Source organism: Pyxicephalus adspersus, chromosome 4 (assembly GCF_032062135.1).
Source record: "Pyxicephalus adspersus chromosome 4, UCB_Pads_2.0, whole genome shotgun sequence".
In the NCBI taxonomy this organism is placed as follows: Eukaryota; Metazoa; Chordata; class Amphibia; order Anura; family Pyxicephalidae; genus Pyxicephalus; species Pyxicephalus adspersus.
In genome coordinates, this window is record NC_092861.1 from 53620236 (window position 1) to 53691186 (window position 70951).

The 70951-nt window shown below is 37.9% G+C and overlaps 2 protein-coding genes across 7 annotated transcripts in view; both read left to right on the plus strand.

The window, feature by feature from the left end:
- Nucleotides 1–2357: 2357 nt before the first annotated feature.
- ACAP2 (ArfGAP with coiled-coil, ankyrin repeat and PH domains 2) lies at nt 2358–60090 on the plus strand (the record flags this gene model as incomplete). Of its 4 annotated transcripts, XM_072408197.1 has the most annotated exon segments (24): nt 2358–2587; nt 16883–16940; nt 17258–17377; nt 18492–18545; nt 21822–21880; nt 22630–22813; nt 23717–23761; nt 25700–25795; nt 26237–26311; nt 28001–28113; nt 28423–28443; nt 32051–32102; nt 34090–34190; nt 34356–34461; nt 38699–38895; nt 39824–39893; nt 40295–40389; nt 41793–41971; nt 49330–49422; nt 49806–50011; nt 50773–50882; nt 51173–51283; nt 52155–52216; nt 55442–60090. In XM_072408197.1, coding segments are annotated over 24 exon segments (2364 nt in total). In that variant the 3' UTR covers nt 55546–60090.
- Nucleotides 60091–69386: 9296 nt separating this feature from the next.
- The window catches only part of XXYLT1 (xyloside xylosyltransferase 1), an 87835-nt gene continuing 86270 nt past the window's right edge, over nt 69387–70951 (plus strand). Inside the window, exon 1 of one of the 3 annotated variants that reach the window (XM_072408203.1) lies at nt 69387–69984. In XM_072408203.1, the coding sequence (XP_072264304.1) occupies nt 69517–69984 (468 nt within the window). In that variant the 5' untranslated portion in view covers nt 69387–69516. Of the gene's footprint in view, nt 69985–70145; nt 70154–70951 lie in introns of those variants that run through there. The other 2 variants (XM_072408202.1, XM_072408204.1) reach the window with 2 other exon arrangements.

A 70951-nucleotide genomic window follows, 5' to 3' on the forward strand; every position in this document is an offset into this window, starting at 1 on the left:
TACCATCCTTGTCTCTCCTATTCTGCTGTACAGGGCATTTCAAGAAGATGAAGTTAAATAAAATTTGGGTTTTTCTAGTAGCTGCATTTATACTAAACATTTAAATGAATACAGAATTGTATTCACTGGCATTTTTCAATTTAGCTTGTAAAGAAAACCTATTCTACAGATAGGCAAATATTATTTAAATATTATCCCCCTCCTATTGTGTACTGCTTTTCCCCACTTCTTAGATTGTAAGTTCTTCTGGGCAGGATCCTCCCCCTCTTTCTCCTCCTCCTGTCATTTGCAACCCTTGTTTAATGGACAGGGATGCATAATATGTTAGTGCTTTATACATACTTTTTAATAATAAAATAAAAATATATGCTCGTTATAGCAAGTGATCAAAATTTCCCTAATCAAAAATCACTAATTAATAATATACAGGTTTTAGTTCACTTGGATTGCTCCGATCAATAGATTTGTGCTGGTCAATTAGATACAAAGCTACGTAGTTGCTGATTGTCTTATACTTCTACTCAATGTAAAAAATGCCCTATAGTTGATGTTTTATCAACTATACAGTCTGAATTGACAAAGGCCCGAGGTTTCAATTAATTTTCACAAAATTCAAAGTTTTTATTGAATTGAATGTCTACGTAGTAGTGAATAAGCCTTTCTCAAAGGTTTTTGACATGGGGAAACTTTGAAATGACTTTCAAGTTTTCAAGGAACCCCTTCTATAACTACTATATTCAGGGGGATAGAATGCACCCTTACAGAGAGCCAAAATGATTATTGGTGTCACTTATACTGAGAGGTACAGACTGCTCATTGCTCAAGGAGCTTTACCTCTCCAAGGTAAGTAAAGGGATAATTCCAAGCCTATCGTCTTTCAGTGAATCAACCCAATTGGTTGCTTTATTGTCCCTGGATCCAACTTTCAGAATCACTGAGATGTAACCAAATGTACCACAGTACAATTAGAACTCTTAATCTGCATTTATATTCTGTGACTCAGAAATTCCTTAACATCTGGTACCCTGTGACAAGTGATATACACCAACTGGTATTTTTAGGAAAGAGCAGCAATGACCCCCCTAATTTTTCTCTTGGTACAAGTTTGCCTAACATTTCGTAGTTTGGGTTGTAATGCTGCACCGTAGATTCCCCATTAATGACCAATTGCACACGGCAGCAGATAAATTACAATATATAAAACAAAGTGCAAATCTTGCAGAAATCTTGTATTAGAAGAGCCTCCTATATATTTCTTGCTGTGTCCTGCTCAAAAAAAATTCCCTTTATTTTATGTCTTGTAAGCACAACAGGAAGTGAGAGGAAACTGCTAAAAATTAGAGGAATTCACATTTTAGACAGCTGTCACCCGAATATCTGACCCCTATAGCAAGATTTGGCAACCATGGCCATCAGGACAGAGCATTGAATCTTCTCATGATGGATGATGGATACTCCAACCCCCTGGTGTCCAACCTGTGAATCTTTGGTATTTTCTGTGTGGCCCTTGGGGCCCCTGGGAAAACAAGTTTGTATTTGTTTTACATTTATTACCAGCTCTCAACCATTTAAGGCTGGGTACACACAGGCAGATCTTTTACTTCCAATTGACTATTGATTCAATAAAACTATCAGATCTGAAGTGAATCAGAAACAAAATGTTTCAGTGATCAGATATGTTGGTAAATCTCTAATCAGAAGTTCACATGTTGTATCATGTGTAGAAATTATCTTACAAATAATTGGTGCAAAATTGGCTGCAAATCTGCATTTGTGTAATCTAATGCAAGCTCCTCTCCCATAGAAAGATCAGTGGACGGGGCAGAGCTCCTCGATCAGTGGACGGGGCAGAGCTCCTCTCCCATAGAGATCAGTGGAGGGCTCATTGCTGATCTCCCATATGGAGGAAGTGCTGAATATTACGTGTGGTCACGGCATCTCCCAGCTTATTATTGTACTGGTATAGGAGGAGCTGTGTGAGGATCCCAGACACCTGAATTACAGCCCCCCCCAGCCATGTGCGTTGTCACTTTCTGCTGATGTCAGCAGGCACCACACGGAAGTATTTGGCGGCTCTCGGTGTCCGCTCAGCACTGTACACAATGACTTTATGGGGTGAGGGCAATCCTCAACGGCTAATCTCAGCTCTACCTCGCCCTATCCTTTCCCAGGCCTCTTCTCCCTCCCTTCCCTCCAGGGTGACTCATCCCACTTCCCTGTTGTTCTTAGCAACCAGGCGCGCCCTCCAGTTTAAATTGCTCCGCCCACTCCATCATCCCATTGGCTGTCATAGCTGTCTGTCCGCGGGTTGCCTCGGTGAATGGGCGTGTCAGGGCTGGGTGCAGTGATGGTGTGTGCTGGGAGGCTGGCTGTGTCAGGCTGTACGGTAAGGGGAGAGCTGGCCATGTACAGCGCCGCTTAGTGGACTCCTGTAGCTCTATTTGCTTCTTCCTGTCCGGTTGTGCCCAGTGTTCGCGGCCCGTGAGCCTGCTCCGTCCTCACGTATCCACAGGAGTGCCAGGGAGGTCGCGGACATGAAAGTGACGGTGGATTTTGAGGAGTGCCTGAAGGACTCCCCTCGGTTCAGGTAAAGTCGGGGGTTGCTGTGTAATGTGTGAGGGGGAGGGGGAGGGGGAATGGAACTCTGAAACTGAGTGAAAGTAGTGCGAACCTCACAGAAGGGACTTGCTGCATCACTGCAGGATAAAGCTCCTGTGTGCTGGAATACAGGGAATACGGGGAATACAGGGAATATATGGAATACGGGGAATACATGGAATATATGGAATACATGGACTATAGGAAATATGAGGAATACATGGACTATTGGGAATATAGGCAATACATGGGATACATGGTTTTGTCTCAGCAGGCTGGTCGGGGTGAGCAGTACAAGGGTCATACCGGGTGCCTGGTATCAGGAAGTGTGATTCTTGTAGTGACATTGTACCATGCTGCTCTATGGGAGACATAATCACCTGACTGCAAGAACAGCACAAAGCATGGGCACCGTACCCAGTGTCACGGACATGATCCACCCTCATCACATGTCAGGGTATCCTAAAAGACAGCGCAGGGGTACCATGCTGCCACCCAGATGGGTCCGGGACACATGGGGCATCAAACTGGGACTGTGGCAAGAATATCAGACTATGGTTGTGGTATGGGCAATGGTAGGGTCATTAGACTGGCATGGGCATCAGAATAGGGCAAGCGTAGGCCCATTGGATCAGGACAGTGGTTTGGGCATCGGACTTGGGCTATGTACACACGTGCAATAATTATATAGTTGGAAAGAGTCTTTTACAATCCTTTCCAATGACTAATGACAGCACTGTTCTGCTCTATGGGAAGGGGGGGGGAGAACAACGGAGCGGCACCCAACTGTGCTCTCTCTCTACCCTTCACTTTCATTACGATCTTTCATCGACCATGGATCCACTAGGACGGTCATTTGGATGAAGGACGATGAGCGCTGTACACACACCAGATTCTTGATCGATATTAGGCATGAGCCGATTATCGGACAGGAACAATTGCACGTGGTTACCTAGCCTTAGGCAATAGTAGGGTCATCAGACTGTGGTAGGGTCATTGGACCAGGACTGGTATGGGCATCAGACTTTGCTAGAGAGGACTGTGGTATGGGCAATGGACTAGGACTATAGTATGGACCTTGGACCAAGACTTACCGGTACTACAGGCATCAGACTGTGCTATGGGCATCGGAATTAGACTATATTAGGGACATTGCACCATTACTGTGGTATGGACATTAGACTTGGACTATGCTTGGGACATCAGACAGCGACTATGGTACGGGGATCAGACAGTGACTATGGTATGGGACACCAGTCTTTGATATTAGACTAGGACTGAGGTGGGGTCATAGGATGATGAATTGGGGACAGTTAGTGACATGAGTGTAAAGCACTGTGTAATATCTCCGCACTCTATACCTATATAATAATAATAATCTGTATTATTGGGTATGACTTGCTGACCAGTTATAGACGTGTTGGTAAGTTGCATTTTGCCAGCCAATCTTCCTGGTGGTGACCAAAGTCAGAGGAAATCTAAGGTTTGCTATCAATAACTGGAAGATGAGTTGAGATCTCTGACCAGAGGACATCTTATCCAGGGACAGCTGTCATAAATGAGACTCATATTACATGGAAAACCTATCTGTGTGAATTTCCTAAAGGAATACAAACTGATCACTAGTCATAAATTATATTTTGCCTTTGCTCAGAATGAGGTGAATCTGTGCTTACTGCAATCATGCAGTTGTTTGTAAGAAAATTTCCCCCTTATAATTTCACCTGCATGTGAGAAAAGCTTTGTCCTATTTACTGAGCTGTTAAGTGAACATTTCACATTTTTGCACCGCTGTGTTGCAATTCTTTACATTGAGTTGGAATTTGCTGCACTGTGCAAAACTACAATCTGATGTCCGCACACATTAACATTGTGGAGAACATAAGGCGCATTGCTTTATATTTTGGGTGGCATACCCCAGTTTTGCTAAAAGGAATGGACCCAGGGAGCCTGCTTACCTTCATTGTCATTATTGTTCTGGTTACTATAATAAAGTATTTATTTGGGAACTTTTGCTGTGATCTTAGCATCCTGCAGCCATGACAGGTCTGGGATCCTGTTACCACTGCCGACTCTCTCGGGTCCACTGCAATCCTTTTTGGTCACTGTACAACCACTGATGTTGGCGCTCTATTATTGGAAGACTTTGCATGTTTTCTGTTTGAAACCTTTACTTCCTGTTAAATGTGTTTTTTTTTTTTTTTTTTTAGTTTAGTTCCTCTTTAATAAATATTAACTCTTCTTACTGCTGTTTTCTTTGATATCCACTTGAATTATACAAGTTCTCAGTTCCCTCCAGTCAGGGTTGTAATAATTTGCAGTATTGAAATGAATATCCATAATGTTTGGTAAGATGATCATTATTGCTTGCTTAGCGATATTGAGCTCCGATGTATGTGATCTTTTCTAAAGGGAACCAATGAGACTAAAATCCAATGAGTTTTCAAAGCCTTGATATAGAGCTAGTATGTTATGTTGTAGAACATTTTAATGTTATATAGAACTTGCTGCTACTTTTTACACATATATGCCCATCCATGTAGAAATATTCATGTTTGTAGAAATCTCTTTTTGCAAGACAGCTCATTCTAATACCAGGGGATCCATGCTTGGACAAGCACTGTTTATTGCCCATTTTAACCTTTAGCACTGTGTTGTGATGCTTTGCCACATGCACAATAACCTAATATTTTTTATATTACAAGCATTGCAGTAAGGCAGCCCATTCATTTCAAGCCTTGCTCCCTTTTTAGCTAAACACAGGATTGCAACAAACACACACATTTTTTTTCTCCTTCAGTACATTACAACTCCTAGATGGTTTTGGTCTGTGTTCTGTATTGCACAAGTCATGTGCATTGAGTTGATTGGAGTGCTAATATTATTATTATTATTATTATTATTATTATTAAACAGGATTTATATAGCGCCTTCAATACTTGCAGGGAAATTGCAACAGAAATCTGGGTCAAGCCTTATCGGTAGATTTGGTTTGATGTTAAGTTGTATACCAGGGCATTATAATGCATTCAGATCTGTTTTATTTGTTATTTTTTTACTTGTCATACTGTTTAACTGTGTGTTTCTGTATAAGAGCTAGTGTTTCAGCTTCTTCTTCCGCAGTGTTCTAGTTTGACCTTTCAGTAGGAGGTTAGCATTGGCATCCTCCAATGTACAGTTAGTGGTAGAACACATCTTGGGATCCCAGATCTTCTCAGCACTTTTTGCTAGGGTGATAAAATATTTTCTTTTTAGGAATTTCTGTACTGTAGTGTGTGCATTGTACTGCAGCCACCTGCAATCCCCATAGACCACAGTGGGGCTGTGCTTGGAGTCTTCAGTTCTGTGACTGAAGGAAATAGGAGCACAGATGTTGATAAACTTCAATTTGCAGAGCCAGAGTTTTTTTTTTCAGTATTTAGCAATGTGTATAAATTTTTCCTTTTTTATTTCAAATGGTTGCAGAACACCACAACATGCGCCGTGTATAAAAAAAGTTTTTCTGGGATCCTTCTATTCTCAAAATTCTGCATTATTTAGTCTTTTTTTATTATTCCATTTGTTGATTTTCTTTTTAGACTTTGGTTGTGTTATTGTTATTCATTCCAGTACTTTACTAAAAGATTGAATTTTTACTTTTAATCTCACCTTTTAAAGATCTCATTGTGTGAAGAAGAATATTCCTAATTTCCATTTTGTACATAATTAGATGATTAGATTACATATATCAGCACTGATGTAAGGAAAACAAGTTCTTCTATTGTTTTTCCTCATGGGGATCTAAGCTCACAATTCCGTTTTGCTGTGTGTTGGGGTAATTGTAAACAACACTTATTGTTTATCTGTTCTCTCTCATTGAAGCATTTTATTCTTATCTAATTGGATCTGTTTACCTTTATCATGGAAACAAGTTAATTGTTTAAAAAATTAACAACATAAGTTTGTTTTGTTTTTAACAAGTTTTTTATTAGAAAAAAAAGTAGAAATACAGTAGAAAACTAGTAACAATGATGCCAAAATCCAACAATTCTAAACATAGAAGATGGGAACAAATACTGCAAAAAGTCAGGTTTTACTTGGAATCAAAATTTTGTTTGTTTTATATTCCATTAGGATTGTTCTCACATGTAAGCGATTTAGTTCTGTAAAAGTTTTCACATAATCAGGACCACATTTATTGTTGTATTGTCCTTTTCATTCTTGCTTTCATCCCCACATGGTTAGAGATTCCCCATGGAGGAAATACTGAAGCTTTGTTAAGTCTGACAATTAATAAAGGAAGGAAACAAGTCTGTGTGTATATATACCTCAGGTGTTACACCCAGGCCATCTATCCTATATAGATCGAAAGTGACCGTAACAAATGTATTTATGTCACTGAAGTGTCTCCTAGATTTCTATCTATAGAAGATATTTATTCAGTGGACCTGCAGTAAATCTGGTTTTAAAAAAAGCATGACATGTTTTTTTTTAAAGTAATATATATTGAAATAGATAAATAAAATATGTTAGCGTGTTCTCCTACTGGCAATAGAAGAACACCTATTATGCCGCCCAAACACCAGCTCATGCTTACGGTCTAACGTGCTTTTATGTATACAGATAGCTAGATGTAGTCAAGGCAAAAAGGTTCAGTGTTCAAGTGCAAAAAGGTTCATACTCTAAAAATGTATAATCTCTTAAGGGTCTTATTTATAAAGTAGTGAAGGTGACTGACATTACATGGTGGAGAATGTTCCAGGTCCATTTGTTTCAATAGCAGTAGTGGATTCTCTGCTGGGGAATTTTTCAGTGAATGAGTGTGTTACTTCCCCCACCTCCTAGATTGTAAGCTCTTCGGGGCAGGGTCCACTTCTCCTGTGTCACTATCTGTACCTGTCTGTCATTTGCAACCCCTATTTAATGTACAGCACTGTGTAAAATGATGGCGCTATATAAATCCTGTTTAATAATAATAACAACAACTGTAATAATAATGAGAGATTCCCTGATTTATAAACAGCCCTCTAAGAGATTTGCTGAGAAGTGACATTGCCCATATTTGTGTCTCCTTCCTGGTTTAGGAAGGTAAAGTAAAATTAGTTTTCCTTTTCTAATCACAGGAAAAATGCTTCAGGTATATGGTAAAAATGTCTAAAGATGCCAATACATAACTGTGGCATCCTGTAAAAACCTTTGAGTTACAGCCATGTCCTAGGCAATTTGGACCAGCAAAGACCCCCCCCCCCAGTCTCCTTAGCAACAGCAGAAAAACATCCCACTAACAAGAATAAATGGGCCTATGGTGCATGTGCAAACTTTAAAGACAGACTGACGTGTACATTTTCTATAGGCAGAGGCACAAAGAGAGGCCTTATGTTACCCTCAATCTACCAGTGACCATGTAGAGCAATGTTCCCCCAACTTTTTGGATGCCACGGACAACTAAATTTATTGACTGCGCATGCGCGGGGAGCTGTGTTATTTAAAGGGGAAGAAATTTCCCCCAGAATGATGTTATAATGCCAGAACCTGCCCACCGCCCTGGGTCTGCGATGCATATGGGGGACATGGTCCGCGGCTCTTGCCAGTGCGCCTCCCCCAGACGGGGTCCCTCTCCTGACTCCTCTGGGGTGTGCACCGGCCAGAGGGGTGGACCACAGGTTGGGGACTGTTGATGTAGAGGATACATCCACAGTGTTATTGGCTGACACTGGAGCGCATGGTTTATTGTTTATTTCATCTATACCTTCAAGATAGTCTTACATTAACTTTGTCCACTTTAAATAATGAGATAAATGACATTTTGGAATGCAAAAACTTACTACATTCCATGAATCCTATGCTCACTAAACTAGATACAGTTTTGCTGAGTAATTGTCATTGGAAACAATCATTGCTGATGGTTTTTAGTAACAGCAGAATAAACAGGGAGCTCTGCTTTATTCTCTTTCAAAACAACATCTGTTGGTCATTTAGTGGTCCAGCTTGTTGGTTCACTAAACAGCATTGGGTGACCACTGTAAGGGTGCTATATTTTCACCCAAGTTGATCATGAACATTTATTTTAGGTGAAAAAATATTGCATTTGTACGAGCCTTAAGCCATAATGAAAATTGTCCTGTAATAGAAATAAAATGGACTAGGCCACCATGCTAAGTAAGCCCCTACAGATGTCTAAGGCTACGTACACATGTTGGATGCTTTTGGTCCCACAATATCCCCAGGGCTGATATCGGACGAGAATCTGGCGTGTGTACAGCACTTGTTGTCCAAATGACCGTCCTGCCAGATCCACGGACGATGGACGAGGAATGATCGTAATGAAAGTGAAGGGGAGAGAGCACAGCGGGGTGCCGCCCTGTTGTTCACTAAACAGCATAGAACAGAACTGCTCTGTATGTACAGCACTCGTTCATGCATCCTGCAGTCTTTTGTCATTGGAAAGGATTGTGAAAGGTGCTTTCCAACAACAATGTTTGCACGTGTGTACGTAGCCTAAGATACAGACTGCTACTCGGGAGAATCTACGATACAGAAAACTTGTCAGGCAGTTAAAAATGTGACTAGACATCGAACATACAGCTGCTTGATAGAGAAAGTTATTGTTTTCTACTCCTTTCCTTTTATATGACCACTGTAGATGCAAATACCGCTTTATTTGTTTAGCAGAGAGGTTTTAGATCTATTTCCATGAAGCTGCTTTCTCTAGCCTCTCATTTTATGACAGTTATCTAATTTGCATGTTTATGATGTTTGTATATATTATATAAAGTAGATATTAACAAACCAAAAATGCAACAAGCTGATAAGACAGTCTTGGCTCAGACGGAGTCCTCATTTAACTTGCCCTGTGAATGATATGCAGTGAGGATCAAACAACAAACATTTGCAGGCCATCTGATGCTCTTAGGTCATGTATTTGCTCCTGGAGGAGCTATGAACTTGTTTTCTCCACTTACATTAACACATGTCATGAGGCCTGGGCTTGCTGGCTACAACATGTTTATTTTGGAGTTGTTTTGAGAAAAGGAAAAGGGCTGCAGTTGTACAAAATTAAAACTTGAGCGGTATTGCAAAATCTATTTTTGCTTTCAGTAGTTAAAATGTATCCGTGGGAGATTTGCATGTTAAAGACAAGAAACCAGCAGAGTCTGGTGGTGACCACTTCTTTATTATCTCTTTGCACGCTTTCCCTTGTGTTGCTGTGTCTACAGACAGGAAGCATTATTGGATGTGGAAGTTGAAAAATGTCCCATTGCTCAGTAAATACTAAGCGAATTAGAGTATTATTAATATTTATACAATTCTTTAGATTTTAACACTTTTATTTTTAGAAAGAATTGATATAAATCTGTAGTTTAGATAACTATGTTCAGGCCCTGTGAAGCAACGGGTTCAGGTAATGCTCCCTCACCAGCAGCAAATACTTTCAATCCTTTTTCTCTGCCACTGTTGGGCTGGCAGTATGGAGGACAGGAATCCCTGTGTAAAAGATTTGAAGGTTGGAATTATCCCTTCCCCATGTGACATTGCTTGGTCTTAAAAACCTCACATCTAATGCAAATGTATTGGAAAACTTTGAGGTTTGAGGCTCTGGGTAGTTCTTTGAAAAGGAATGCATGTATTCGAACTTTTTTACATTAATAACAAATGTAAAAAAGTTTGAATACACACATTTATTTTCAAAGAACTACCTCTTTCTTTCTCTCAAACTACATTTACATGATACAGAGAGGTGGCTCACTAGTCTAGCATCACTTTTTCTTGATATTAAAGTGTGATGAGGAGTTCATTTTCCACGAATTGGAAAATTGGTCAGATGTGGAAGCCTACTGTATGGGTGTATGTTTAGTTTTTCCTCTAAAACAAATGCGTTTCATTTTGGGAAAATAAAGACAAAACATTGTTAAAAACAAGGCACTCATGTATACATGGAACAGAATATTATACCCCATTGAATGGAAGATAGCATATTACGTATTTTGCAATAATGTGTTGTGTTTGTGTAAGCTTCTTCATTTGCAATGTTTACAGATTATTCATTGTATACTTTAGGCCAAATTCACAAAGCTAACCCATCAGAATTAATATCTTCTTTTTTTTTCAAAAACTTTTTTTCAGTTAAAGCAGAACTAAATGTAAAAATAAAAAAATGGGATCTGGCTGGCACTTTATTGTAGAGGGGAGAAGTGATGACCCTTTTATTTACATTCACCTGTTCTCACTCTGCTATGGACATGACCTTCTTCTCCTGCTCCTCTTTTGTGTGTTGGATCTTGGGCCATCTTGATTGGTATGATGTAAAGTGCTGTTCTGCTAGCCCCATGGGGTGCAAGGATACCCGTCATGTCTCCCACTATCCTACACTGAGCTGTGCATAGAGTGCAGACCCATTTGTCCGGCACCAAGCTGTTCAAAGTTTGGCCAAGTTCTCTGGTTCCACAGTCAGATTGTAACACATCCCAAATTGTCGAGATTGGGATGAGTCCTGAACCCTTTGGAATCATCTCACCAACTTCATTCAGCTTAGCCCAGAATACGTCTTCCATGTTAAAATGTTCAGACAATCACTTTTCAATTTTGAGTTCTACACTCCAAGGGCTGTCCTTCTTGCAGTATCTTCATCACAATCCTTCTGTTAATATTCTACACTGTTACCAGAGAGAATATCATTGGAGTTCCTGAGCAGACCAAGTTGTCTGGCATTGAGGATCAGATAGTTCCTTATCTGGAAAAGGGTACTTTAGGGTCAGCTTTCTGGCTCATGAATCAGAGCAATCTTCCTTCTTTTTTCTCTGGAAGATCCTCATGACAGATGACAGCTTGTAGAGCCCAGTCAGCAATGTTTGATTGTTTCCAGTGACAGTATAATGAACTTGCCTGTACAAGCAGTGCTGTTCTGCTTTTTAAAAGGAAGAGGGAAAGAATGAGACACCCTGCTGTGTCCTCCCCACATTGGAGGTATAGCTACACAAATACTAATGCTATATCCAGGAATCTTCCAAGAGAACAAGGGGGTTTACTAGTACTATTGTATAACCTATAGAAGGAGGAACCATTATCATCTCTCAGGTGACTGTCCTACAAATACTATTACTAGCAGGACTACATTCAAAAAACTTTTTTCTTGTTTTCTTTGTGTTGGTTCAATTTTAGCACTTTTTTAATATATCTTTTCACTTTTTTGCCTCCTTTTTACCATAGTTATGGAAAAGATTTGAACTCTTATTACACCTGACATGTACCCTTAGTACAGTTTCCTTGCAGCCTCCACAGAAAAGCAATGCATGCAGGAAAGCTTGAGGGCTTTGAATGTTGATCTTTGCCTATATCTTACACCAAAACGATGATAAAAAGTTGATGCATCACCAACAAGGCAGAAATAAATAAAACCAATATACATGTCAGCACATATTTTCAAAAAGATGGAATCTCACTTTGCATCCACCTACCTTTTAGTAGCCTCCAAACACTCCATGTTCCTCCTTCCCAAAGAGTTTTTAGTATTGAATGTCAGTATGTTTCCCTTGGCAGGATATAATGGAAAAACATCCAAGGCAAACAAAAAAAAAAAACGTGGTAACCCTTTCACTAAACATCTGTATTCAATTTTATGTCCCCCCATTGAAAATTGTAGTTTAAGTTGAAAGGCAACATCATAATTGTGTAACAGATGCTTTTTAACTTTCTTGTATGTATCCCTTTTATATTAATTTATTCTTATCCATGGATTGTAGTGGAAGCGTATTGTCTGTAGCAATTAAATCAAATTGTTTGACATTGTTTTTCATTTATTTTATATACATATAGAGATTTGTTGCAGAACGAATGCAAATCAATCCATAACGCAAATTCTAAACATAATTGTTTGTTGATGATTGTTACATGCTGTAACAAATACATCACACAGGAAAATGGTACAAGCTACTTTACTTCTTGGCGAGCTAATTTGTATTATTATTATTATTATTATTATTATTAATAATATTATTATTAATATGTATTTATAATACGCGCCAACATAAGGAGGAGGAGAGGACCTTGCCCAGAAGAGCTTACTATCTAAGAGATGGGGGAAGCAGCAGAGGTGGTGGTGTATCAACTTTTTTTATTCTGTTTTGCTGATGAAATATTGTTTCGTTCCAGTTTTGTTCCGACTAACTTGTGAGTAATTATATTGTTTATGGTTGTATGCTGATCACAAATGATCCCTGTTGACCAGTAGTAGTTAATTGTATTCAAGATCAATGAAATAATTTTTGCTTTTGTTTTTCTGTTCTATTTCTGCATTTTGTTATTGCCCAAAATGTGACTTTATTATTTATAAAGTGTGGCGGGCTGCTAAATTTGTCAGAGATGGTCTTATAAGGAAAGTTTTAGTTTATCTGTTTAATCTGCAGGTGAACTCTGTTTTTTATGTTTCTATATCCAAGTTTAAAATAAGTCTGCAGTGACTTTTCTCTTACCAAGTGCTCTTTAAACATGATTCAGAACTTCAAATTATATTCCTTGGGATAAAGTAACATGCTTCTTCCAGTGTATTTCTGGTCGTCATTGAGGCCATCCATTGCACTTGGCTGCCAATAGACAGGGATGGGTTGTCAGGAGGCAGATCAATTGTTGGTTGTGACGGTGGCTGATCCATGAGTACAAGAAAGATTTAGGATCTGGGGGAGCCCAAGAACCTGAAACAAGTACCTGCTTTGTCGAACATGGGCCATATGGCAGGGCTAGGTAATAAGAAAAATGCATTGTGATAACATACAGTTTTAGAATAAAAAAGTATAGGTTTGATATTTATATGTATTGTAACCTCTGCCGAGCTTGCTGTTGTGAATGAGGGAAACCTTTTAGGGACCATTAGTTTATGGTTGGGTCCCAATGGTTTACTATAGAGGTTCACCAAGATTGCCTGTTTTGCATAATCTCTTCTAGGTGCACAGAAAAATCTAGATCCTTAGTTCTGCTAATATTTGTTGTGGGGTGTACAAATGTCATTACTGGCAGTCCCTGTGTTATGAACGAGATGGGTTCTTCAGTTGAATTTGTAAATGCTTAAACAGCAGTACAACCTTGAACAATCTCCATAAAAGATGATGAACTTGTTGGAGAGGATAGGACTAGTATTGGGGAGTTGGGGTCTGATTCTGCTACTGGAGTCGGTTTCTTAAAGTAAGCATCAAGGGAGGTTTGCACAGAGCTTTTCTTTTTCTCATCATAAATCAGGTCCTCTGTAACTGGAGTAAACTTTGATGGACCTCTCTATATCATGATCTTGCTCCTCTAGCTTTGCCATTTCTGCTACCATTTTTCGTCCAGTCAATCCCTTTTTGTGCCCTGTTTTTGCCCTATGTCAAGCCTATACATATAACCTGACTTCTCTCCCAGGTGAGATGTAATCCCATCCCCTCCCAAACTACAAGTTGTACTACACCTGGAGTACTGGCATGTCATTTATATTGTACGTCTGTAGCATTATAACATGCTTTTTCAAAGTTTTAGTTTTGGCACATAATATTCAGTGTTTAAAAACATGTTGTTGGTTGGAATACCCATTTATCAAAGGTCTGTTTGTTATATTTATGTGTTAATGGCACAAAGCGTGCTTTCTCGTGGTCAGGAAGTAAACCAGTGCAATGCGTGGTAAATACATGTAGTTACATACCCTAATTACACACGCACTTAAAGCAAATATTCTTTGACACCACATACATACATGCCAGAGTGGTTGTATTATTTGTGAAAGTCACCAGCGTTGGATTAGAATTGTTTTCCTTGCGTTCAGTGTTCAGCTATATTTTAGCAGTTTGACTATGAGAATTACCATATTTTACCCATATCCTTCACCTATAAATACTTCCCCTTTGTAGATATCCAGAGGCCCTGAGACTGCTGCTGGCGCTACCACTTAAGTATTTTGCTTTACACTTTCCCCAACAGCTAGAAATAGTTATGTATGGAAGTAGGAGAGAAGATTTGGAGGTCTTAAGCCAGCACAGACCGTTATAAATAAAAGGAGAGAAGGGGCTATCCTCAGAAATGAAATAGTCTATTAGTCTAGTAAATTCAATGTCACTTTGCAAGTAAATACAAATAATCTATAGTAAGGAACATTTCTGCAGGGATACATACACATATACAAATTTCTCTTTTTCCGTTTCTGCGTTACACACCTGTCCCCGTAAACGATATTCAGCCATCTATTAGCTAAGCTGGGGTGTTGTAACTTCATTCCAGGCATGCAGAGGATGCTGGGAATGCCGGGTAACCTTGTAACCAAAGCTAATGAGGCATAAATGCAGCTCACCTTTTTTTTCCTAGAACCCAGAGCAGGCAGGTGAAAGCGATTATTGCAGAAGGAAGATAACTTGTACCTTTCTATAATAATGACCTGTCTGATTGTGGATTTAGACAGGACCAGGCATTTCCATGCAGCTGGCATCTTTCCAGTCTCTTAGGCGCCCTCTGCTTTTGTTCTTCTTAAAGAACCAGTGCTAAAACATTTTACAATAGGTGGTACTGAACCACTCACTGATTGCCCTTTTTATTCTTCCCAGGGTTGCAGCAGGTGAGACGCTACCCCACGGTGCAGTTTAGGGGTGTGAGGAAGTGGTAACCACACCCCAATCTTGCCATCAGCTTGACCCTAGCCTAAAGACCCCAAACCTAATTTGATGTGCTATTCTTGTTTTTCCATTCTCATTTTCCTCCATAATCTTGGCTTTGCTGTATGTGTGTGTGAAAATTACCTGAAAACTGCTATTGGGTTACTGGTATCTGTCATCATGGTATGGCTAATGTCTGTTAACCCCGTTGGTGGTAATGCTTGAATTTTTCCTCATGTGACATAGCTCATTGCACTCTTTTGTATTGTTCCATGGCTCTGAAGCATAGATTTGCCTAATTACAGGCTTAAGTTAAAGGAACAAAAATAGAAAGACTGAGTGCTAAAAGAATGGAGGCAGAAGCAGCCTGCAACATGGCAGCGAGACCATCATGAAGTTCTGCACACATTTGTTCATTCATCCGGTATCTCTGCCCAACTAGTATACTGTTTGGCTGGCTTCGTTATACATCTGCTCTTTCCTGTACCTCCAGGTTTTCAGATGACCTTCCGCTTTTTCATGAAGGTTCTTGCCCAGCTTGATTTTCCACTTCAATTTCAAGAAAACACTTCAGAATACAATTTATCTGGGCTGGGAACACTACCTTGTAGTTAAAGCATTTCTGGCTTTCTTCAAAATTATTTTTGTTTCTTAATTTAAAAATATGCTTAAATTGATTTTATTTTAAAGCTGCACACCTTATAATGTATAAAGCAAAATGCCTTTTGTATGCCAATAGGTTGAGTAATATGTATGATCTGCGTAGGTTTGGCCAGCTCACCTCACCCCTACCTCTGTTTGTAGTGTGCAAAGTTTTATTTTTTGTGCTGGTATGGCACCAAATATACAGCCTAGAGCAGTGTTTCTCAACCTTTGTAAGATAGGGGGACCCTTTGAAATAACTTTCAGGTCTTTAGAGAACCCCTGCTAAATTACTATATCCGCAGCCTTCAGTACATAATTGTGGTGGTCAGTTGTAGGGATGCTTATTACATTACTGGCCAGTGTGAAGAATGTCACCATCACAGACCTGACAGTCACAAATCGCCTATTGTTCAAGGATCCCCTGGAGAAAGCCTAGTTGAGAAACAAATCCCTAGACAGAGGCATTTTGCAAAATAAAAATAAATCTGTATATTCACATTGCCTTATGTTTTTGTTTCTTTACAAAACATTCCAATGCAGAAAAATACCCAGTGATCTTGTTATAAATCCAGGTTTTCTGTGTAACACTGACTTTAATGAAGTCACAAGCAGTATTATCTGCTCTAACCAATTATTTCCTTGGACAACAGAACGCCTCCAACGTATGTTTTGGAAGTGGGGGAGAAGTGTGATGTGAAGCTGATAAAGGGAGTTCAATGTGGCATCATGTTGTCCACTCAGAAAGTTAGAAGCATACTAAAGAATTATCAATCTGTAGCTCGAAAGGACCATTATTATGCTTCAAGGTATAGTCATCAGAGTGTTCTGCTCTTTTATTGATGGTTACTGGTCACTGTGGTTTTCCATCCCTGGGTCACCTTTTATGATCAAGGAGATCAGTTAGGAGCAGCCATGACCATGTGTAATTTTTTTAGTGGTGCTGAAGTTAGTCAATAGGCAATGATAATGTCTTGTGCTCCATTGTATGGCTTATTATTTCTGTACCTTTCAGGTTGTTCTCAATTTAATAAAATTTGATCTCAATCCTACAGAGCAGCCTTAGAAGAAGTTGAAGGGGATGTAACAGAACTTGAGCAGAAGCTCGACAAGGTAAAAATATTCAGTTACTCTTATATATCAAATATTGCTGATTTTATGACCATAATCCGACTGCTACAATTGTACAGGGATGATGCAAGTTACTTTACTGAAGAACTTGCTGTGTCATTCATAGTTCTAAATAAATTACATTGCACTTACTTTATGAAATAAAGATTTTATGGCAGAAATAATAATTTTACTAAATGTACTTAACTCATTGTAGAAAGTAACCAACCGCTGTTAGATAAACATGGAGGGTTTGATTAATGATTATACAGGGTTAAGTGTTATCTGAATTAGTAAACATTTTACTTTCTCTCATCTAGCTGGTAAAACTATGCATTGGAATGATCGATGCTGGAAAAGCTTTTTGTACTGCCAACAAGCAATTTATGAATGGAATCCGGGACCTGGCCCAATTTTCTAGCAAGGACGAAGTGATTGAAGTAAGCAGTTTCTGCTTGATGAAGCTATACAGCGCTCAGTGTGCTGCTGCAGAATTTCTCTTTTCTTTCAATATCTGGCATTGTTCTTAAGCAGATTCATGTAGGAATTTCAATAATAAATGTAATAGTTTAAAGAACGGCTACCATTTATAAAGTATGTGTGTTTGGCATATTAGGCATCCGGTTAAAAGATAGGAACAAGTAGACATTGGCCAGTTTTTGTCTTTTTTAATGAGTGAAAATCCAAGTTGGTGCCGTTTGCAAGGACTGTTCTAGTGACAGCTGTGATGTTTGTCAGTTTATGTCCTGGTGACCACTGTAGAAATTACATTTTGCCAGTGGGATAAAGAATACAGCAAAATAAACCCACTGAGGTTTAACCTTGGGCACCTTCTAGACGGTATATTAAGGTCGGTGATCTAGCTTTTCTTTATGCAGGAAAGTAGTACTTGCTGGTCTATGTCCATCTTGCTCCCAGTGTTAGACTGATATCACTTCTCCATATATTAGTGTCTGACTGACACTCCTTACCCTCCTTTTTCCAGAATCAGGAATTTTGTAATGGTAATATAAACAGATTCCGGTCCTTATAACAGCTGTATTTAAAATGAGATTTCCAATAAATACGGCGCATATAGTGGTCTTTTACATCTACCTGGAATTTGGTATTAAATCTACCAATGCGGAATAATGCGTTTGCTAGATCAGAATTTGTATTTTCCTCCTCATTGTGCCTGTTTGAATCTGGACCTCATCAGTGTTCCAGTACTTTAGTTCTTTGGGAAATGTATGACCCTCACCCTGTGCAGCCAATATTGATGGTTAGGGGAGCGGGCAGGGGGTGCATAGCCCTGGGGGAGGTTTCAATTTTGTTATAACTGGCATAGGAGTTTTGGGTGCTGCAGTGGCAAAATGAAGGTGCATGGTAAAGTCACAAAGTTCAAAATGAAACAACTAATCAGGCCTTTATTTGTATTCACATTTAAACATTGACTGTTGCCTCAGTGTACTACCCATTAATGGCAGTAAGGCATTATAGTTCTTTCCTGAAAAAATGTGCAGCCTTGTATTTTACTTTAGTTTTATTTTTAGCTTATGTTTTTTTTTCCTGCAGAGTAGCCTGACAAAGTTTTCTGAAAGTCTTGAAGAAATGATAAAGTTTCATAATGTAAGTACATGAAGGAAGTGTTCAAAGTTGATTCTAGTGCAGCTAGTATGTTACAGTTTATCTAAGGGTAGTAAAGTTCTATGTTTTATGTAATGCAAAGAATTTTATATGGAATAATATATGGAAAAGAATTGTTAAATTTATGAATATATAACCTCTTACATTTGTATTGTTTAACACTGTTTTGTACACAGTGGAAATGTTTAATATTAGTTACTTAACACTTAGTGGAGGGAACTCAATATATGAAGATTTTCCATCTAAACGCTAAAATCTAGATGTATTAAAGTACCTAATCGGTGCCTTGAAAAGAGTATCCCTTGTCCTTTGTGAGGCGCTGCAACTTCTGACTTCTAGACCCAAAAGATTTGGAGTGAGATCTGGCAATACCACTACTGTCCTGATTTCTACCTCCATTATTCTGTGAAACCTAATTTCCTTATGCCACATCTTGAATACAGATGGAGAGGTAGAGTAAGGACAGTCATCAAGGATGTAAAGTGTGTTCCTGTACAGAGATAGAGACCTTTGCACTGAGACACATTATGGAAAAATCATGGAAAGTCATTGAAATTGAAGTAAGGAGATTCTGCTCAGAGCATGATGAAGCTATACTGAGTTATTCTATTCTTACATTGTGCCTATAGATAACAGAGCGCTCAGTGTCCTGCTGCAGAATTTCTCTATCCCTTCAATTGCTGGCATTGCCCTTATGCAGATTCATTTAGGGATTATAAATAATCAGTGTAATAGTAATTGTTTTCAAAATATTGGCATCTGACATATGATTGATTTGCCTTCATAGGATTGTTGTTTCACTTGAGGCCTTTATTGTGTACAGGTTTAACACATGATAATGTTTCCATTCATTCACACAGTTTCATAATCTGTCTGGAACAAGATTTTAGGGGGTTACCATCATTGGAAGGAAAGTTTTTAAAATTGTATACAAACCTTTCTGAATTTCTGAAGAAAATCTAACCTATTTCTTTAGAATGTAACTTTTGCAGTACACATTTTTTTGATCTGTACAGACTAGCAGCTGGCGTTTGTCTTGTCTTAGATTACAGCATGTGCTCATCTTTATAGGATCAGGAGTGGATTAGTGTACATGAGTATGTGCCAAGGTTTGATTTCTTCAATGAGGCTGAGATCTTAAAAGGCTAACTATATATAGGACAAAAAGGAAGGATTTTGAGGAGTTAAATTAAGAAACACCTTCTATAGAAAGATTGCACATTGTTTTGCATTTATTATTAGTAACCAGGGGTTTCATCTGGTTTGAATTAAGTTTTTTTTTTTTTTTTAATTAAACTGTATGTGTCAGTTAAAAAATTAGAAATATGTCTTCAAATTTTTAATCAGTATATGGTATGCAGCACATCATAGAAAACAGATCTGATTACAAGAATATATAATTAAATATATATATTATATGACAACGATCATCCAAAACAATAAAATCAGGAACAGGTGGAGTGAATAACATTGATTATCTCATTACATTGGCACGTGTCAAAGTGGTAGAATATATTAATTGGCAATTTAACAGCAAGGTTATAAAGCTATAGGCCCTGATTTATTAAAGCTCTCCAAGGCTGGAGAGGATACACTTTCATCAGTGCAGCTGGGTGATCCAGCAAACCTGGAATAGATTTCTTAAAACTAATTTGCTATTTGTTAGCAAATGTTTTGAATCCTGAAATTATGGACCAGATCCATTCCAGGTTTGCTGGATCACCCAGCTGCACTGATGAAAGTGTATCCTCTTCAAGCCTTGGAGAGCTTTAATAAATCAGGCCCAATGTGTTTGAAGCAGGAACACGGGGAAAGGCCAAGGATCTAAGTGCTATTGATAAAGTGTGATAGTTAGACAACTAGGCCAGAGCATGGCTGCTGTATGCATTGCAATGGTTAGTAACTAGCAAAGGTGGTCCAAGTAAGGGAAGCTGGTAAATAACCAACAGGGTTATAGGGTGCCCAAGGTATTTTGATTTGTGTGGTGGAGGAGGGGAATCGCCCATATGCTCCTGTTCCACAGATGAACTACTTTAGCACAAATTGCAGAAAAACATATACCTGTCAAGGCAACTTATCTGTAGCCACAGCCCAGTGAAAATGCCCATACCTTTCCTTACAATGAACACGAGTGTCAGAACAGTGTGATTTTAAATATAGGAAAAACTGAAAACCTCTGTAAGGTTTCTATTGCTATTTCTACACTAGGTCACTATTATTCATCCATTACCTTCTTGTCTTGGTGTCAGATGACAGATGTTCTAACCCAGGGGTGGGCAAACCTTTTTCAGTCAGAGGCCACAATATAAAATTTGAAAGGAGGGCCGGGCCGATGGGAGAGTGAGTGGGGTTATGCCATCATGACGCCACTGAACGTGACGTCATGATAGCAAAACCCCACCCACTCCCCTATTGCAGATCTGAGCCTGTCATGGGAGAGTGGGTGGGTTGTGTGCAGGGACATAGCCTGCCCACCTCCACGTGCCCCGGGATATCAACGGGGGACGTGTTTAGTAGCTCTGGCCAGTGCACCACCCCCCACCCCCAGCGGGGTCCTTCTCCTGACCTTGCTCAGGGTGGCACCAGCCAGAGAGATGGAACACCAAAAGGGCCAGGGAAACAACCGTATTGGGCTGTATACGGCCCGTGGACCGTAGTTTGCCCATGCCTGTACTAACCCCTACTCACTTATGTATAAAAAAATATATATATATATATATTTTTTTTTTTTCTCAAATATGTAGAAAAAAAACATTTTCATTGGAGTTAGTCTTTACCAGTTTTTAACCTACACAGGCAAATGTATCCTGAAGTCACTGCAGTGATTAACAGGATTATTGTTTGTTGGCTTATGCGGACATTGGCTTGATAATATGTATCAAGGAAAAGGAAAAGGAAATCCTCAGTGGAATTCACAAAACGGAAACTGATAAAACTTTACTGCTGTTATGATGGTACTTGCTAGATGTTTTCTGTGTATGTGAGACACGTGTGCTATTTATCCTGTCATGACAGTCAAACATCAGGAAGCTAATTACATTAATATTCTCCTGGAAACTCTCTTTCCCTCAAGGAAAAAAGAGTGAAAGTCTGCACTTGTGGGTTTTCAGATGGGGAATACAACTGCACAGGCCGTTCTAGAGGTTAAATATGTATGTTAAAGTGCCTTGTCAATCGTTCTTTTTCTGTGTATGACTATAACGTGTGAAACATCTGTGAGAACTATTTCCTTTATGTGCTAATGAGATATTATTTCAGATCCTGTTTGACCAAGCCCAAAGATCAATCAAATCACAGCTCCAGTCATTTGTGAAAGAGTAAGTTGACTTTGGTTACCTCTTTTGTGATAGATGTATTATCTTTTTAAACGTTTCTTTCATTCAATGGGCTTTGTTAGGTGTGTTTACACACTTTACATAAACTAGCACTTGGCTTGACTAATACTGATGTCAGAATCCTGTTTTCCTTTCAGTATTTACCACTATAATTCTGTCATACAAGGGCCCCATTTATAAAGCTTCAAATGTATAAAGCACAGTAATGACCTGTTGATCATTCATCTTAACAGGTATGCAGAGAGTGGGACCCCCTTGATACATTTATCTTTTTATAATTGGCCTGGAAAGTGCAGGTGCAGTGTGGGGTAAACATTAAAGGGGGGGCATGATATCTGCTTTGCACAATAAATTGACTCAATAATGTTCGAGGAATCTAATGCAGTGATGTTTAAACTATATTCATTGAGATGTAAAAACATGATGCAAACATTGACTTGAAGTTGATTACTCATCCTATGATATGCCCTATTTCTATTTATTTTTGCAAAATCTGGAAGAGAGAGCTTTCCCATATTTCGATTTGACATTTAGTGCATCTTTTATAAGAGCATTATTTTTTTATGTATTTTGGCTGTATTATTGGAACTTTTTTTGCATTATAGTCAGTTTATTTTTTGATTTACAATAATTCCATTTATTATCGTTTTAAGCCTTACTTCTCATTTTTAAAGCAATAGGGTTCTGCTTGTGTTGATATAGTTAGTAGTGACACAGCTATGTCTTTCCAGAGACCTTAGAAAATTCAAAGATTCTAAAAAACAGTTTGATAAAGTCAGTGAAGAAAAAGAAAATGCCCTAGCAAAAAATGCACAGGTGCCACGAACCAAACAGCATGAGGTAGAAGAAGCTACCAACATTCTGACGGCAACACGGAAATGCTTTAGACACATTGCACTGGACTACGTTTTACAGGTAACACTTGACATTTACTGGTTTCCTTGTTCTCACACCCCTGTTTCACAGTATTGAACATTTTACAACATTTCTTGAGTAGTTTATACTGCATAGAAATTCCCTGATTATATTACTTTTAAGAAGTGTTTTAGAATTTCCTAGGTTGATGTAGAAAATGCTAACCTATTCACATTAGTTCCTTGTACATTTAGCACTGATGATTAAAGCAAACTACCTAAATAATTGTGTTGAGCACAGAGAAGCATTTTCACTCAGCTGTAAATTTGAAATAGACTTTGTCATACTGGCCCTACTGACCATTGGTCCAATTATGTGTCATTGTTAGCAAATATCCAGCTTGTTCTAGACATCTGTGAACTGTCTTATCTTCCAAAGAAATGTTTCGGATGATAAATAGCACAACTTTGGGAACTGTAAAGATGAAAGTCTACAAAGGCCAGATTGAAAAAAGAATTAAACTTAACTGCTAGGGCCCAAGGTTTTTCCATAATGCACAGATATACCTGCCAAAGCTCCCCACTTTAGCCTCCACTTTAATATTATAGGAAAAAAAATATCAGTAAGTGTCCTAAAGATGGTTCACACATCAAGTTGCCAACATCAGTCATAAGTTAGCCTAATATAACACATCACTCCCCTAACTTCCCCCTAACTTTTATTCTTTTTTCAGTTTTCAGTACATTTTGGAGAATAGTATGTATCTGGTAATTAGCTGCTAATGCACACCCTAGTGTTACATTACATAGACTTCTGCAGAGTTCTAAGTAAACATGGCCTTTACACTGATAACTGTTGATGTTTGTTCTATTAGTGAAAGCAAGTATATTATTGATGTTGCTCTAAATGCTATATCAATAATTAGCATACTGGCTGATGAACCTATTTCTTTCTTTTTTATAGATCAATGTACTTCAATCGAAAAGAAGGTCAGAGATTTTAAAATCTGTAAGTAACAATGCATCGGCCTGAAATGTATAACAGCTTTAGGATGCTGTATTACCTTTACTGATAAGTAAGTGACTGACTTTTTGTCTACAATTTCATAAAATGAAAGGATGATCATGAAGTAAATAGTTAGATTAGAAATTCTGCAAATTACTATTTTCTTAGAAAAAAAGAGTGAGATTTTTTTCCATGTAAGCTATTCTGGCCTTTTGTAACCTATCATAAATGTAATTAAGCCTTAATGATCCTCATGCATTAGTAGGTAACCTTTGATCTGAGTCGCTGTTTTCTATATCTCCTAATACACCATTGTAATACCACTGTTGCCATTTATATTGTTGCAGTCTCTGTCATAAAAATTAAATATAATAAAAATGCAGTTGTGTAGAACTGTGAACTTGAGCTTCAGTATTTCCACCATTACAGTCCTCAACAGATATGTCATTGGGTGGATCGAATCTCCACCATCTGTGAATGTGTTTACTATAGTGGCCAAGTGACAAGCAGTTTTCTCACCTGGAACACCTCTGCATAGGGTCCTCTTCCAGTCTTGTCAGTATGATATTCTTCAAGGTTATTTGACTCCTAATTGTTTTTTAAATGATAATTGTTGTTAATTTGTTCTGAAAGGCACACTTTAGGTGAAAATAAATGCTCATTTGAACAAACCATTAAACATGTTTTTCTTGGACAGCCCAAACGGCAGTTATGATTTGTGTAATGCCGTAACTACACATAGACACATAACTACAAAATAAATTTTTTCTCTTCTCTCCATCATAATCTGATAACTAGTTGCTTTTGGTTTCTGCACTCACTCCCTTTTGCTGAAATTATTGCTTTGTAGAATAACCAGTAATATTTGTAATCATTTATTCTTTTATTTCAATTCCTGACCTTTGTGTACTATATTGTAAAATTCTGTTTGAAACTTATTTGCTTCTTATCAGCCTGTAGTCTTTTTAATGCATTCTACTTTACTTCAGTTCATAGCAGAACGTTGATGTTAACAAACTACTGCTTTTATGCAGAACTTTTAGTCAATACTTCCCCATTGAAGTACTAAAAAAGTGTAAATCATCCCCAGGGATTTTTTCCTTTGGTTATATGCAAAGTACTTTGTTCCGAGAAATGGTAATTGCAGATAATCATTGTTCCGTTTGTGCTCTGGTCACAGTTCCTTACCAACGTATCCCAGTAAGTTTCTGCAGAACGTACCACATGATATGCACAGTGCTTGTTGTAATTAAAACCAAATACACGTCAGAGTCAACTTGCAGGTTAATGGAACAGAAAACTTTTCAAAGTCTGTAATCCATTCAGAACATGAACAGAACTGTCTGTATTTTAAAAGAAATGGGGAAAAGGGTATTTAGCTCTAAAATGGTCAAATGACTTACCTTTTGTCTATCATTAGATTGGTTTGTACACTCAATAATTCTCTAGGGAGATGTAATGATTCTGCAATATTCCCACATGTACTGTGCACTTTTTCTGTAAAGGAGCAGCGTATTGATTTCTGGACATTCTTCCTGTCTGCAGCACTGTTCTGAGCTGTGGTGTATCTGTGGCTCTCCGGTATAAGCTGCAGCTGCTGCAGGAGTCTGACAAGCTGTCTTAGTTTCTTCCCCTCGCCTGCAGTACAGAGCTAATAAAACATAGGCTGTTTCTTGGAAGAAATCTGATCACAGGGAAATTTGTTGTAGGTTTTATTAAATTTGTGTTTTTAGGACCAGGAGAATGGGTTAGTACCAGTTTGTTGCTGAGTCACTGAATGCATGGATTTTGACTGTATTCCCAAGTTTTTTCTGAGGAGACCTGCAATGTTACCTGCAGATGATTGTTAATTTGTGCATGGTCTGCTGCAATGACTGCATGTTTATAATAATTTGTGCAAGGAAATTGCCTAATAGTTTTTTTTATTTGCTTTATTAACAGATGCTGTCCTTTATGTATGCCCATCTGGCCTTCTTTCACCAGGGTTATGACCTTTTCAGTGAACTTGAGCCATACATGAAAGATTTAGGCGCACAGGTAATTATTTGGCACATCTGCAGATAAGCCAAAATCACTGACTTGGAAGGGGATGAGCCAAAGCTTTGCAATGGAAATAGGGGCATGGAAACATATACCTGGCGTTAGGTTATGGATTTTGCAAATTTGTTGATGTTGAGTAGTTATCCAGCCAATAAGCCCAAACACTTAAGCATTTGTGAGCACAAACCACTGGTGCTTTAATCCATTACCAGCTAACCTAGTTAGATATACAATGTGTCCTCAGGTTAATAATAATTACAGCTTTAACATCAGTATTGAATGAAACTTACTTCTGTCTCGTGAACTCATATATTAGCCATTGTGTGTGTCATTCTGTTATTGCAGTATAAATGATCCAGAAAAATAAATGTCAGTACAAAATATACTGAATAATTAATTTTGACTAGCTATTATTTTTTTCAAATACTACTTTTGCAGTTGGAATGTCTTGCTGATGATGCTGCAAAGGAAAAAAAAGCCATGGAGCTTAAACACTCAACAATTCAGCAGAAGGTAGGTTTGATTTAAAGATGCAAACTAAATGCTCTGTACACACGCATTGAGCATTAATATGTAGAGGTGATTGCCTCCAGCTTGTATTTCCAATCAAGGTCATGGTTGCAGTAGAAGAGATCATTCTTTGAATTATTTATTATTTGATGCCAGCGAACAATACAGAGCTTTGAATACTAAGCCATCTACTTTTTTTTTTTTGGCTTTATGCAGTTCTTTGTTTTAAGAATGTATCAAATGTGATTCTTGAATTATGAATGTTTTTAATATGATGTTAGTTTTTTGTGAACTTTATACTCACCCACACTCATGTTTAAGTTGGTCTTTTTTGTATTAAGTATCTTAAAAATCTATTATGAAACAAAGCACAATATTTTCTGTGGGACATATCCATATGTAATCCATGGCATATGACATATTACAAGTTTAGTTTAGGATTTACTGCCTGAAAGGAGAATTTTTTTTTTTTGGGGCACAGGGAGGGATAAAACACTGGATAATATATAACAGCATATGCCTAGATTTAAGAGGATATATTCTTGTACCGGTCCAAAACTAAGATTGAAATTACAATGTGGCGGGTAAAAAAAAAAAAGATGAATAAACAGGAAAGGAAAAAGAAAAATTGAAAAGGAAACTGCACAGGGCACAAACTGACTGTAAGATAAGTCTACAGAGACAGCCCACCTACTGTAATAATTATACAGTACAAATTAGATAGTGTAGCCCCTCTGATTGTAATTTACAGTATTAGTTATTTGTATTGGCCAGCATTTTTTAGTAACAGTATAGCTTTAGATCATTAGCCACCTTTCTATGGGAACCAGAGTACTTCTTCACAGTCTAGTGATGTGTAATTTGCTAATAAATGTTTATAGATCGGTGTGGGAGCCATTCTACATGTAGGCAGGGAAGGGCATGTACAGGAGTAAGTGGCACCTGTACAAAAGTTAGTTCAGCAACGATAGGGTATTAATGGTGCTTCATATTGATATCTATACCTGCTGTGCTGTAGTATAAATTTGGTCAAGCATCTCCCTAAAAAGCATTTTTTTTTTGTTGTGTGGTGCTTTGATTGTTTTTTGTGAGCTGGTGGTACATGGAAATAGGTGGTCACACAGTCACACAATACTGTCATTTGTGACAGCCTTTCTGAATGATATGCAAACTAGTCGACAAGTAAACCCAGGAGGTATTTTTGGTTTGTATGAGTTGGCCAGTTCAGCTGCTGTACTATGCTTAGTCCAGAGGAATACATCAGCTGTTTTTATGTGCCCTAAATAATGTATATGGATGTTGGGTCAGATGTATGCAAAGGTTATTCAGGTGAAAACTACCAGAAGCATTCATCTATAATCAGGTGATAAGGATTTTGGGGTGTCCCCACAGCCAGTAGTTACTGTGAAATCTGCAGGTTTTCTATTACTGTGGCATATGTTATTTTAAAAATGACAGAAACATTTGGCCTTCTCCTGAACTGCTGCTTCTGCTGAGCTGGTATTGCAGCCAAGAGAAAACCTGAATCCCTGGCAGTGCTGAGGACTGTAACTTCCTTAATCCACAAAGTGATCTTTATCTTCATTTTCTTTAGATTGATGATTACTAGATTTTCTTTTGTTTAGGATTTCCTAGATAACCACATGAACATACCCTAACTGTTCTGTTTTTTGCTCTATCTTTTTAAATTAGGGCTTATCTGCTGATGATTCCAGTTACGAGTGCAATGCAGATGCCGAGAATGGTATTGTTATGGAAGGATACCTCTTTAAACGAGCTAGCAATGCTTTTAAAACATGGAACAGGTAATTTTGTCCATACTTTTGGCTTTTATGGCTAAATGTCCTTTTGATTCTGATCATAACAAACTCTACAGAGTGAATATGGTTACAATGATATAATTTAGAAAAACTGGATGAGACCAATGATCAGCACAATGGTCAGCACAGTTATACAATTCTGCATTTATTTGTATAATTTTTTTTTTTTTTTTTTGTAGTGCTTAAACTGCATTCTTGATTTCATGTCATGCTGCTGCTCTTATTTTGCATTTTTCATTCCTTTTCCTCCTTTCCATTATGTTTTAATCCTTCCCCAATTTTTTCACATGACAGGAAAAAGCCAGACCACTCCAGGTATCAATCAGCCTATTCTGTCCCTTTCATGTATTTCATGTGGCACGTTTCTCCTAATGTGAACCCTGTAATTGGCATATATCACTTGCAATGGATAACTCTCTTATAAATTTTAGAGAAAATAGATAATTGTTTTGTTGGTTTCATTCCATTGAAAATATGTGTTATAATTTAGCTAAAATGTTGACCTTAAAAAGGTTTTCCAATTTTAATCCAAAAGTGCATCACTGTTTCAGTCCCTTCTGTGTAGCAACATAGAACAGTTCCTTTTCTTGTACCTCCACCTTTTTCCTGATCGATTATTGCTAATGCAACCTTGCATCTTTTTCATCTAACAATCTACTGACTTTTCCATGGGCGTGAAAAATTAGCAACACTGACAGACTTGGGGATGGAAGTCCACAAGCTTAGTACAGTTCAGTGTGATCCCACTATGGCTTACTATCCTTTCTGTGTTGTTACTTTAGTGAGGGGGTCTGAAATGGCTTTACTTTGGATAGATATTTGAAATATGTTTTATATAAGAGAGCACAGAGCAGTTTGTGCCTGCTACTACAAAAACAAAAAAACCTGATTATTGAATTTTTATACTAATTTCATTCATTCACTGAGACGTCCCATGTGCAGATAAAGAAAACCTTCACAAATGCTTTAATATGTTCTTTCTATTATCTGCCAAAATACTTTGCATGAACAATGTGTAGCATTTTTAGGATCATTCCTGAAGTTCTTCCTTGATGGAACTACTTCTTGTCCAATTGAGATGTTCTCCATTGCATGTTATCTTTTCTACAGGGTTGCACTATGCTTGCTTTCAGTCCGTTTTGCCTTTTTAACTCTTCTGTTAAAGAAAAAATAAAAGTCTTTTCTATAAGCTTGTGATGTGTTGCATCCATTTTCAAAGCTTTGTGTCCAGAGTTCAGATCTCTTTTTAACATTTGCATGCTTTTGATTTTATCTTTTAAAGTGTTATGAGTGTCTGAAATATTAGGTGCTGAGTGAATTGAATCTTTTTATAGCTGATCATTTTATCATTGAGAGTTTATGCTGTGTGTTCTAAACCCAATAACACACACATAAGTGTTTCATGTTCAGTAACTTGTTCTAAAATAAATATGTGCAAGTTTATATCATTGTAATCTACAGTGTGCATACCTTGACTAGTGTATTAATCCTAGGTGTACAATCTGCAATGTTTAAAAATGTTTTGTCTGGGAATGTAAAATACACTATGAGCAGTGGTGTTTTAAGGGCTAAAATACACCGGCAGTTGTGAGGGAAGCAATTACTAATTCACAACCGCATATCCTTATGGCTTTTTGGCAGACGCCATATCAAACAATCCCTATTCAAGGCTTACTGTTTGGAAGGCCTCTGTACAGTAAGCAGAATGAGCTGTGTGGAGTGTGTAAATGGCACGTATAACACTTATACCTGCGGTCTCAATCCGCTTTTGCTTTTTAATATTTTTCATACCTTTTTTTTTTTTTTTTTTTTGTTTTTTTACCTTTGATAAAAATCTCACATGTTAGGAGGACTTGTGGAGGAAGCTGACACAAAGTGGTCTATTTATAAAGCTATGAATCTAAAATTTCACAAACTACAGATAAATCTTCCAGCATGTGTTTAAATATCAGTGATTGATTCCCAACCAGAGAATATTTGGTAACAATAATATTAATAGACCCAGAAAACCTTTCTGAGATATACAAGTGAAAGTTGGGGATATCTTCCCCTGCTTTTTGCACTTAACAACTTTGATCCTCTGTTCTGGTTTGTACATCAAACTGTAGTGCCCTCGTATTGACCCATTACAAAAAGAATTTTATAATGCAGTTCTCATGTGTTATAAAGTTTAGGAGGGCTGTATGGCATGTACTTATGATGCCATTGTGGTCACGGCAGAAGGGCTGCAGTGTTCTAAAATATGAAAAGAATCTATGTAAAACACTGGCAATTTAGGAATTAAAATGAGTCCTGGGGCTGATATATTTCCCTGCTGCTGGTATTCAATAAATACCTCTGACCACCTTTTGTCGTCAGATTTTGATTACACTAGGATTGTAACTAGGAAGCAGTGTGTAATGGAGCTGGAAACTTTAGCTGGTTGGTCTCAGGCCTTACCTACCAAATAATTCAAAGCATCCTGTTGATGATACAGTTCAGCATTCATCCAATATTCTGAATTACACTTCTTAGAACTGTACATTATTTTTTTCTGGCTGAACTAATTGTTATACTAGCCTTTATTCAGAATGTGTTGTCTGTAAATGGATGCATATTGCTAGCCCTTCCAGTTACACTTTCCGAGTTCATCATGTACACAGAAATTTGCTCTCCTTGTCTCATGTATTACTAATCCACTTAATACCAACTTCTTTGTTTTGTGATTGAATTTGATTTCCTCTTTTGTCCTGTGTCAGTATTTTCCTCTGTTCCTCCCATCCAGATTGTGATTCCTCTTCTTTTCCACAGCTTTATAGCTTTCCATTTCCCCCCTTGGGCTTCAATGTTTCCTCTTTCAATGTGACCGCAGAATAGATGATGGGGAAAAAAGCCTGAAGGCCTTCTGTCTTTCAGCTGTTGTCTTTTATATTTTTTTTTAATTTGTAAATTATTAACAGTGGCATGTTATCAATACTTGTTTTAAACGCAATATTTTGACTTGCTAGCATGTTAAAAAACTCTGCTTACCAGTCCTGGTTTCGTTAACTACACCTTCAGCAAATACAAAATCTGATCAAGATTTAGCAGCTGTAACAGAGGACTCCAAACCACATATTCCTGTTAGAGAATGGAGAGATCTCATCATTAGAGCTTCTGTAATCTAAATAACAAGATCGCCACATTCCTGTGATCCACTATGAATATTTGAAGTATCAGGACATCACTTTTGCTATTCAATGTTGCCACTTGTTACACCAACCCATGTAAATTGGCATCTGTAATTGATGTCTATTGATTGCTTCCCTTTCCATTATTTTGCATATTTACTTAATGCTGTGCAGTATTAATGCAATAGGTTAGCAGAGGAATTCTAATATCCTTCACTACTTTTCTTGTTTGAGTTAATTATTAAAGTTTAATGAAAATTATAATTTTACCTATAATGAACAAGCCAGATGCATAGTCCCATTTATTGAAGTGTAATTTAATATACAACCAATGCTTGTCTGAGTAAAGAAAACTGCAGCAGTTTACATTCACATATGAAAAGAACACGGACACACACATCATGGTTACCATGAACAGGATTATTATTATTTTTTTTTTTTTTTTGTGTGTCTGTGCTAAATTTTGTAATACAGATCTTGTATATAGCATTCTGACTTTCTAGGTTTATGTAGGTAATGATACTTTCTCCACTAAATTTCAGTAAGATGTCCTTTCAGCTTCCTTCTGTGCAACTTCCCAAGCTATTCTGCTGGTTTTTTTTAAGTGGTGGTTACCCTTTATACTATTATGTTATACTAATTGTTTGCATTAATTTCTTGTACTAGCACTGATAATTGTACAGCTTAATGGTACAGCTTAATATATTGTGGTTTTTCTTTCTTTCTTTTTTTTTTTTTCTTTTTATTTTTGTTTGTGTTCTTTTTTTATATAGGCGTTGGTTTTCAATACAAAATAATCAACTAGTATATCAAAAGAAATTTAAGGTGAGTTATTAAATTTTTTTTTTTTTTTTTTATTTAAACTTATTGAAGGATGTTTAAAAAAAACAGAACAACAATCAGGGTTATAACAAATACATTGACATAAAATATACAAATGTGTAGAAAAATATACATGGAATAAATAAAAAACAAAAGGAAACAAAAAAAAGGCATATGAAAGTATACTTATATAATATGGAAGGAAGAAAAAATGGTTACACAATCTCGTTGACAATACCTGAAAGTTTCCATTCAGATATCATCTATGACCACAGGGGGGGTCATTTTTTAACATGCACAAAGCATACTGGGAGGTAGGTAGACATAATCTGACGTTTTATTGAAAGAGACTGGTACTCTATAAAGGATTCCCATATTTCAAAAAAATTCCCCACCTTAGTTTCCTTATGCAGAGATGCCTCAATCCAGACCATTCTGAAAACATTTCCCAATTTTTCCTGAAAAAGCCCAAGTGTCGGTTGATTTGGGTCTAGCCATTTATGTAGTATTATTTTTTTTTGGCCACTAAGGAGAGGAGAGCTAATAAACTGCGTCTGCCCCTAGTAATCTTTGCACCTTGTAAATGTAAATGATAGGTACCTAAAATAGTCCGGGGTCAGTGGAAAATAGTTAATCAAATATGAAGTAATGTATTGAACCATTTTATTTTACGGAAGTTCCAAAATGCATGGTATGAGTCTGCCTGATCCTGGGCACACTTAAGACAGTTAGAGGTAAGGGCATAGCACATCAAATATGGCCGCTGTGGGGAGATATACACCCCATGGTAGATTTTGAGAGTCATTTCCCTGTACATCGCCGAAGGAAGGACTGACCACGTTGCAGAGAATGTAACAAAAATATCATCAGCTGATTTACTTGATCAGAAAATGATCAGACCATTTAACCAGACCCCGTTTTTCTGGTGGAGTAATCTAAAACTAATCTAATCGTTCTATAATTTTCTTTGATTACTTTTCCAGAGGAATTGCCTCTTAGCAGCAAACTTTACAGAGGATTCTTTCAATCCCTAGCGGATAGGGACTTCAATACCTTCGAAGTGTATGACTGTAATTGCATGAAAACATAGACTGCTGATCTCAAAAAGGAAAATTCAGCCACCACCTAAACCCGAGGGGTCATTTCGCACTCCCATCCATCAATGAGTTGACCATTAGTAAGGCTATTTCTGCAACAAGGAAAAATGTGATAAATGTGCGAGATCCAAATTGCCCCAGTATGGTAAAAAAAAAAATAAGTGACTATTCAGAAGATGTTTTCCCCTAATCCTATGCCACACTGCCCAACATGAAAACAATAGCGGGTTTGAAGTGACTTCCCCAGAAAGTAACTTCCTATGAATGTGTAAAACATATTTTAGATTAATATTTCTTATAAATTGTTGGTCTAAGGTAGAGTCAGTATACAGTAGAGTCAATGTATCGTAGGATGGAAGCAGCATTATATAACTTAATGTCGACTGAATTTTACTCCTCCATTTCTGGTCGGTTGTTGCAACACACAGAGACTCAGTCTAGCACAGTTATTAAACTTTTAATCCTGTTGCATTCATATTTTTTTTCATCCATTTGGCTTCCAGACTTTTATTCTTGCCAGTTGCAAACCTTATTGTGTGTGAGGACCCCCGCTGCTAGCCATAACTGAAAAAAAAAATCCTATCAAACCAACACAACAATAGCCCGCCCCAACTGACTTTTATTCGCTAAGTTTGTTTTTGCTCTTTCATGCAAGTCTAAAAAATTCAAATCCTACTTTAGAGGTCCTCTGCTATTTTTTACCTTTTTATGAATTCTGAATTATCTCTGAAACCAGTTGACACAGGCCTTAAATGATGTGTGGGGTTGGATATTCCTTTTGAAGACATATGAATATTGATATGTTTTTTTAATTTTTTTTTTCTTTTCCTTTTAACATTTTTGTTTGGTATAACTTGACTGTAATTCCATGTCCCACCCTCCTTTCTGTCCAGGATAATCCAACAGTAGTTGTAGAAGATTTACGTTTGTGCACAGTAAAACACTGTGAAGATATTGAGAGACGCTTCTGCTTTGAGGTGGTTTCACCTACTAAGTAAGTAAATTGTGGGGGCCAGCTTCTTCAGTAAAAAAAACGCATCATAATGTTGCTTTCCTTCTCCTTTTGTCCTTGATTATTTTTTGATCTTTTTGGCTCTCTGTTTGCAAGTGCAATGTGTAAAACTACAAGTTTTTGATTAATTTTATGCTTCCTGTCCAGGAGCTGCATGTTACAGGCTGACTCTGAGAAGCTGCGACAGGCTTGGATAAAAGCTGTACAAACCAGTATAGCTACAGCCTACAGAGAGAAGAGTGATGAAGCAGAGGTTAGCAAATATGAACAATACATTTCCTCTAAATCTTTAAAATATATCTAAAGCCAACACTTTTTTCCAATACGTTGGAGGATGAAAAATGCAGAGTTTTCTGTCTCTGTTCCATTGAAGGCATTGTTCTTCCCTGGTTGTCACACAAAATCATTCTAAAGTGAAAATGACTTTGTCAGCAGAAAACGTGTTCTTAGAAAATTTTTCTTAATTTCTGTTTTGCTTACCACTGTACAATTTTGCATTTTCCATAACTATTTGTCCTTGGAATCAAATAGAGGCCTCAGCAAGGTCTCGGGCAGCGATTGAAACTGACATGTAAACTCTTACTACTTTACTCAAAAGTAAAGAAAACATTTTTGGTTTAGATGCATTATAAGGAATCTACCTTCTTTAATACTGCACAACGTTTTTGCTACTGGGAATGCCACATGTGATTTACATGATATCGAGTGTGCTGATTCCAAGTCTGAACTCAGAATTTGCCTCTCATGTACAGATTTTAAGTTATTGGCAAACTATAGCTGTTCAAAAGGTCAGTAATTGGGTAATGTATTTTTACATAGGAACATTATAACAGTTGCAGCCACCACTATGCCTGCTGCCGCCTCTGAATCACTTCCCCTGGTGGCATGCATGTTCCAGCAGGGGCTGGGCTTGTCTGGGCCAATCAGTGAGCTGACGTCCGAAAGAGGTATATAAGGTGAGATGGACCAAGGGCTTGTCTGTAGTGCGAAACCATCTTATTGGATAGTACAGCTAGGCCATAGTGAGTCTGTTTTGAGCTAAAGATGAGTAGGCGCACCTGTGTTTATAAACCGGACACTTTTTGCTACGTTTGTGGCAAATATACCCTGTTTGATCAACGCAAGAACCTAACCAAGAGGGTAAGATTTGCTTACAAGTATTACTTTGGATGTGAAATTGGAGATCAGGGTAAAAGCTGGGCACCTCATATCTGCTATTAGGTGTGTTATGTTGGCCTAACACAATGGTTGAATGGGAAAAGGAATAAAATTCCTTTTGCTGTGCCTATGGTTTGGCGTGAGCCAAAAACCATCACTGGGACTGCTACTTCTGTATGAATAAAATTGTTGGGTATTCGAAGAAGGTCAAGTCAAAAATCGTCCATTCTGATTGTGAATCTGCTGTAAAATCCAGTGCCAGTCCCACCTACATCTGTTGTTACTCACAATGACATGTCGCATGAGGAACAGGAGGATGATGTCAATGTTAATGAATGTTATGAACCCCAATTTGAAGAGGGTAAGCCACATTTTATAAGCCAATCAGATTTAGATGATCTAGTTAGGGACCGGTCTTTGTCGAAAGAGAACTCTGAACTGTTAGCCTCCAGATTAAAGGAGTGGTATTTGCTACAAAAAGGAATGACAACTTCAGACTTTCATGATAGTCACACAAAGTTCACAAGTTATTACAAGCTGGAAAATGACATTTGCTTCTGTACCGACGTGAGTGGTCTAAACTTGGAGTTAGGTTGCGAATACATACCAGAGCATTGGAGATTATTCATGTACTTGAGCAAGGCAAGTTTGAAAGCTGTATTGCTACATAAAGGTAACAAAAAACCTTCTGTTCCTCTTGCTCATGCCGAGGGAATGAAAGAGACCTACAAATCCATGAAGGTCATTTTGAAATTGATTAAATATTCGGAACATTTGTGGTGACCTGAAGGTGGTGGCACTTCATCTTGGCCTGCAATTGGGATATACAAAATATATGCGTTTTCTGTGCCTGTGGAACAGTCGGGATGACAGCAACCATCACAAAGTGAAAGAATGGCCACCCAGACCTGAACACACTGTTGGCCAATACAACATGAAGCATAAATCATTCATTGACCCACAGAAAGTTTAACTTCTGCCACTTTGTCGTTGCAATGGATAGTGATGGTATGTTTTTTCAGTATCAGAAGAACAAGTTTGGAGAAGTTATAACAGATGCTAAACAAAGCAGGCATTTTTGTTTGTCCTCAAATCCGCAATATGATGCATGATACCACATTTAGAGACAAACTCAACCCACTTGAACTTGCTGCTTGGGATTCATTTGTGCTAGTTGCACAAATCTTTCTGGGCAACCAGCGGCCTGAAAACCATGCTGAACTCGTAAACAACATGCTACAGCATACCATCAAATTGGCTGCCCAATGTCACTTGAAATTCATTTTTTACATTCGCATCTGGACTTCTTCCCACAAAATTTGGGTGATGAACAAGTGGAGAGGTTCCACCAGGACATTTCTGTTATGGAAACGATATCAAGGCCGGTGCAACCCCCAACATAATGGGCCACTACTGCTGGTTTCTGCAACGGGAGACAGGGGAGAGCCAGAAACGCAAAAGCAAGTGCCTGAAAAACTTCTGAAGTGTACATGTGTATTGAACAAAGACTACAGAGATTACATAACTGCACAAAGAGAGAATGTAGCTATCCGTGTCTATTCACAGAATTAACTTAGAATCCTGATGTCCTAGGCAGAATCAGACTTCAGATTTGGATTCAGCGCACTTGATTCAGTATAGGACACATGGAATAGACCAAATAGCAGACAATATTTTTTTTTGTGCGTGGTGTTATGTTAATACTTAGCAAAGCAACAGTAAAATTCTATACCATGTAAGGTATTGATTAATGCAGAAAGTTTTCAGTTTACTTCCTAAACTGTGTATTGGCTGAATTGCATGGAAACTTTCAGGATACCTTAGGTGCCTTCTTTAGGTTTTATAAAGTTATTTTACAAAGCCTGAAGAAGGGATCTTAGGCATCTTGAATGATAGCATTGATGAACATAACACACTCTGATAAGCTTTACCGAATACATAGAACTATTCTCATTTTGCCTTCATGTTTGTTTTGTGCCATGTATTATTTAAAAATATAATCACAATCAATTGCAATGCTCCAATATATTAACACTTGTATTAAACACTGTAGGATGGTGTAAAGCATTAAATACTAAGGCTATGTTTACACTGGCGGTGAGGTCAGGGAACCGTTGTCCTCGCAGTGGTAGCTCTATACAGAATGTATAGGGATGGCAATGTGCAGTAGCTGTCATATCTGCAGATGCTGGTTCTTTGAAAACAAGATCAGCGGTGCAAGTGATGCATAGGATCTCATGATCCCGAGGAAAGTCTGAACCTGCCCTAACTCTGCAAAATGGTAATTTAGTTCCACTGTTAACAATGTGCATGTGTAAATTAAATTTAAGAAATGACAGCATAAAATGTATCTTGAAGATAAAACTAAGAACACTTAAACCTATTGGTGTAATTATTAGTCTTTTTAAACCATCCATGTTAATGGAAATGTTTAGGTCCTGTAAAACCATTATTGTGTTACCCAGAGTGGAATGAAGATATCTTAAAAGTAAATATCCGAGATATCTGCTGTGCATTTTTTTTTTAAAGGACCTGTAGGGAATAGCTTCTGACTACATATTCACCAAGTATTATACTTAATCAAGATCACAACAGGTGTCACTAAACAGTCAAAATGGGTAACTATATGGTGGTGGTTCCTCTCCCATATTGGAACGCAAGCCCTTAGCATTAAAGTGAGTCATCTGAATGAGTGGACCAAGTGTAGTGGGAGCTCTCCTGCAAAAATATGGATAAACATTTTGTTTGGCCATCACAATTGACGAGTAGTGTGTAAGACAATCCCAATAATCAGTTACACACCATTCATGCCCCCCTCCCAATAAGCATGGATATCTGCCACAAAAGGCAGACTGCTTTATGTGTAGACAAAGTATTTCTGCAGTAGTCACATCTCCACTACACGCACACTTAAATCCCTCATAGTAATAAAGAATTTGTAATATGTTGTCATCTGAGAATTCATTTTTCACATAAATTCTTTAATAGAAGAACGAGTGAGCGGCATTCCGCTGCACTCTCCTCTCTTCACTTGCACTTGCGTTCGTCTTCTGTCGTTCATGGGTCAGCCAGGATGGATCCATGAATGACATCGGACGGCCTCTGTAGACATGTCAGATTCTTGTCATAGCCAAGCTCTGCGGCTCGTATCGACTGAGAATCATCTGATGTGTGTACGTAGCCTTAGTGACTAAACCAAGTATCAACCAATCACATTTTTAGAAAAGTTCAGCATAGGCAGTCCTCTTATTTCTTTTATTATGGGTCTGATTACAATTTTGGAACTCCATAACTTGTATATATTGTAAAAGATGTGAACTTTATGGTTTCAGAAATCTGACCGGAAGCCTACCATCTCTAACACTAGCCCTGTAACTGAAACAAAACTTGTTAAAGGGGAGAATGCCCTGCAGAAGGTGCAGTGTATACCTGGCAATACAAAGTGCTGTGACTGTGGCCTGCCAGATCCTCGCTGGGCTAGTATTAACCTGGGTATTACCTTATGCATCGAATGTTCTGGAATTCACAGGTAAGCAGACAGCAGATTTCTTCTGTAAATATATATGTGTGTATGTATGTATTATGTTTAGGTACAATTATTGAGTATTACCATTGCACTGTTAAAATAAATATAGATGACAAGACAAAAAAAGTACAAATAAAAGCATAAAATAATTTTGGAATAAGGCAGCAAGTTTCATACTTTTGTGATATTTGATACTGTTCAACAAACAGTATTTCATGTTTTTTTTTTTTCATCTCTACCGCTTTTATTGTATCAATTTTAATCTGTTGAGCGATTATTTTGCCAGCCTTTACAAAGAAAGGGCATACTGCAAGGTCATAGTCTGTTAATGTTAGTTTAGTCAAATAGTGACGACCCATACATGTGCCAATTGCAGGATTGGTGCATTGCATAGCTTAATTAATTAATTAATTAATTGTTCAGCTTAAGAAAATTTATACTATTTACAGGAGTATGTAGGATCACATAAGTGACACCGCTAAAATCCTAGTTTCTATGGCTTCAAGTCTTTTTGATTCGCTGACCTAGAACAAGTATTCAACAAATGAAGTCTGATATCCTGATGTGCATATTTATTTATTTAACTTTGGGTTTATTGGGGCAGAAGTGCTGTAGAGAGACATCTCACTTCTTCAGAAGGTCAGCCGTACCCCTCCCCTCTCCATAGAGCATGAACTACAGCATCGTTCATGCATTGTGCAGTCTTTTCTCGTTGGAAAGGATCGTGAAAGATCCTTTCCAACGAGAAAAATTGCAGGTGTGTATGCAGCTCAAGTGTGATAAGTCATAATAAAATGAATCCTTTCTATATTTTTCCCAGTACTGTGTAAATATAACAATTTGGTGATCAGCTGACCACAGTCATTGCACTTGTGTAGATTATAGCTAGGCCATGTTGAATCTTATTTTATGTCATGTTGTTGTATTTTAGGAGTCTTGGAGTTCATTTTTCAAAAGTGAGATCTTTAACCCTGGACACCTGGGAGCCTGAGCTGCTAAAGGTATTACACTGCATTTTAATACTAACTTATTAAATGGCTTGTGATGGGGTTAAACCCAATAATTGATGGGTCACAACGCACTTATAATACATACAATATTTTAGATCCAGTGATGTCATCACTTGGTTTTTTGCAAAGCAGGCAAGGCTGAAGAGAAAGGGGCTAATGGATCGTCGTGTGAATTTCTGCAGCTTCCAATGCACACCGTCCATGTAGAGCGAAAGCAGATTAGGCTGTTTCAGTACAGTAAAGGATGGAGTTCAGTTTTAAATATAGCTAATAAAAGCACTGCTATAAATATAGTATCCACAAAGTACACCAGCCTCACAGTATAAAAAAAAAAGTTATAGCTATGATCCTTAACATGATATGTCTTATTTATTGGTTTCCTTTTTCAACAGCTTATGTGTGAACTGGGGAATGATGTTATCAATAGTATATATGAAGCACAGGTGGACAAAATAGGTGTCAAAAAGCCTCAAAATGGATGTCAAAGGTATGTGTCTTTTCATGTAATATGAAGAGATGTTCTAATTTAATTAAACTTAATTTAACTTAAAGGGACACTATGGGGTTTTCGAGTCAGGTAATGCCCTGTGTTTTTTAAACTTTGTGTTTTATTATTTATAATTCGAATCTAAACACTGATTCTTCCTATCACTCATATGATTTGTGGTAGCAGGCATGTATGTCTAGTAATTTAGCAGACCTGAGCATGAACATACTATCAAAGCTACCAAATCTAATAACTGTATGCGAACACCAGCAACCAACTTTTATTTGCTCTTATTGCTCTGTTAAAAAATGCCATTGTAATTATTTTATATATTTGTTTTTTGTTTGTAAAGTATGAAATAATGTATTATACATTTTTACAACCTTTCCAGCTAGCAGTTTGCTCTCGGTTCATTTCCTCTTCCAGCTTTACTGTAAATAGTCTGTTTCATAAACAGATTGCAGTAACAAGAAATTAGAATATACCCTGTTGAAGGAACCAGAGGAGGTACACACCCCTCCCTTTGCTATACACATACACATCTATCTGGATTTTTACTTGGATAACATTTATCAAGTAAGCATCTAGTGTTGGGCTATCCCCCCTAGAAAGCTCAGAATGCGTTTCAAAATCCAAGTCACGTGCGTGTACTGTATTAACTGCCTACAGTTAATACAGTACACGCACTTTCAGCTTTAATTCAGTGGGTTGAACAAAAATATTGCATAAAAATGTGAAGAACTAAAGCTTTTTTTTTTTTTTTTTTTTTGCTTTGTTTCTTTCTCATGATGTACCAAACTGTAGATTTTGCCACTCCTAATATTGTAGCAATTTCTCGGATGGGTTTTTTCTGTTTTTGCAGCTTAAGGATGGCTTGTTTCACCTGCATGGAGAGCTCCTTTGACCGCATGTTGTCTGTTCACAGCAAAATCTTTCACATACAAGCACCCCCTCTTAAATCAACGCCAGACCTTTTATCTGCTTAATTGATAATGACATAAAGAAGGAATTGCCCACACCAGCACATAAAATAGCCTTTGAGTCAATTGTCCAATTACTTTTCAGCACCTGAAATTAAGTGATTGTGTTAAAAAAAAAGGCTTTAGTTCCTCACATTTTTATGCAATATTTTTGTTCATTCCACTGAATTAAAGCTGAAGGTTTGCAGTTCAACTACATCTGAGTTGTTTCATTTAAAATTATTTGTGGTAATGAACAGAACCAAAATTAGAAAAAAGTTGTCTCTGTCCGAATATTTATGGACCTAACTGTTAACCTAAAATAGTCTGAATCTAATCTAAAACCTAATTAGATTAGATTTTAGGGTTTTGTTTAAGCAATAAGTTTAGCAAATCATTATACCATTTAAATAACCAAAAAATCATTATTCTGTATGCCAAAAGACAGGAGAAAGAAGCATACATCAAAGCCAAGTATGTGGAAAAGAGGTTTGTTGATCACAGTAGCAAATCGGCATTAGTAGCAAGAAAGAAAAGCTCATCGGAACAAAGAAATGAAAAACGCCTTAGTTCAACGGACAAAACTCTAGGGGCCGAAGAAAACTTCAGATCCCAACTATTAGGTAACTACAAATGTCCCGTGGGACATTAGGTAAATGCTGTATTGAAGGATGCTTTTGGCACACAATGGTACATCTAATTTGTTACTGAACGTGAATATTCCTTTTTTTTTTTTTTTTTTTTAAGTCTGTTTGATTTTCTTGTAGAATACCCTTTATGCTTTGAGTATTAAAAATAAAAAAACCCCACACCTATACACTTTATATTAGTGTTGTCCCCAATAGATTATATTTCCATTAATTTACCTACTGCAGATTGGCGTCTTTTTTATATTTGCATATAAAAGAGAAATTTGTCGGCCTGAATGCCTGTGCCCCCGTATCACTAATGGCCTAACAAAACTTGGGTGCTCTGTAATGCAAATAGAAAACTATTTATATGCTGCTCTAAATAATTTGGTGCTGACCAAGTACATGTACAGTATGTGCACTTTATCACCTATGCGTATAATAAAAATAAACATTATTGTAACAATAAAACAAACTGTACTAAAAATACCTAAAGGATCATCTATATTGTGTCATATATCAAGTGGCATTCTATAATTTTGGAGAATTGTAAACAATCTCACAATTCCATGAACCTGAACACATTTGCATTGCTGCGCAACCAACGATCCAAATAATCCAATAAAGGTGCGTCATGTGAAATGGGAATGCATATACTTTTTGATATAAGCAATCGTAATCCAGCAGGACTAGTGTTATGTATAAATATATGTATCATCTAATGCAGGGGTCCCCAACCCCCTGTATGTGGCCCACTAGTGACCGTCTAACAGGTGGGTTGCTGCTCTGGCCAGTGCACCCACCAGCGGGGTCAGGAGAAGGACCCTGCTTGGGAGGGGGGGAGGGAGGGTGCACCAGCCAGAGCTGTGGTCCTTGTCTTCCGGAAACATCGCAGGCTCAGGGAGGCTCAGGGCGGTGAGTGGGTTGTGTTTCTCTGGTCTGAGCCTGCGATGGGAGAGTGGGTAGATTTATGACATCACTTTGGGGAGAAGTTTCTTCCCCTTTGAGTGACTCACTGCTCCCCGCACATGCATGGTCGGAGTCCATGCAGTTAGTGGTCCGTGAGCCTCAAAAGGTTGGGACCACTGATCTAATGCAGTAACTCACTAATACCTTCCAATATTATTCCAAAGTGTAATTGCCAAGGTACCTCCAGCACAAATCTGTTCAAAATAGGAATGAACTGGGATGTGCATCTAATGGATTTGTCAACACAAATCAGTGCTCGTGCCAATCTGTCAGTTATTCAGTCACTCATTACTGCTGAAATCTTCCTAAATGGACTTTTAACATGAAAATGTAATTGTATAATCAGACTGAATTCCTATACATCATTCGGTTCATGTGCGGATCATCGTTTTGACAGTGATGTGTGACAAGTAGTCTTGTAGTCACGTCGTGTGGTCAGCCAGGCTTGTAATTTCCTGGTTTGTTGCTATTAACTGCCACTTCTTTTTTTATGTGCCTTCATGTTGGTTTGCATGGCCATTGCTTGCAGTGACGATCTGAGATAAAGGCACATAAGGTGGGAAGATGCTGTCCATAGCCACCGACCAGGAAGCTGCTCCTCTGCATTACACCCTAGGTTTGGAGGCATCCGGTTTTGTCTACAGGGCAATAAAAGGCTAGTGTAAGTGCTTCTTTTTCTTGTTTTTCTCCTACAAGTGTGTTTTCATCAGTTGCGGATTCTCTGGAAAGACAATTCAGCCAGTCCTGAATCTTCCATTCCAGGTCTCATATATGTGTGATTTATACACAGTATTGCATTCATATTACCAAAACACAAACTGCTAGAGGCAGGCACCATCTGGGTAGCTTTGGATAAGCCCTGTTTATAACTTTTTCCTATTTAATTCAGAACTGCAGTTGTGAGTAACAGAAATATATATCTACGTCCTTTTTAGTCTCAGCCAACAGGTGTGCTTTTAGCTAAATCTACATTGGGTCATACTATTCCCAGAAGTTTGGGTTCTCCTGTGAAGCACAGCAAATGCTATTCTAGTCCACACTTATTTTCTGTATGTGTAATGCAGATACAGACAGGTTAAATATAAGCAATTTAAAATTTGCAGGGAAGTAAAATGCAAAGGTAAGTGATTGTATTTGCCAAGTTGTTTGTTTCCTCTGGATATATTATAGGAAACCTATATTAATTACAAGGACTGCCATTATATACCTCATTCTGAAAATACTAGTTGCTTTTTGGTCTGTTTTTATGCTTTCTGAAACATTGATCTCATGTGTATGTAGATAGGAACGTCAGAGTGAAATCAGAGATTGTACATTGTATGATGGTCAGTGACTGAAAAAAAGTACTGGAAAATTGGATCAACATGATGCAAAGGAACAAGTATTGTCTGAAGGTTATGTAGGACATGGTGGACTTATTACTTCTTATGTACATTGCTACTTTTAAAACAAAAAAAAATGTTGATGTGATTTAAAAGTGCAGTTATCCTAATCTAAAGCATCATTCCAAGAAGATATATTAGTGTTTTTACCATGCAAGGTCCAATGGATGAATAGTTTGAGTTGGACAGCACTTTGGTTGCCTGTAGTCACACAGCCTCTAAATTAGCCACTGCCATTAGCTGCCTTTGTTGAATAAAGTGATTTGTTTTGTTTTTGTGTTTGATTATGTGCTAATGCTTGCCTGGGCATTGTAATGCATACATATACACCGACAGTGTTGCTTGCAAGAATAATTCATATCAGACATTTATTTTCTCATTGTCAGAGTACTACTATATTCTTATAATATTCATTTCTAAAACTTCCTAGAAACTGTTAACACTGCATCTGCAGATCCATGTTTTATTTTGACTGTTTAAAGTGAAAATATGTGTTTGAATATAATCCCATACACAATAGCATACAACCTCCAAAGCTTTATTTAAACAAAATTCCTTCCACATGATTTTGCGGTGCTAACATTGAACATGGTGGTCTGGAGCATGTATCCATAAAACAAGTGTATTTTGTACAAATACCATGTGGGGATGTCTCCAACTGGTGACCTTTTCAATGTTGCTGCCTGATTAAAACCAGCATTGTGTATTAAAGTGTTTATACTATTAAGGTGGCACCTCAGCACATTTAGAGAACAATATAGACTTAACTTAAAAAAGTGTTATAACTGCACCATGTTCATACTGAAGCTGTACATTTTCTCTGCTTTGAGACACTGAAACTGGCAGAAAGACCCATGGTTGGAAGAGAGCCGTTAATGTGATTTTTGATGGGTCACATGACAAGCTCTTCTGCATACAAAGAACTCCTTCCGAGTTTGCCAGCTCCACACCAAGGCCCAGTTTTTATAAATGGTTATGAGCCAAAGTGTTGTTTTACAGGAGCGCTCGCGGCTTCTATAGTGGACACACCAACTATCAAGATATTCAAAATAAAGGAAAATGTAGAAAAGATAAGAGTCAGTTAAAAGTAAAAAAAAAAAAAACATTCCCACAATAAATTCGTTTCAGGTGATTATACAACTTTTAGATTGACTTCTAGGTAAAGCAGTTCAGGATATTTTGATAAAGCACCAAGTTGTATTGATTAATATTCGTCACTTGATTCCATTCACGGGTAGCAGGGTTGCTATCCAACACATTAAACTGAATTGTATCAGTTGAAATTCTCTTGTGTTTTAGATCTAGCTTATGTGCAAAATCATGACCAAAGTATATGCTGTGCTGTCACTGCATCTAGTAATATGATCTGTACCTTTTTATTGAGAATTACATCACGGTACTCCTGACATCTCACTTGTGTATCTATTATAAAAGCATAAAGACTGATATTGGCAAAATCTCAGATGTTTATTCAGCATTCTTATTGGACTACAGTCACGCTACAGTATTCCCCTTTACTCCTTCCCTAGCAGCTACATAGAAGGTTATGTAGGAAGGGTGAGGGGAGGTGCGGAGATGCCGGACTAGCACAGGATGTAATTAGACATTTCCATAGGAGGAGAGGGCTATACTGTGCAAGGAGTGAGGGCTGTGCTTGGAATTTGGCTTTTTTTCAGTGTCAGGGTCTCATTAACCCCCTGAGCGGTAATCCACAGAGTGTGGCTTGGGGTAAAATAAAATGCTGAAAGCGGTAAACCCGAGCCACACCTTTCCATTGGAGGAGAGGGCTATACTGTGCAAGGAGGGAGGGCTGTGCTTGGAAATTGGCTTGTTTTTCACAGTGTCGGTCTCATTACCCCCTGAGCAGTAATCCCGAGTGTGGCTTGGGGTAAAAAAAACATGCTGAAAGCGGTAAACCCGAGCCACATTTCGGGTAGCTAAAAAAAAAAAAAAAAACACCTGGTCCCATTGGCATCCTCCGATGTCCTGCCTGTCGGATCCCATCCTCAGGCCACGTCCTCTTCCTCCAATCTTTCCCCGGGAGTTCCCGGTGACGTTGGTGCGTGTGAGGGAGCGTGGCAGGAAATTCATAATATTTTGTATTGCATTCAATGCAAAATAACTGTATTGAATCCAAAACAAAGTAATCATTTTATATATATATATATATATATATATATATATATATATATATATATAAAATATTATGCTACTGTACAGGTATATTACAGGTTTCAGTATTTTTATGCACCCTTGTTTTAACAGATTTTTGTGTTTTTTGTTTTTATTTAAAGTTTTACAATGTAAAATACATTTCCATGCAAGACAATGTACCACTTTTGGCATAAAAAATACTGACATAAGTAGACCGCCAGGGAGGTTAAGCTTTATACATTTGTTATGGAAGAGTTTTCCTACTTACATACCTGAGCATACATACACACATTATATATTTTGATATCTCTAAAGAGAACAATACCAAACTAAGATCACCCAAACTTTCCATCTTTCCTGCTTTCTGTGTATGCTTAGATCTGTGATCTGATTGTTAAAACTGACACTTTCTCTATCATCTCAGAGTTGTGTGTTTTTACTTGACCCTCTTCCTTCTTTCACTGCCTGCTTAATGCTTTGCTAACCTGCATGTCCTCAGCGGTTGCTGTTAGCAGCGTTGAAGCCAGACGGGAGTCTCTGTTCTGTCCTGATGAGCTAGACTCGCTGTTCTCCTACTTTGATACATCCTCAAAGCTTCGTAGTAGTAAGTAACAAATCTTGTTTGGACTGTGTGCTGTGTTAGCTGATCGTGTCCAGACTTTACTATTTACTTCTTGCTAACCATTCTTGATGCTGGATTTCTTCATAAAGCAGAGCTCCAGGCAAAAATCCTAATATTTCAGTTATATACTCTAATTATATGTTAAAGCTCAGCTAGACCCACAATTTAACAAGGGAAACATTTAAAGCAGTCCTGTTGGCTAGTGTACATTTTTAGTATTGCCCGTGGAACTAACTATTGCAAATACAGAAAACTTGTGTGTCTCTGTGTAGTCTTCTGACTTCTGTTCTTTTATTTTCCTGTTAACAGATTGTGGTCAGATAATTACCACCTACCTTATTCTTGTAAATCACATATATCACTAAGTCCATGTTCATGTAGACTCATGAATTCCACTGTAATACAGTTAAACCCCATCTTCCGCATCCTGAAAATGTGGTAATGGCACTCCCTGCATTGCTTAAAGTGACTAAAATGGTGAAACCCTTCTTCTTGTTCATCCCTTTCCAGGTCTCCTGATTTGACAATGCATTGGCCATTGGAGTGCAAGAACTCGTTTCTAAAATATTTTGCTGCACCAAAATACTAGCCAGCAGGGATGATGGCAGTGCCGATGACTTTACTTGTAAGACCACTGCCTAAACTATGTCTCCCAAAAGACAATTTGGTACACACAGTGGGCCTGATTAAATAAAGCCCTTCAAGGCTGGAGAAAATACACTTTCATCCGTGAACCTGGGTGATCGAGCAAACCTGAAATAAATTTCCTAAAAGTAATTTGCTATTTGTTGGCAAACGTTTTCAATCCTGGACCAGATCTATTCCAGGTTTTCTGGATCGCCCAGCTTCACTGATGAAAGTGTATCCTCTCCAGCCTTGGAGAGCTTTAATAAATCAGGCCCACTGTGTGTACCAAATTGTCTTTTGGGAGACATAGTTTAGGCAGTGTTTTTATGGTATTCGGACCTAACCTATCAGCATCATCCCTTGCAAGATTGATGATGGTATCCCAGGAAGTAACTAGACTATTTTTAAAAAATAATGCAATAAGCGGGATCTAGAGGGTTTTAAGGTAAATTTAGGTAATCCCCCTAACTTTGCTTACCTTTTAGATTTAGATTTCTGTATAACTATATTATTAATATTATCTGGGGACAAATGATGGGAAGGCTATCCTTTTAGAGCAGGGGTGTCAAACTTTTTTTTTTTGGTCCTCGAAGGGTCCTTTTTTTTTTTTTACCTCTAAATATGAATTGCAGCTGGCCCGCCGCTGAATTGAAATAGCGCCTCTACTACAATTCCCGGCATCACTCTCGTCTTTAGACCAGTGGCCTCTCTGCCTATAGGTGGCCCTCTTTTTGTATTTGAGTTTGACACCCCTGTTCTAGAGAATTAAAAATACCATATATACTTAAGTATAAAACATTTTTTTTCCCTTAAAATGTTATTCGAAATATGGGTCTTGGTTTAACATAGTGGCATATCTTGGAACTACATTTGTCTCAGGTTTGACATATCAGAGCGTGAAAGACACTTTTCTGTTGTAAATTTAAAATCAAAATAAAATCATAGGATGAGCATTTGTTTTAATATTATCCTGAGGCTCTGCTTTATTTTTAGTGTGCTTTGTTGACAAGGGGTCCTAATTAGTGAGGTCAAAGTCATGTGCACAGTTTATTAAACCAATCGGGCAACCAGAAAGACTTTACCATGTTATATGGGTTACAACATTTACCTGCTGTTTACATTGCTTAAGTAAATCCAACTAATAAGTAAATTGGAGAATTTGGAAACACAATAAGTTGTGTAAATTAATTTCTATACACTTAGTAACATAGGCAGTATAACAAATATAAATACAGTGATGTGAAAAAAAAATAATAAATTTATTTTTTTTTTTTTTTTTACAGTAGCTCACTTTTTGGTATGTTGAATCATTCCATTTGTGTAATGATCAATAGCTTCTTTTAGGTGATTAATCACAGACCTAGCTTATCAAACTATTGTTACTATTTTATAATTTCCCATTCAAAGCTTTTAAAAGCAGATGATGCAGTGTACGCTGCTTTACCGGTTATAAAATTCTAGATAGAAAGATTTCTATTTATGTCTTTATTTTATGAGCAATATAAACACAGTGCTATGGATATAATGCATGTGCATTTATAAAGTATACTTTGCAGCACAATTCCTTCAGAACAATCTGTATTATTTGATTTTACTAGTGAAAAGCAATGACAGCGGATTTCAGTTCAGCTCAGAGGGTAGTCGGGAGCTTCTGGCATCCACTATGTCTTCCAACAGTTTGTATGATTCAGGTTAGTGTCTTTTACTAACAGAAAAGGTATGAAAGGATACAATAGCTGAAATACTGTTATTTCTTAGTAGTCTGTATTGGCTGTGTGACTAGAGTGGAACTTATTGCTATGCTTGCCCTAACTCAGAGAGTGGTAAATGCACAAAGCCAGGTAACCAGTGCTAATTATAAAATGTTCATTCTGCTCTACACATTTACTGACTGGCTCCTGTTTGTTACATAAATTTCGACCTTCCTAAGAAACGTTTTAGGGGTTAAGTGTGTTTTTTTTTTTTTTTACATATTGTGATTGACACATTGTGATTGGGATTTTTGTGATTGACACAGAAATTTTCATAATGCGCCTTAAAACAATTGACCATAATACAATTTTGTTTGTTCTAGAACCAGAACGGAAAGATGTAAAACGTGATTCTGCAACATTTCAAGATTCCGAATCTAAAAAGCTTCCACCAGGGCTGCAGTTGTACCAAGCTGCCTATAAGCAAAACCTGCCAGCCATGTCTGAGGCCTTAGCACATGGAGCAGAAGTTAACTGGGTGAACACCAAAGAAAACAACTGTACACCACTAATACAAGCAGTGCATGGGGTAGGAACTGGCTGTTCATGTGTAACCTATATGTGTATGTATGTTGGATTAGCCATGGTTACTCTTGGCAGCATGAAGCTTATGTAACAGCAGATGTGGTAGAGCTCTAAAATCTCTTGCAGGGTGTAGAAAGTAATGGATACTTGAAATAACCAAGGGTACATAGCTGAATTATGTCATTGTTTTACATTTTTGTCCATATAAACTCACATTGGAAAAGGAAGGATCAGCACTGAGCTGTTCTGGGTTCTCTATTGGTTTGCGCAATATGTTCAGTCTTACACTACTCTTAACATTACTGAATGAAATTGCACAAGGAGAACCCTCATTAAAATATGGCTGCTCCTTTATTTACCAGTGAGCAGTCAGGGAATAGATTCCTGCCTGGGATGTACTGATTGAATGAATGCTTTGGAGGGCAGGCACCTGACTATGCTGTCTGCCAGGATTCCCTGTATGAAAAGAGTGTCTGAATTGTGTTGCATATCTTTGGGTGTTCACGTATGTATTTTTATTTTGTATTTGTTTACTGTGAGGCAGAATATTATTACAGATAATACAGAGTATTATAGTAAAAGTTTTCCTTTTTTTAAAGATATGCACGGTGCATGAAATATTTTTTTTATTTATCTTGACCTTGGGAATGTTGTTTTTTTTAAATCAAAATGATGATATTTTAATTTACTGCTTTATGAACAATAACCTTAAGTTTGCATATAATACATTATGAATAAAAATCATATTATTTTAACTTTTCCCAGGGATCTCTTGTAACCTGTGAGTTTTTATTGCAAAATGGGGCCAATGTAAACAACCGTGATGTTAAAGGAAGAGGACCGTTACATCATGCAACAGTGCTAGGCCATACAGGGTAATAGCGGGTTGTTCCACCTGTAATATCTAAACTTCCTACATTATGTTCCACACAATTCTTCTGTTTTCCAATTTTTATTTAATTTTCTAACCTGCACAAAAAATGTATGTGGTAACAGCCTGGGGGCAAAGCCCTCTAATATGCTTTGGCATATTTGGCCCTTGCAGCTGTTGCATTTAAATACCATGGTGAGGTTTTTATGTATGGCCTGCCTATAATCCTTTTCTTGTGTATACTCTGACTCAGGTTGTTGGTAGCCTTCCCACTAATTGTTTGTCCCTCTGCAGGCAAGTGTGTTTATTTCTGAAAAGAGGAGCCAACCAGCATGCTACGGATGAAGATGGCAAAGACCCTTTAACTATAGCTGTGGAGGCCGCCAATGCTGATATAGTGACTCTGTACGTACTAGTTACCGTTGTTTTGGGTCTCTGAGCAAACGTAAACCTTATCAAACGTGATTTATATATAATTATTTGGTGAAGGGATTATGTTTTTGTCCACCAAACTGCCCCTCTTACCTTTTGAAAATACTGCTTACTGTCCAAAAATATTCAGTAGTTTCTGGTATGGGAAGGTGCAACTTGCTTCTTTCTCTTCCTGCTAAGTTTGTGTTGTTGCTTGTCAGCTGGGGCATAAAGCACGATCATATGGGAACAGAAAAAAGCTTTGTGTAAACTCTGGATTGGAGCCTACATGAGACTACTGCTTTTTGTTCCTATAGACGGGTAAAGGAAAAATGAAAATTATTGAAAAGCTGTGGGCACTGTTATTGGTCTTATCCCTTCAGAATTTACCTGAATAAAATAATCTAGGCTTCCTACACACACAGATGAATCTGGCAGGTGTAGATCGCTCGTCCGATGTCGTTCATGGATCCGTCCTGGGGATAGTAATACAAGTGAAGGGGATAGAGGGCAGCGAAGTGTGGCTAGTTCGCCCCCCCCCCCTTTCTTCTCCTTAGAGCCAACAGTGCTGTATGTGCTCATTTATGCGCTACACATACAGCAGGATTGTAAAAGATCCTTTTCAACGACAAATATTGAACATGTGTATGTAGCCTATGTATTACACTGTAATAATAACTGAGCAGATGGAAAATATATTAACTTTCTCTGGTTAGCGAACTACTCCATGTCTTAGCACTATTTCTATGGTGACAGGCTCCTTTCAAAAGATTAATTAATATATATAAGGTAAAGATTCTAGTAGAAATACTAACAAAACTGCAGCAACTTCTCTAACCATTTTTTTTTTTTTTTTTTTTTTTAGATTGCGCTTGGCACGTATGAATGAAGAGATGCGAGAATCTGAAGGACTTTACGGGCAACCAGGTCAATACTCCTCTAACAGCCATACAGAAATGCAATATAGGAAGTGCATGCAGGAGTTTATTAGTTTGCAGCTTAGTCATACAGAGTCTTTGGACAGGAATACAAACAGCAAATCCTCCAATTAGTATGTAATATGTCGACACTCCCTTTCCTGCAGCATTTTGGAATGTCTAATATATTACGTTTACTTATGTCAGAACTAGTGGAGAGACTAAGGTGTTGAAAACAAGTGCTCTGTTTTTTCTTCAATGGTGGGTTAGTTTATTTTCAATACTTTTGTAATCTGCACTTTACCATTTATGTGATATTGCTGTATTTGGGGATTTCCCTCTGTATGTTGTATATCATTGGCCCAGTGTTCTTTTTTTTTTTGTAAAAAATATATTGAATATATCAGACAGATAAGTAATATTGTTTTATTTTTTATGCCTAACTTGAAAACACTAATATCCATACATTTGCACCTTGTTTGGACATACAGTAGTTTATAGTTGATGAAACTGTGCTGGTGAACCACCTAAAAATATATAATTTTTTTAATGTGAATAAATATATTATAGCACTGTAGCCAATGCAAAGTTTCAATGGAGTTAGTTTTCTTTCTGGTTCATTTGTGTGCTAAACTAACACTACAAAGGAGCAATGTCTTTTGAGTTAAATACTAACCAACTAAATTATGTGTTAAAATAATTTTGCATTGTTAAATTATAAATGTTACCAAAAAGGTGGTTGCACAAAAGAAATATGTATAGGTTTATCTTATATTATCAGTTTGCCTCAGAATTGTTGTAAAACTTTATACTTGATGTAGGACTGTCCTTTACAACCTAAAAGTTTTATGTGCCTTCGTATGCTGGGTATCTAAAAACCGATGGCAATGTTTTCCCTTTGACAGCACATTTTATGTAGTGTATTTGAAATAGAGGATTTAGGGTTAATACTTCACTGGATTGCGGGTGTGCGTGCAGGTGTACATAGGGTGTTTGTGTATGCATCCTAATGCTTTAGTATTAAAACTTATTTGTACAACTATTTGTAGCTGGACTTTTAGTTTGTGTAAAATAAAAAAAAAAAAAACAATTCCTTCAACCATACCCTGTCCCCTAAAAATACATTTGTACATACCAGCCCTGCCAGTTTTCCTGGACTCTGATTTGTCCCTAGGTTTCCATGAAACCCCTTACTACCTGAACTGATGACACTTACTACCTAACTCCTCCATGAAATATGACATTTGTGGAACACTAGCATCTACACAGATTTTATCTTTTTCCTCACTCTAACTATTTGAAGTAGCAGCTCCTAAAATAGTGGTAAAACCTGCAATCAGAACCCCCATAAACTAATTACAACATCCATTTCTTTTTTTCAATCAAGTTTTATTGTTTTTTTTTATTTTTTTTAAACAAAAATACAACAGTAAACATTACCAAATAAACGTGAATGTATATAAGTGGCCATAACATACCTATGATCTACAAAACATATCCAAAGAGGAAGGAAAACATTAGTAATGTCCATGAAGAGCAACAGACAAATGGTTACAGGTTACTGTATGTCCAGCAGAACAATGATATTTACCCAAATCATAAAAAAAAACTAGTGGACAATATTTATTACAAATCATTCACGTAATGGTGGCATTAAACCAGAACTTAGGGGGGAAACAAGGGGACAGACCGACAAAAAACATAGCCCTAGGTGTTTTTTTGTAGGGAGAGAGTGTTGGTTATGGGGCAAGTAGGGGAGGAAAGGAAGAGTAAGGTAGATGATGCAAGCGATTTATTGGAATGGGAAAAAAAAATACATAGATTTAACATACCGCTACATCCAACGCCAAGGGGCGGAAATCACCTCAAGACTGTTAAGTCTGGAATTGAGAACATCATTGAGGAATTCTTTTGATGACAAACACAGACTCGCTCTGAACTGACACCTACAGAGTCTTCCTTTACCAATAATGTCATCTGCAGCCTCACCCCTTACTGAAATCATAATGCGCTGTATTTTTTATGACTGCAAATATCATACTATGCCCAGTAGACCCTAAGCTCCAGTAGATTTAGGAAGCAAAAAGCATGCCAATGTAAAAAGGTTTTTTTTTTCTAAATGTAATGGGAGATCTTTGTCTAGTGCAACAAAGCTCTGATATTTGCTTGTTCAGAAAGTGTTCTCAGAAGCACTCTTGGGTAGTAGTAGTATTTTTTCTTCCATGTTTTCATCTCCTGCCAACAATATGTTGATACAGTTTTGTTATTTCGAATTGAATCATTGCAATTATTTTTTACACTTAGTGTATATTTAGACTTAACAAACAACTCCTATTTAGAATGAATGAAGGGTATTCAATGTATGCCTAACATTTAAAGCCTTATATAGGATCATCATATGACAATCTGTTAAATTTTTGGCATGAAAAATAAATTTCGAGTGACTTTAAGTTACTAAATCATAAAAGTAAAGATTAGTTTATTTCTTTGTAGCCAATGACCGTAATCATTGTAAACGATAGTAATAATGGATCTTTTTTTTTTTCTCGACTTAGAAAATTTGTGCTACTGTAGGTAAAATGGGCAGTTAGTTAAGAGTGTTTATATAGAACATTGTTTTTCCTGTAGTTTTAGCTTCTTCCTGATGAACTTTTCTTGCTCTTCCTGTTGAGCTAGACAAATTGTCCTTCATACTTTTAAATGTAAGATACTTTGCTTTCTCTCTTTCCTTTCATCTTCCTGGATACATGGAGTCTTCTGGAAGGTATAGATTATTGTATGTTGTAAGTTTTATGAGCTCATGCATGCAAAAGGTCTGTATGATCCGTTTATCATCCGGCCTAACATCTACTTGCAATTTACTGTTTGCAATAAACCTAATTTGTTATTGCTGGAGAAAGGGGAGGTTTCTGTAATACACAAAAGAAACAGTCCTATAGGTCTGAATTTTGTCTGTTGTAGATGGGGAATGTGTCTGCCCTGTGACTGCACAGATATTACAAAATCCTGCATAACCTGTCATTCATTGGCATTTGGATTTGCTGGGGCCATTCCTAAAGTCTTAAATGGTCACTGGGCTTTAGCTGCCTAATGTGGATTATAGCAGTTACCATCTCTTATCAAAAAAAAAATAGGTGTATACATATACCTGCAATGTACTGCAAATGTAATAAGTATTTTGATTTTGTCTACCAGGATAACCAAAATGTGTTTTTTTTTTTTTTTTCCTCTGCAGGAGATGAAACATACCAAGATATATTCAGAGACTTCTCTCATATGGCATCTAACAATCCGGAAAAACTGAACCGTTTTCAGCATCCAGATTCTCGGAAGTCTTGAGCTATATGCCCTAATTTATCTTGCAAACTGTTCTGGGCAATTGAACTACCTGGCAGCCCTGATTTAAACAGTGCAAGCCAGTGTTTAATTGGTTTTGTCATTCCAAGTTTCAAGGAAAGACCGCTGCTGAGCTTCCTGGGTAAACCACCCTTCTGCTTAATTATTTCACATATATGAGCAGAACAGTGATTGAGCCAAAGCCATGAGTTGAACATACATTACTTTGTAGTATTTGTACAGTGAATGTACAAATTGGTTTTAACCCTAAATTTGGTTCCAGTACTGTAAGGACCATTATTGGTTTATATGCCATGCTTTCCCTTTTGTATATAAAAAGGACCAATATACATGGCTGTTTTATGTGTTGCATTCTGTAAGCCATACATACAATTCCTAGTCTGAACTCTGCACCTTCTTTGACAGTGTTGCACTAATCCATCAGGCCTATCATTAGAGTAATGTCATCGTACGATACCTATGAAAACCCAAGCTTAGAATTTTGTAAAATACATTGCCTATTGGGTATGGAATTTATTTTTAATTTACTGCAGTTTTTTTTAGTTGATGTGTTTGTGTAGTAAATGCAGTCATCATAACCCGATGTATGACTGACATTTTAATATCATATAATTTCACGTGAGCCTAGCTCCCAGTGTAAAAATACACAAGTGATGATGTGTATCAAATGATAATCTACTGTCACATTAGTTTTTAATAGGCTAATATGGAAAATTTTTGTACGTCATGAATATATATATATCCAAATGTCAGGCATAGCCTTTCTGGTTCTATATAACGTTAGTTATGCAATTATAACTTGAGTTACAGGTCTTACACCAATGTTTGTATGCTGTGATTGGGCTTTAAAGAACTGTGTCCTCCTAACTAAGGTTGCCAAGTGTAAATAAGAACAGAGATTCCTATACATATCTTCAGCATGCTTCCTGAATCCTAGATCATTCTGACAAGTCAAAGCTTCAGCATTTCCTGATAGTGTCTGTTTCCCCATTCTTTCTTGCCTTCTGCACATGCCGTTGGTTAGTGTTGCATCTCATTATAATACATGGTATGGAAATAAAGTGCACATGCAAGGTCTGATATTTTCATAAAGCTTTATCCTAATAGAATTCTCTGGTATTTGGGCTGAGCAGGGGCTCTGGAAGCTGCAGGTATATGCATTGTTTTTTTTTTTAGTTTTTTTAGTGGCAGAGTCACTGAAAACCTGCTATAGCTTGTAGGATCCCTAAGTTATGCATTGGCTCCTGAGTGGGATAATAGCTCTACTTTATACCAAGACAGTTAAAGACGACCTTGCTCTGCCTTCAAAAAAGATCTACAATTACTATGTGTAAAATGTACCTAAAAATAAAACATTAGAATTACTCTTACCTTATTCCTGTCTTCTTCTTGTGGCAAAAAAAAAAAGAAAAGAAAACAAAGAATGCAGAACAGGTGAAATCCCACAAGAAGGTGGAGCATTAAACATGTGTTGCACATAGTAATAAGCAGTTTATGATGGGGAAAGAGCCCACACATTGGGGACAGGCTGCTAAAAACCCCTTTCCCGTACTTATAATTAATAACGCTGATGTCAGTCTTCTAGGTCCATGATTAAGGGGGATAATATGTTTAATTAACTAGGGAATGCAAAAATTCAAATGCTCTATCGTGAAAAGGGGAGCTTTTCCAGTTGCAAAAGAAGATGGTGTAATTTAGGTAATGCTCAAAACTTGTATACAGTGTAGATGTTCTTTATTAAAATCTTGAAATTTGAGGCAATGCATTTCAGTAGCCATATTGTTTATGGCTTTATATGCCTTAATGACTCCCAAAACCTTTTTAGTTTACATTAGTTTGTTTCCCTAACATTTTATTATTCTTCTGCATTGTGTACAGGTTTTCAGTATACACATTCCTCTGACAAAAGACAGAGCTCCTCTGTACACAAGGTAGAGCTCTCCTGCTTGCTTTCCTGTTGTACATAACAATGCGGAGAGCCTTGGTGGTCTGTCTGGTTCTTCAAGAATTCTGTACTTTAATGCTCTTCATTTGTTCCCTATTGGGATAAGGGGTCCATAACTTGCTCATTTATTAAAACTCTTTCAGTTCATGCTTTTTCTTACAGGTAGTAAAAGAAACAACAACCACATTGTGGTATAATGTGGTCAAATCTTGATCATTCTTTTATTTTTGATGGACATTTAGCCTTCTTTTAAGTTAAAATGTATACAGTATTTGTAATGGGTACCACGTACTAAAATAGAGGTTACATTGTATGTATTGTGATCCAGTTTGACACATTTTAGTTTTAAACTATTGATTTATTTACAATATCATTGGTTTTTGTTTTGTTACTTTATATGATATAAGCACATCTGATTTTAGCATGCAAGTTAATGATGCTGAAAAAAAATATTACACAGTATGCTGAAAGTATTAAATGTTGACATTTTAGTCTAAATTATATAAGTGAGAACCAAGCAAAATATGTTTTTTTATAAATATATATTGACCGCTAATAATGTGCATAGAATGTAGAACTATTAAATGTATTAGACGTGTACTAAACATCTAGAAACTGTTTGCTAACAGTTAGGCATTTGGTCTGTCCTTGAATTGTGCTGCCATTTTGATCACCCAGAACAGCATAGATGACGGTGCCAGTGTAATAAAAAGTGTAGTAGAGTAGTGTCTGACCTGGAAAATTAAAAGTTGTCTTCTTTGTAACACATATTAGAGTTGAACTGTGACCAAAGTCCTTTATTTAGATGCCTACTTGCTCATAGGCTATAAGTACCTAAACTTCCTTAAACCAGATACATGTAAAGGTAAGGTATACAGAAAAGACAGCGAAAATTAGTTTATGCTAAAAAGTGTACATGGCTTTACCTGTTTTTTTTTTTTTGTTTTGTTTTTGCAATAGTATTCACACAGCAGCAAAAAACAGATGATGATGTACAGTTAGGTCCATAAATATTTGGAAAGAGAACTTTTTTTCTAATTTTGGTTCTGTACATTGCCACAATTAATTTTAAATGAAACAACTCGGATGCAGTTGAACTGCAGACTTTCAGCTTTAATTAAGTGGGTTGAACAAAAAGATTGCATACAAAATGTGAGGAACTAAAGCCTTTTTTTACACAATCACTTGTGTAAAACACAATCACCAACTGTAAGTCGCACACATGCACAAGTATCCTCCCTATAACACCCTGCTTTATTCTCTGTATCTGTAGCGAGGAGTGTACACTACACACACAAAAGGAGCAAGGGAGACAAGTTTTTTTTTTTTTTTTTAAGCTTACTCTTTTACCCTAAAACATTACCTAGCGTTTTTTTTATTTCTTGACTTAAGTTCTGCTTTATAAAACTAGTAAATCAGACCCCTCATTGAAATAACACAAAAAAGGTGGCCAGTAAAAACAGTAGATTCTGTGTCGCACTGATACTGAATGTAATTTTGGGGCATTATCCTCTTTGTAGAGCTGTGCTACAAATAAATGTGGATAGACATATACAGTAAAGTGGGGGCAAAGCTAGGTGCTTCATGGTAATGCAGTTTTCATTTATTTTAGGGTTGGTGCTATATTCACCAAGTCACTTACATTCTACACACACACACATAGCTTTGCCTGGTTGTCTTTATATTCTCCGTTTATTACCAGTAGCATACAATGCTTCAGTTCTCACGATGCAGCAACTTTAAATATATTTTGAAAACCCATGATTTACTTTGGCAGATAATCTTTGTGAAGTTACTGCTATTAAAAAAGAAAAGGTTTATGGTGGATTGCCTTAGAAAATCAATTGTGGATCCTGCCACAACTACCATTTCAATGCTGGTTGTACAATAGAGGTTAAGATTGTTTCCAATGTCTCGTAGTGAAAACTTGGCCCTATGGTAACTATCTATGCTGCCACAGTGACATAGCCATTATATGTGACATAGTAAGAACTCATGCTGGAAAATTTCTCTGTAACAGTCCATAAAAAAGATGGTTAATTCATCAGCTTGTTAGCTTTTGTCTACAAGTGATATGCCAGTTTTGTATAAACACAAAGGTTTTTTTTTTGTTTCCAAAATATTGAAAACAAAAAAAAAAAAAGCTTTGACTTTTTTTGCTGTATTACTAAAGTCACTGCATCCTTGAATGCTTGAAAAGATGGTTGCTTTCTGTATTGTACATTGAGAGTGGATTCTTAATACTGCTTTTCTCTGTGCTTCCTGACATGACTGTTTTAAGTGCAATATATTCACAAGAATACATTTAGTGCATTTTGATTGGTGAATAAAATCTTTACATTGCAATATTCCTTCCATTAAATAAAATGAATGTCATATCTAGTTTTATTGTAATCATTTTTGTAAGTTGAACCTGAATGTAGTCTTATTTTTGCTGACTCGAACAAAAAATACAACATGCATTAGATGAAAATGTATATTGTGTAACAATTGTAAATATTTGATCAAATAATTTGTACACTGCAAAATAGGAATATATGCAATTTCAATAAAAAAAATAAATAAAAAAAAAATGTATATGAGATTGTTTTTTTGTGTCCATTTTTTTCTTATGAACATTATTATATGTACTTTGGTATTCTGTTCTTCTTACACTGCAGGGAGTGATGGGGATAAAAGAAGGAAACTAGGATGAAATATTCAAAGTTGACCTATACTCATTCTAACAGCTTTTTCTCATAGGTTTCCCTGTACAAAACATAGTTTTGTAGGGTTTTAGATTACTTCTCTAATGTATCCTCCATATGATTTGAGTTGTATGTCAGTATGACCCTTCATTTATCAGGCATGTGCATTGACAGAAGGCAAGACAAATATGTATTACCTAGATCTGTGATATTGTAAAGTACTTTGCACATCATAAAATGCAGTATTTAGACATAGCTACTAACTATTACCCATTTAGGGACCATACCATTGTAGCTCCTTTACATCCCCATTTTGATTCCAGTGCATGTACCTAAATGCAGACTTTGTATGACAGTGCAAGATCTGCCTATGCTGCCACCTATCTGTCATACAAACTGCTTAGTGAAAGTGATAAATTAGACTGCTCCTAACACATTCAATATTAAAAGATCCTTTCCAACAACAAAAGACTGAACGATGCATGAACAAGCACTGTACATACAGCACCGTTATGCTCTATGGAGAGGGGAGGGGGAGAGAATGACAGAGGAGCACCCTGCTGCACTCTCTCCACTTTCATTGCGATCGTTTGTTGTCCGTGGATCCGCCAGGACGGATCCATGAACGACGAGTGCTATACACACTCATGAGAAGCTGCACTGTTTAGGTGTGTTGTAGATTTTACGAAACACTGAGCTGCTGTGTGCTTGCCAACCACAATTTAGTCTCTTTTAATTATCAACCAGTCTTCCAACCAGCTTTTCTCCAACCAACATTAACAATGAGGTGGGAACCAAAAAGACAGCTGTAGCTTGGAAAGCCTGGAGCCACTGCGCAGAGCCCACTTCAAGTACTAGGGGTCAGAAGGCTGGAGACAACACACTTTCATCTGTGAAGCTGGGTGATCCAGCAAACCTGGAATGGATCTGGTCCAGGATTCAAGACATTTTCCAGCCAATAGATAAGACTTTTAGGAAATCTAATCAAGGTTTGCTGAATCACTCAGCTTAACTGATGAAAGTGTTTTCTCTACAGCCTTGGAGAGCTTTAATAAATCAGACCCCATGTGAGAACAAAAGGAACACTTCGGTGTATTGGTCACCTATATAACCCATTTAACTTTACAAACTTCTATTTTAAAATGATCTGACATTCAGACAAATCAGTTTCTGCAGAATGTTGAATCTGGTGGATATCTATCTATATGTATCTGTATTCAGTCTATATAGGAAAGTATTTTAATATTCATCTAATTTATGCTATCAAAGTTCATTACATTTTGACCATTTGGGCCGTGTCCAGCAGATGGCGGTGTAGGGCGCACACTAGTGCCTTACTCGTACCCCCAGATGGGTCCCAAAGGAAGGGGATCCCAGAAGAATAAACCTGCTGGTGGCAGGAGCACAGCAGGCGGGATAGCCGGTTTGTTTTCTCCCGCCGGCCTCTCTATCAAGGAACAGGCTGTAAACCTGCGGCCTCTAGTAAATTTTGCGGCCACGACCGAAGCAACATGAGCGCGTTTACCCGGCAAGCTGACCAGCAGCTTCTCTACAATAGAGACCCACCTTTATACAGTTAGCATCCCTAACTTTCCAATTCACAGCCCGACCACTCCTGCTGCTATGGAAAAGGTACCTCTTTCTCTGAATTCTTCTGTAATAATTGTGGATGAATGGGACTGGAGGGCTCATCTTAGGGCTTTACCTACTAGACAAGATTTGGAGCAAAGTATAAATAGGCTGGAAGCAAAGTGCAAATTGGAGTTCCAGGCTATGCAGCGTTCTATATGGCAAGTTACAGCTACCACGCTTACTTTACAAAAAGCCTATTCTGACCTTACTACTCAGGTGGCAACTCACAGTAGCGTATTGGAAAGACATGAAGCTCAATTTAAAAGGTTATTTCTACTTCAAGATGATTTAGAAAATCTTAAGAGGCGTAATAATATCCACATAAGGGGGCTCCCAGAATCTGTCCCTAACTCGGGTCTTCATTCTGCAGTCTGTTCTATCTTTGCCTCACTGTTAGGGGCACCTCCAGTCGTTAACCTAGAGATTGATAGAGTCCACAGGACCTTAGGCCCACAAAGTAAGGATCCCCAGCCACCGAGGAACGTGCTTTGCAAGATCCATTTTTGTAGGACTAAAGAAGATATATTGTGCAAAGCTAGAGATGCAGAACCTATGGAATATGCAGGTGCACGCCATCAATTGCTCTGAGATTTGTCCAAGCTTACATTGGATCAACGGCGTGCCCTTTAGCCTCTACTTGTGGTTCTGAAAGAAAGAAACACCCTATAGATGGGGCTATCTATTTCACTTGAATTTACGCAAAGGGGGTAAAAATCATATCCTTTGATCCCCAATGGATCTTCCTCAGTTATTGATGGATTTACAGCTTCCTCCTGTTACTTAATTGGAATGGCCATCAGCAATGTCTTATTTACATAAGGTAGCCCTTCTTCTACCTCTACTTACCCTGTGCAACATCTTTCACTTTCTAGATTTTGTATACCTCCAGAAGCTTCAGCAAATCATATGGTTGGCACTGGCTACCAGCAAGAATCATCTCCTTCATCACATCTTTAAATCCTGCTGAAGACACCTTAATTTTATTTTGGACAATTGGTTCCAGTATTGAAGCTGCAGCAGATTATATGGCTGGCACTGGCCTCCAGCAAGAACCATCTATTTCGATGTCATCTTCAAATCCTGCTGAGGATATCTTAATTTTATTTTGAACAATTGGTTTGTCTTTTTTTTAAATTTGTATAATTTTTATCTGGCTTCCTAATACATCTTTTTCACTGATATCCCAGAAACCCAATAGGGCTATGAGTGGGCACCCTAAATGCCGATATATGGTGTGAACATTATTGCGGATACCAAAGAATAGATAGTATGTAATATGTCTCATCATTTTCCCCTTCATGCTTTGGTGGGCCTAGGCTCACCGGTTTCAGGTGATCAGATTTGATTGCTAATTTCCTTCCGCCACAGACTGACAGCTTCCCCTTAAATAGGTCTACCGCATATTCCTAACGGTAGCTTGGGACTTTTTGACCCCACTTTAGTTTTCACTGTACACGTGAGAAGTTAGCACGTCTCGCCTGTCTAGTGACTCTTTTCCCCTTCCCTTATCCTCATGTTGCCACCCACTACACAATCTCAAACTTTGAAATTTCGATCTCTCAACATCAAGGGCCTTAATAGCCCCAACAAGCGTTCTCAACTACTATATGCCCAACACAAAGCTAGAATACAAATACTATTTTTTCAAGAAACCCATTTCCAGACAAATCGGATTCCATCTCTTTGTAATCGTTACTATCCTATTTGGTTCCACAGTTCTAACCCTGATTCTAAAACGAGAGGAGCCTCTATAGCATTTCATAAATCGCTACCAGTTCAAATATTAGATACCCATTCTGACCTACAGGGCAGATATCTAATCCTTAAGATTTTCGTATGGAGGAGGAAGTTTACCATTGCCTCTTTTTATGCACCTAATCAGCAACCCACAATGGCCATTACTCAATATTTGGAAATGTTAAAAGGAGTAGCTGAAGGCATTATCGTAGTGGGATGCGATTTAAACTTTGCACTTGACCCCTGGCTTGATACATCCTCTGGGAAAACCTTTATCTCTTACTCTAAATTGAATTCTTTTCGATCCAAGCTGCATGAGCTTGGGTTGATGGACATTTGCCGCACACTCCACCCAACCACTAGGGATTATACTTTTTATTCCCATTTGCATTCAATGTATTCCCACATTGACTATATATTAGTGAGTCACCCAGCACTTGATTGGCATCCAACTGCCTCTATAGATTCTTGCCCATGGTCTGATCATTTCTTGGTAACGTTGTCTCTCCAAATTCCGCAAGTGGGACCCAGTGAATGGACCTGGAAGTGTAATGATTCACTATTCAAAGATTCTCTATGCGCTGCAGCAGTTCTGGATATGATAGCTAATTTTATAGGGGATCATTCCTTGGATACCACCTCTCTCCCGATACAGTGGGAAGCTATGAAAGTGGTTCTTAGGGGGGTCCTAATACAGCATGGAGCTAGACTTAAGAAGATTAGGACTCAGGATCTTTAACTAACGTCTGATAAGATACGCTCGTTGGAGCAGTTGCATAAGCAAAACATGGCCCCTGATGTATTTATGGAACTGACAGCAGCAAGGACACATCTACTTGAATTGTATGACCTAGCTCATCAGCACTATAGAGACTGTTTTTGTAAACAGATCTATCAGTATGGAGATAAATGTGGCAGGCTACTGGCACGCAGCTTGCACCCACGTGCACCTGCCACATGTATCTTCTCTATACAGACTCCCACTGGTAATTAGACATCTATCCCTAAAGATATTTTACAGATCTTCTATAATTATTATTCTAATTTATATCAACTAAATTTGGACCCAATACCACCATCCTCTCTAGAGCAATATATGTTGGAAACAGCCCTTCCAGAACTAAATTCAGAGCCAATAACTTTTATAGAATCACCGAAGAGGAGGTTAGTGCGGCGATAAAAGCAACCCCACCTGGTAAAAGCCCAGAACCTGATGGATTTACCCCTTGATTTTATAGGATACATGCTCTTTCTTTAGTTCCTTTTTTGACTAGGGTTTACTCTTCTATATCGACTAACTCTCCTTTTCCACCACAAAGCCGTGAAGCACATATTAATGCTTTACCCAAACCAGGCAAGGATCATACTCTATGCTCTAACTATAGACCTATATACTTGATAAATGTGGATGTTAAATTGTTCTCTAAAATGATTGCAAATAGGTCATCTCAATATAAGCCTTTTTTCATTCATAAGGTTCAAACGGGATTTATATATCGGATAGAGGCGAGGGATAATAGCATTAAAACTATTCTATTGCCGCAATATGCTCATGCCACCCATACCCCTGTGTGCCTACTTTCGGTGGATGGGGAGAAAGCCTTTGACAGAGTCAGTTGGCAATTCCAGTAGGCCATGGTCCCACTATGATGGCAAGAATATCAGCACTTTATTCCTTACCAAGGGCCCGAGTAAGAGTTGATGGTGCTCTAATTATTTCTATATTCAGAATGGGACAGGACAAGGGTTGCCCTCTATCCCCATTGCTTTACACCTTGATAATGGAGCATCTGGCGGTTGCGCTACGCCACAATCCAGATGTTAGAGGGATAGTGCTGGGTGACTCACAAAATAAATTGTCATTATATGCCGATGATCTGCTCCTTTATATTTCATCGCCTCATATTACAATTCCTGCTATTTTATCAGAGTTTGAGAAATTTAGCTTCTTGAGTAACTTTAAGGTCAATCATTTAAAATCCGAGATTCTTAATATTACGCTTGATACTAGTCAAATATTAGTCATCTCTTAGAGAATATACTTCTTTTAAAATATGCAAAGAGGCGCTTAAATATTTAGGTGTGATGATAACCTCCAATCCCTCTAATTTATTCTTTTACAATTACTCCCTACTTTATAGTAAACTCCAATATGAACTTCAGAAATACTCCTCTTTACTGTTAGGTTGGTTTGCAAGGGTCAATACTCTTAAAATGGATATACTCCCAAAGTTATTGTACTTGTTTCAAACAGTCCCTCTTTTCATACCAGCCAATTATTTACGTAAATACATAGTCTAGTTAGCCAATTTCTGTGGCGGTCAGGACACCCCCGACTAGCATTTCATATATTTGCTAAACCAAAGGCTAAAGGAAGTGTAGGGGTTCCCGATATTATGTCATTATCAGGCATCGATTATGGGGCGAGTAGTAGATTGGTTTCATAACAGCGATTTTAAAGAATGGGTGAGGATAGAAAACTCCCTTTCACCAATCGACCCTAAGTCCCTACCTTGGGTAGATTGTTCTCTTCTACCTCAGAACGTTCCTTTGCCTCAGCTCACTTTAGACCTTTTGCATGTCTGGAATGTTTCTATTAAATTAGGATTTCTATCTACAAAATCTGGCCCTATGATTTCTTTATTTGATAACCCGGCATTCCCGCCAGCTATGGGGACATCTCACTTTCTATCCTGGTCGAGTGAGGCCGATCGATATCTTAAGGATATATTGTTAAATGGTCAGGTTCCTCTTTTGGCCTCCCTGAATACACTGGCAGGATGCTCTCATGGTTTTCATATAGACAGCTAACATCCTTTGTTTCCTCTTTTACTGATATGTCTTTAATATGTAGGGGTTTGACAGCATTTGAGAAGATGCTTAGTTCCAATACACGCCCTACTCATGTATCTCAGTATCATATGACTTGGGGACTCTAGTTATACCCCCCCTACATACAAACGATATTGGGAAAGAGACTTAGTAGGGTCGATAACAGATGAAGAGTGGGAGAAATCCTTTGTACTTACACATAAACTTGCATTGTCATGTAAAGCTTAAGAAACAAACTTTAAAATCTTATCCACTATAAACTATAAAATCTTACTGTTGTCCGGTGGATTTACATCATATTTCTGTTCAACAGTCCGATGGATGCTGGCGTTGACATACACAAAGAGGAACATTACTCCATATATGGTGGGAATGCCCACTTATATTTCAATTCTGAGAGTCTATATTTCGCTTGTATAATAGGTGCACTGGGTTCTTGGTCCCGAATATTCCCAAAGTAACACTTCTTTCAATGATCCCGGGCTCTCCTAAATCTATTAAGAAAGGCCTCCTATGCCATTGTCTTACGGCTGCTGGGGGGCCTTGATCCCGCGATCTTGGAAACAAGTAAGGGTTCCTTCCATAAGAGATTGGGTTTTAGAACTCGAGAAAATACGTTTTATGGAAATGCTAGTGTCAGAAGATAACGATCGTATAGAACAATGTAGGCTGACATGGCCAGTATGGGACAGGTTTAAGGAATCTCCTCAGATTCAATTACATTTACGCTAAGATTTGTTGGTCATATCATTTCTGGTCCTGATGTTGAGAGTTGGCACTTAAAAGCTTTTTTGTTTACTCCCTTTAGATTGCTTTCCGTACCTACCCATTTCCCTTCCCTCACTCTAGGGCTATTTTTAGGGCTAGTTGAACGTTTATTTTTTTGTTCTTTATGATTGTCAATAATTATTAATGTCAATTTAGGATCCAGAATATAAGAGGCTCTAACGTATATATTCATGGATTAGCGATATTTTCGCTTCTGTTATATTCACTGCTAGGTGTGTTCACATTATTTTTGTTTTCGTTTTTTATCTTTAATTTTAAAGAACAACGCAAAATGAATTATGGACATCAGGTTATGAGCCTGTAACTGATTTTATCTGAAGATGCTTGTTGGATCTTGATGTTATATTGTAAAATTAAGGTTTTGTTTTTACGGTTGTCACATGTATTTTGAAATATGTGAAATTTTTAAGAAAATAATAAAGATCATCAATTCAAAATAAAATAAAGTTCATTACATTTTGTTAGTAGCTGATAAATTATTAGCACATGTTTACAACATAACAGTCTATGTAAAATGTTTTGCAGGCAAGTTTGAGTGGTTCTTACTTCTTACCTTATTACACATTTCTAACGCCTAAAGCCTTTTTTTTCTTTTTACCTAAATTTCCTAATATTGAAACCAGACCCTTCAATAGACTTCGGAACTTCCTGAAAAGCAGTGAGCGTGTATTCTTGCTTATTTCCATAAAAGTTTCTCTGTGAAATATGACTTGCCAAAAATGAAGGGGGGCAAAATGCGTGGAGACCCCTTCTTTCTTGGCAAATCCCAGACAAGACCACTTTCTGCTCCCAAACATAGCAGGGACCATCTTTGGGAGAGAAGGGCTCATCACCACAACTACTGTGTTGATGGTGCCTGTGGGTGAGGAGCTTATTTGGAATCTGGAAGCCCCCTGTAATAGAAGGAACCCCAGGTATCCACCTCCTCACCCAGGGCAATGAGTACAGTGGTATATAATAGTCCTTACCTATTCCCACAAAAGGTTAAAGCAGCCCTAGAAATACCACCACACAATGTACAAAAACAATTATTGTTAACAATACTTAACCTTTGCAAGATATGGCAATGTCCACATAGTGACCTGCTGCAACCAGTCCAGCAATGGCTGCTTCACTCTGTATAAAGACAGGAGCCCTGTCCAGGTGAAAGGAGCTCCTACCATTGAATTTGGCCAATCACATGTAAACAATGACAGGAGCTCTATCTACATCCATGGTGCTCCTGTATTTGTGTAGAGCCAGGCACAGCTGTCTTTAGATGCCCTCTTGTGTTATTGATTGAATGTAAATAATGATGATGTGATCTCTGGGAATTAGAGGGTTCAAGCAAAGACTATGATGCATATATGGATCAGCTACAGGCACGTGGGGGACTGCATTACTGAATAGTGAATTATAGCAGGTTTGAGTCAGGTTGTAAATCTAAAGATTTGCAGATTACATGCAGGTAAGAACCAGCAGCAAAACAGGTTATGGGTTGGTTATAAGTTTGAACATGCGCAGTGAGATCTGCAAGTTTTTTTCCTATCTACGTCACCCAATCTTGCGCCTTGGTCAGGTGATGTAGGAACAAGAACCCAGAAGAAGAAGAGATGGTGGAGCCCAGAGCGCCGGCCCGAAGATGGATGCTGGGACGATACGGGACCCGATGAAAGAGACCACCGGACCAAGCACACAGATTGCAGGGGGATAGAGATGATAATGGAAGCCATGGGATTTCATATGCTGGTTGAGGGGTGTAGGGTGCATGGCAATACCCAGAAATGTAGTTGTACGGATAGTCTGCAGCAATTACATTTGGACCCAAGCCCAATCACTAATAATAGATTTATATGACTGCATTGATGGCTATTGTGTGGCCCACACCAGGAAACACAGAGCACAGTGGGGCCAGGAAGGGTAAATATAAGGCCAGAAAACAAAGGTTTCCTATTTCATCCTGAAGAGGTGGCTGTTACTTTTATTAATGCCAGGGAAGATACAGAAAAGGTTAAATGATGTGGTAAGAAGGGAAGATGAGACACAAAGGGTTAACCCAACACCAGCTATAGCAGAGGATGGAAGTGGGCGGGGTCAGGTGATCGGTACAATTCCACGTGATTTAGCTCCTCACAAGCCCTTCTGGATTTTGAACAAGTACCGCGCGCCTGCCAACCACAACATGTCTCCCTGTCCGCTCAACCAATCCACTGACTCCGAGCTGGTTGGAGAGAGGCGGGTCTGTAGGTGATTGGTCCGTTATAGCATCTTCCTCGTCCATCTAGCATGGCTGCCCCCTGTTGAATAGAGGTGTATTGGCAATGGGTATAGGAAGTGTGGCAGAGCGCTGGCATGATTAAAGCACAACTGCTGGGTAGGATCATCACCATGAGATCCTACCAGGCTGTCCTGCTTTTCCTGGCAGCCCTGGCAGTGTTTGCCTTCTATTACCTAGGCTCGGGGAAGGAGAGTTTCTCCAGTACCACCAGGAGGATAATGGAGAACAGCGCCGGGCAGGAGCTCATTCCAGACCTGGACCTGGCGGCATCTTCATCCGAGCTCAAGATCGGCGAGGGCAAAAGCAAGAACCTGGAGAACCGCGGCGTGCAGGACTACCACCTGCTCATGATGTTCACCAAGGTGGACCGAAGCCCCGGCCTCAGGGACAAGTTCCAGCTGGCCCTCCGCTCCCTGCTCAAGTATGGCAAGTTCGAGAGCCATGAGGTGCTCAGCCTGCATTTTGTGTCCGATGAGCCCAGCAAAGACATCGGAAAGACCGTGCTGAGGGACCTGCTGCAGGGAGCCAGCTTCAAGTATAAGGTGGGCACATACATTGTATACATGGCTGGACCTCATGCTTCAAGTATAAGAGTATAAGGTGGGCACATACATTGGTATACATGGCTGGACCTGATGTATAAGGTGAGCACCTGGTGATAATAGGCACATACATTGTATACATGGCCAGACCTCATGCTTCAAGTATAAGGTGGGCACATGGGTTCTTTTTAATTTAAGGTGCTCATAACGCCCCCCTTCAAAAATAAAACACAGTCCTTCAAATAAGAGTGCTTCACCCTTTGAAAACAGGGACTAGTCACGTGATCACATAAATCAATGAAATGCTATTTTGGTTTAAAAAATGTAACTTCTTTACAACTGTTTAAGCATATTGTGTGAAGGGTGTTTGATATATATTTTTGTTTTTGGCAGTCTCTGTTTATCTGCACTTTTTGGTCTCTCTTTTTGAGTGTCTTTCTGTGGATATTGAACAGATTTTAACAGTTGTTATTATTATTAATACCAGGATTTATAACATTCTATGCGTCAACATTCTATGCAGCGCTGTACATTAGATAGGAGTTGCAAATGACAGACAGATACAAACAGTGACACAGGAGGAGAGGACCCTGCCCAGAGGAGCTTACTATCAGTTCTTCATAATTCCTTCCATCGTTTTGTATTCTATACTGCTGTGAGATCCATTGATGGAAATAATACAGCATTGTTAAGTTTTCTGTAGTGTATTGCAGTTTTATTTAGCTTTGCTGCTTATTGTCTTAATTTTGTATACAAACAGTATTGTCTTTTAATCATGTGTAATAAATGTTGGCAATAAAAAGCATGACCTGCAAACTAGGAAAAACATGACCACGATAAAAAGAATAACTGTGTTTTGAATTGGCTGGATAAAGCTACGTACACACTTCCAATTATTATCGTTTGTAAACGAACGACGAACGATCCTGCACGATATCTTCGAACGATCGTATAGCACCGATCCTGT